The sequence below is a fragment of the Gorilla gorilla genome, chromosome X (assembly GCF_029281585.2).
Source record: "Gorilla gorilla gorilla isolate KB3781 chromosome X, NHGRI_mGorGor1-v2.1_pri, whole genome shotgun sequence".
Taxonomy (NCBI): Eukaryota; Metazoa; Chordata; class Mammalia; order Primates; family Hominidae; genus Gorilla; species Gorilla gorilla.
Window position 1 is genome coordinate 109,635,058 of NC_073247.2, and position 72,089 is coordinate 109,707,146.

Genomic DNA, 72,089 nt, shown 5'->3' on the forward strand with positions numbered 1-72,089 from the left:
TGTTGTTGTCAAATCAAATATGGAAGTAGGGATAGTAATACTGACTGAAACTTTTTAGTCTTCTTGTCTCCTGTTAATTGATTTACTCCTCTCCTTCAGAGCCTTTATATTTTTAAAGTCAAAATTGATAGTATTTAACAAAGTTTTGCTGCAGCCTTTAATTTTCCCAGGCTTTTAAGGTAATAGACTTCTGAGATGATATTATATGAATATCTTTAGATTATATATGATGAAATACAGCAAAAGTTAAACTTACACTACTGGAAGCAACAACAACAACAGCAACAACAACACTAATGGACTACAGCATAGTTGACCTTGTACTTCAGTGACCTTTGATGACTAAACAATGTATCAATTTGATCATTTACAAATCAATTGTCAAGACGGTAAAAATGAAACAAATCAACCCTACCAATCTTATCTGCCATGCAAATTGTAAAACAGCAGAACATGTCCAATCTTTGTAATTATGTATCTGAATAAAAAGTGAAACTATAGTTAATGCCTAAAATGCTTTGTGTAGATTTTGGATACATCAAGAGGGATGGCAACTCCCCTGCTCATATATAGCTAAGGACACACAGCTTCAAGGTATCCATTTAATCTTCACTTTGAAAATAGATGTTATTAATTTCAATGAGTACATATGCCCTGTAAACAATTAGAAATATCAGTAAGACTAAGTATGATGCATTATTAAGGGAGAGTCTAGTGAGGAAAGGGAAAGTAAGACAATGTATTGCAAACTTTTTAGAATAGGTGATCCTTAATACTCATTTCCTCTTATTTTTATAAATATCTAAGAAACATTTTAGCTGATGCAAAGAACAGTAATAAAGGTACAATGTGGCAAAGTTTAAGGACTCAAATGTGCGCCCATCATATGAAATTCTAGAATTCTTAGTTTATAATTTAAATAGGTGCGTATGTGTGTGAATATGTGAGTGTGTCTGTGTGTGTGTAATTTGTTTCATGCTTACAAGAAAAAGAGAGAAAGAAAAGGTAAAACAGCAAAAAGATCTTAGTCATTGTGCATTTGGTTGTAAATAATATAAATCCACTAAAATTAGTATAAATAAAAAAGTGGAATTTGTTGTAAGAAACAGAGAATCTCAAGGAAATCGGATTGAAAGAGTAGTTTGGTCTTCATGAGAAACTGGAAACAATGGCTGGAAAGCTGTCAAGAAACTGGGAAGCTTCTCTCTCTTTTACCCCTCTCTCTCCAGATTGACTTTCATGATATCAGCAAATACAAAAACCTAGACTTCTTTACAGCCTCTGAATTTCTATGTTCTCAGTTCAACTGAACAGCAGAGGCTGAGTCACAATCTCTGCATTACAAGTCCAAATTCCTAAGAGAAGGATCTGATTGGTACACTTTGAAGTAAATGTTTACCTTAACCTGATCAGCTATGGTTTAGGGGAGGGCCCAAAAGAAAAATCAGCACAGCTTGGGTCAAATGTTACCACATGTCCAATCATCTTTGGCTCAGAGGCAGAGATGGTATCATATAAATGGTACATACACAGCACCTGAAGTTCATCCCTGTTGAAGAATTGTGGGAAATGGAGTCATGGGATTGGCAGACACCCTAAAAAAATGAATATAATGGCCAGTGACAGGGGATAGTAAAGAGGGAGGAGAGATAGAAAAGAAGGAAGAGGGAGACATTTAACCATCTTACTGTTATATAGTCATTTATTTTTGATATATTTAATACACAATCCAGGGCAATTGCTATTTCTCATTGTTTTATTATTTATTGTTACTATTCTGCTTACATTATCTGATAAACTTTTTAAAACCTCATACGCTAATAATTTATGCATAATTATAATTCACTGGCAGTTTATTTTACACGTAATCTAATTTTCCATTCTAAATAAAACATCTAAATGAAAACTTAAATAGGTGTTTTATATACTCATTAACACAGTATGTAAAAATCAAGATGGTGCCTAGAATCCTGTATGCAGTGCCCTACTTTGGTGAGGCAGAGTTTATCAATTAACATGCAGTTTCCTTACATTAAAAAAGAAATGTTCATATCTATTAGCTGGAATTAAAAAGGCATATTTGTAAGATAAAATAGTTTTGCATATAGTTCTGTAGCATCTATATTTTATCATGCTTGTATTTGAAAGTGCTAACTTTTCCTTCAGATTCATTAGAAGTGTATTTTAAATTAACTGAATTGTTGCATCTTTTTTTTTTTAAACAATATCCTCTATGAATTTTGTCACTAGGTGTTGAATTTTACTAGCTCTGTCAGTCTTACGGAACAGTTAAACTATCTGGCCTAATGGGTTAGGTGGCTGTGACCTGTGGTTACAGAGGGGCTGTGAGTCTGGCAAAAGCTAGATTGGTAGGAGTTAATAGAACAAATAATTTTTAAAAATTAGGGAAAATAGCTTTACATAATAAAATACATTCAAATGTAAATATGTATTGAGAAGAGGGCAGATATGCAAATGAGACTTTTTGGCAGAGTGTGGGGGTGAGGATGAAGTGGTTGCACTGAGGCACTCCGCTTTATTCATCTTAACCAGGTTAGTGATGTGGAAAAAGTCCTGGGCTAGAAGTTAAGGGATCCGGGTTCTAGCTCATAATGCAGTGTTTACGGGCTGTGTGACTTTGGGCAACTTACTTGTATTCCTTGAGCCCCAGTTTCCTCACTGACAAAATGAGATGGTTGGACAAAAGGGTCTCTAAGGTGCCTTTCAGCAATTTGATCCTATGACCTAACATGATTCATAGAACTGTGATTCTCAATTCTGCTAATCCATGCAATTTCTTCCTGTCAAGGGTTAGTATCAACAATTGATGTGACTCATGATACCTATAAAAAGACTGTTTAGCTTGTATGTCTCCTTTCTTTTCCCTGAGGTTGCATATTATGTTCATGCTGCCCTGGTTTCGCCTTGGTGATGAGAAAGGAATTCCATTTTCAGGAAGAAGCTGAGGGAGGCTGGGTGCCTTCTGATGAATGGGAAGCCATGGAAAGGGCAGCAGCCTGGAAAACATTCAGTTCCACCATTTTCTTTTCTGGCAAGCTGCATTATCCCAGTCCCTGGTGTTAAATCAGGGACTGGCGTAATACAAGTTTGACAATTGAGCAGGAAAGAAATGCAAACTAAAGGCGATGGGGTTATCAGGCAGTTCCCTCTTCACTCCATCTCAGGCAAGCTTCAGCATCGAAGAAAAGGTTGAAAGTGTGTGGCAATTTATAACTTGGAGATAGAAGAATTCATTTTCTAATAGGAAAGCTAAATTATATGTAAAAAAGAAACTTTTATTAAAGCAGTTCCATCAGAGTGACTCTGATTAAGAAGTAGAGCAATTTTCATCATGTAAATTATGTTTTTAAATTAGATTTAAATAACATAGTAATACTTTTATTCATGTTATCCACCATTTAAAAGAAATAAATAATTTGGTCAACTCCCTGCATTTTCACGAAGCAAAATTCCATTACAATTCTTGAATAATTGAAACTGTGGTGATTTGTAGAACCATCCAATTACAGGAATTCAGTGCAATTATTTTTCTAATAAAGTTAGTTTTCACTTACATGTGTCTGTCATTTCCTGTGAGTGTGCGAATGCTTTAAAAATCTTTTTCAGATGAGCCCTGGATATTATTATTGTACCTGTAGAGAGATATTTATTCATACTGTCAGATAAATGTAGAGCCCATAAAGGAAGGCATGATTATAAATTTTAGTATGTCTACTTATCTTTGTTTTTCTGCCAGCATCAATAAACAATTGTGAATGTTTTTCAGTAACCTATTGACCATAGTACATTGAGTGGAAGTCTGGAATTTTAAAAATAATTAAATTGAAATGTTAATGCCGACATATTCTATTTAGACAGTAATGCTGTAGTAAAGATTGGATTAAACTGGGCCAGCGCCTCTTAGCATTCTAATAATTATGTCCTTCCCTGTTTTCACAGAATGAAAGTTGAGGTAATTCAGGCCAATGTGATTGTCAGGCTTTGCCCTCTATTCACCCTTAACTGTAGTTTTAGGATTGGAGAAAAGTATAAGAGCATCAGAAAAATTTAATATGCAATTAATTATTTAACTGATCCTTCTACAGACATTTGCTCAGTGAGCCCACATATGTCCCAGATACTGCGCTAGGCCATGGAGATACTGAGATTAATTGACCTCATGTCAACTCTCAAGGAGGTCACAAATCCGGAAGTCTCTGCACAATACAGAATAGTAAAGTTGCAGACTAGCAGTGAAGTGGGTAAAGGAGGGCAGGGGGATAGGAGAAACTTGCGACATTTCCCACCTCAGCAAAGTCAGTTTGGTGACTGGGGTCCACAATCAATAAATGTTATTTTGGAAAAATGGCTTCTTTCTTCTAGAGTCTCTTGCTCCCTTTAACTATAAGGGGTTAATTTCCTCATCTCTCAGGAGTGAGAGGTGGACAAAAAGTAGAGTGTGACTCGGAAGGAGAAAGAGAGAGAGAAATCAATTTATTTAAGACCAAAACCATGCTTTTAAACTACGGACCCTTGCGTAGAGTTATTATAAGTCTAATATTGCTCTACTGTATATCTAAAGGTTTGGATCACTTTTAGTTTAATGACAAAGTCTATGTTTTAAAAGGTCAGCCAATGAATTAAACATGTGTGTGGTAGATTTTTGCATTGCTCTACCATTTCAAAGATACAATCCAGTGGAGAAGGCAATGTGCTTGATGTACAATGAAATCAGGTTTTGTCGACAATTTGTACAGCTTAAAAGGAGAGAAAAGTGAGCTGTTTTCTAGGTGTAAAGGTAAGCTGCAGTTACACAATTAAAAAATAGTTGTCTTCAAAGTAAAATACACACTTAACTATGGCAAAATTATGGATACCAGTGCATGGGTGAAACAAACAGAAACACACTGATCTATACATTAAATGCAACTCTTTGAACTGAATCCCATTGTGCAGGTAGAGGGTTGTGTGTGAGGAAGATTGGTTTCTGTTGAGTGTGTTCTGAAGTGGACAAGGAGAGAAGTCTTGACATCAACAGGCCAAAGAAACCAGATTTATGAGAAACACTGGGTTGTAAAGGTCTGGCCAAGAAATGATTGTCAGTGAGTCATCTGCTGATGACCAAGAAAAGCAGGAGAGTTCATCTGAACAATATCAGGTGGCTTGAAAATATGGCATAATGTCAGAATAGCTTCAGATATTATATACTACTAAGGAAGGGATTTCAGTGAGGTTCCACATAGCCTGGTTAAAAAAACCCTTTTACTTTAACATCCTTATCAATGATCAAGGGACATTCATTACATTTATAGCTGATAGTGAATTAAGTTTTATTTATTACAAACACCACAGAGAACAAAGAATTGCCAAGTTAGAAACATGGTAGAAAGACAAAAAGCATGGCCTCACCTGGGTAGGTTTAGAATAAATACCATGGATGGAAATAGAATGCTTGTAGACACTGAGTGGTAAACAATGAAATATAAGTCATATCTTCCTCTATCTGGCCCCTGCCAATTCCTTTTCTGAACAGCAGCAGCAGCAGCAGCAGCAGCAGCAGCAGCAGCAACAACAACACCCACAAAAGCAGCAAAAACAATCCCAGCAATAAAAAAAATTTAAGGATGGTTTCCTCAAATATGCAGAAAGGCAGCATTAAAGTGTAAGAAAAATAAAGTCCAAGTAGTAAACCCACAATATAGGAGTATTTGAGAGTGTCTGTACAAAAGGCACTGCTCCCAAAACAGTGCTTGGATCAGAGGGCCGGTCTACGATACGAAATACGTGAAATCAGGGAGGCTTTTCCTTAGCATTTACAAGAACTGTTTTAGAGAAGATTAACAAAGGGGATTGTCTGGATCTGCATTGCTGTTTTACAAGAGGTTAGAGAGTGAATTCAACTAGCAAGAGTGGCCCATTCTCCGAAATAGGCCTTACCAATAAAGGAATTATCAATCATTTTCACCTCATTTGTGCCAGAGTCACAGCAGTGAAAAAATTTCCCCTCATAAAATCTCAAGCCTTTCACAAACATGCTATTTTAATTACCACAATCTAAATTTTCATCCATGTCCTCAGAGAGTTAACATTCCAATATGGGAACTTTAAGGAGGAAAACACTTCAGCTGTACTTTGAAGTACATGGAGAGTAGTAGATAAATAGCTTACAATGGCCAATTCTTCGTGCAGGAGGGTGTGGGCAGCTTAAAAATGGAGCTCGCAGAGCAAATTGGTACTCTCTTTTGGAGGTAAAGTGCTCATATGTTTAAGGTAATTTACCTCTTCCAAGAAGACCATTTTGCTCTCTGAAGGAATAATTTAGTTCAAAAGGGTACAAATTCAGCATCATTAAGGCTTTGAGGAGCTACATTTTCTATTATAAGCAAATCCTGGAGAAGCTAATTTGCCTGAATTAGATGATCACTTTGAATCCAGGAGGGAGTATATTTTACTTACCTTACTCATAGTCATCAATTTTCTTTCGATTGCCCAGGTGTGCATGAACATGTGTTATGTATTATATACAAGCTTAATAAAATAAGACCCAATCCCTTTTTCTAAGTAGCGTATGTTCAGCTGTATCTTAGCACATGTCCCAGTCACTGGTAAACGTGGATATACAGAATATGATTCTTCATTAAAAGGAGTTTATGAAGTTTTAATTTTTGACAGGAAGGCGCCTAGGGTAGACAATAGAACAGAGCTGGCCTAACTTTCATGGATGTGGTAAGGACTGACTTTTAACAGCTATGAAAGTACTTTCAATATTAAGCCTTATGGAACCACTAATTACATTTATTATTTAAAAGGCATAATGGGAAGAAATAAAACCAAGAAAATTTTAGGGAAAATATCTAGAATTAGTGCCTAATAAGCAGCTTTTTTGATGGCTAAAGAGTAGGTGAAGGTTACTGGTAGAAAATCTATTACTGCAGTGACTTAAAATGGGAATACAGGAAATGTGCTGGAGCAAAGTGAAAATCATTAGGGTGCTGCAATTTAAACATTAGGCAGTGACCATCTGGCCACCCTTTTGGCCCCTTGGTTCATAACCTGTCAATAAATCTCACATTAATCGACACTTATTGTGCTTTGCCTATAGAACGATCGAAGCAGCTGTGCTATTCTTTTCACAGCCCTTCTTACTTAAAGTGTATCACTGCACTTCAGCTGCAAATGGAAGGAACACTATTTTGTTTGCTTATGACCCAAGTCACTTGTCAAACCTATTGTAGACTTCCATACATTGGGGATCTGTAAGAAAGGTGCTGTAAGGATTGAGATGCAAATCAAAGAGTAGCTTATTTCAAACCAAAGGAATTATAGTTTTATAATATAGCAATGCATTATACCTAAGACATTTTCTACCCGAAGTAAAAGAATTGACCTCAAAGGATAACCACCAACAGCCAAACACCTGACTACTACCACAACAAAAGCATATCTAGCTATATTTTAATTTGGCTTCATTTACTTCATGCAATATCTTATATGCATTCAGGAAATTAGATGAAGAGAAAAATCTCTTTGATGCCTGACTTTTTAAAAATCATTTCACTCTGTGGGGTTGTATACAACAGGCAACAATTATTTTGGTAACCTAATCACAAATGTTCATTTTTTTTTAATGTTAGTCCTTATAAGGTAACTTTAAGAATCTTTAAATATTCTCTTTAAGCACTGTTAGAAATCTACTTGCCGATCACAGAACACGTTTGTTGTCTGAAAACAGGGAATTAGCTTCGTCAAAATACATCAAACCTAATTTTGGTACTTCTTTTGTGGAGAAGTCCAAGGGTCTATGACCCAGCAATGTTGGCATAGAAATATACTTTATTTGTGTAGCTGACTTCTTGGCAGTTCTAATAAAACCTGAGTTTAAAATGCAGTTAATTCTTGTTATTTGTGGTAGTTATGTTTTATAAAGTACTGAACCATTGCTTTTAGAAGAAACATAAGGTTAGGTTCCTATAAGCTTCTGGTCACATTTTTGTTAACTAATCAATATGTAACTTTGTTTTATGTGTGTTTCTGTTTAGCACATTCTATTTAACAGATTCTGGCTGGGCGTGGTGGCTCATGCCTGCAGTCTCAGCACTTTGGGAGGCCGAGGTGGGTGGATGCCCTGAGGTCGGGAGTTCAAGACCAACCTGGCTAACATGGTGAAACCCTGTCTCTACTAAAAATACAAAATTAGCTGGGCGTGGTGGCGCGTGCCTGTAATCCCAGCTACTCAGGAGGCTGAGGCAGGAGAATCGCTTGAACCCAGGAGGCAGAGGTTGCAGTGAGCTGAGATTGTGCCATTGCACTCCAGGCTGGGTGACAGAGTGAGAGTCCATCTCCAAAACAAAACAAAACACAACAAAACAAAAAACAAAAAAGAAACCATATTCTGTTGTTTCATTAACCTTGGACTCACGGCCCACAGCACTACTATTTATGCCTGAATGATGCTTGTTAACATGTTGTCTTTTTTTTTTTTTTTTTTTTTTTTGTAAAAAACATCACACACAGACTTCTTGTGCTTAGGAACACTTGATGGTACTTCAGCACTACACTTGGGGGCGGTTTTAAACTGTTAAAATCATCCCCCCAGAAAAACGAAAAATGTGGCACCAAATAGACCACAAAAGGGATATTGGTTTACAATATGAGGCCTGAAACAAGAAGGCAGAGTGTTCCCTTGTTTAATTTCAGCAGGGAATATGCACGTTGGACAACTTAAATTTTTTGCCATTTCGTGCATGTTCACTAATGACCATGAAGACAACACAGATGTTGATTGTGGGGTTACAAATAAAATTTCAGCAAGCAGGCATAATTCATAAGTTTGGAATCTGCAAATATTGAAGACTGACTGTACCTATTATGCAGTAATGATTTTTTACACTTCTTATTTAAAACTGATTAAAAATGTATTCTTTACTTGCAAAGAATAAATTAGAAATACATACGATTTTGACTTAGTACTTAAGTTTCAAATTTTGCCCTTGAACATTTATTTCAGTAAATTAACTTGAAAATAAGGTTTGATTTTCTCTAAAGTTAGTCTAACAATTGTAGTTATTTCAGTGGCCCTATTCAGGAGCTCAGTAGCTAAGAGATTATAAATTACAAAAATACATGGGAAGGCAATAACAGGAAAAGAAATCAAGGAACAAAATACTTGTTCTCAGTATTACAGTCGATAGAAAGTTCAGAGAGCTGAGATGTGCTTAATCAACACTTGTTGAAGGAACTTGACAATTTATATTTTACTTTATAATTTATAATTGAAAATGGTATGAGAAGCAGGATGGATGGAAACATTTATTTGAAGATAATAATACCATTAAGGTAACTCCATGACATACTACATTGCCATTATTTGGACCATGCTTTATATAGCCTCAATTCTGAAGTGCCTAGTGTTGGCCAATATTTAAGACATGAGCACTTGATTCCCTATAAAATAAAAATGGTCTAACAGACATTTTATAAAGTGTGCTCTGTTGAAATGTATCATTCTGTGCTGCCAGGAGAGCATGCACTTTGAATTGAAAGGGAGTGAGAAGAAAATAGGGAATGACTTATGCATGGCGCTTTCAAGCTCACAACAGAAATAGCTCTAGCAAATGTGGTCACTCAAGAAAGTTCAAAGGTGCTGGTGTCTGAGTTTGGGAAGGGAGGAGAAGAACTATAAAGCTAAGATGACATTTCAATTAAAACTTTTAAAATATAAAATAATGTGTGAAATTCACTGTAAATGCAGGAGGAAAAGCAAAACCTGGGTGTTTAAAAACAAAAGAATAGAATAGCACTAGCACACGAGAACACAGAAAGTCACATTAAACAGGAAGATAGAAGTGTGCATTATTATCTTTTCTACACTGGCAAGTTCAAACATCAGCTGGGAAGAGATGAGAGTGATTTGATCTCTCTCTTATCTTGGCTTTATTATATGAAACTATGTAACCTCTTTCCTGTCTTGTGTTTTTGCCTTCAGTCTGTGGCTTCATACAACAGGTTTATCTTCTAGGCCACATTTATGAAAAAGGAAAGGAACTGAAGACAAAGAAAAAAATCAAGCTTTTAAAAGGATGCCAATTTTGTCTAGAAACTGCCATTACAGAGATAACAGGATTTAAAAACTTGTCTAAATTTCTTTTAATATATTTAAAAAACACACTTTCTATAACTGAGATGATCCCTACGAAAAGGAAAAATAACTTTCAGCACATTGCATTGTGCCATAATACACTTTCCTGGAATTTTTTTGATACTAGTCATTAAGATGCATAAGGCCAAACCCAGGAATATGGTTTTGTCTGATAAGGTGTGTCAAAATGCACAAGCCCAGCCAATGAAAGAGAATAGCTGTCACTTGAGAGAAGCTGGGGAGAAAAGGCAAAGGCATTTTTAACAACCTCTCACAAGACACTCGAGTTTTAGAAAACCGATGAGTGAGTTAGTTCCTAGGGGCATCCTAGGTTAGAGTACTTGTCTATCTTAAAGGGATTATTTAGTTTTATGTTAAAGAGCTTTACCTCTGAGAAGTGAGGAAGGACTTGTAGTCTCTCGTTGGTCTTTCTGTACTGCGCAACTCCGCAGAGAGTAGACACTCAGGGTCTCCTCATAGAGTAGGCAGAATTTATGTTAAGGTACAGGCCACCAAAATAAATCCCAAAGGATTTTCCACAAGTTCTGAAGTTTTGACAAACACTCAAGTGCCTCTGAAATATGATTATTGATAGCTAATATTTTTTTGAGCACTTACTATGCACCAGCATTGTGTTGACAACTTTCTACACACCATGCTAGTTTGTTTAATTCTCATGATAGCCCTATAGGATATGTGCTCTTTTATGCCCATTGTACAGATGAGGAAAGTCATGCAAAAAGAGTTAAATAACTTGCTCAAGGACATATTGAAAGGATGTGGTGGAGCTGTAGTCCAACTGTAGTTGGTATTATTCATTAACATAATAGTCAGGAATTAGATTGTCTAGCTAGTTTATTTGAAAGGCTGTAAAAGACTAGTTCTCAGTATTGGTAAGTTGTAAGGTGAGTGAGCGAGACAGGGATTATGGAATGCTACAGAGAATGAAGAGTGTTAATGTGGGGGACTAGGGACAACCAAGGGGAATTATAAGAATACTAAGAACTGAGACACAAAAGGGAAGAAAGGGGACACTCAAAGGAGTTTTTAAAGGTATCTTCACAAATTTTTCCAAGGTCCAGTTCTAAGAATTACCATCAGTATTGAAATCCGGATATGCCTTAAAATTCAGAATAGGTACACTCCAGCAAAGCTGGTTGCAAAAGAAAATTGTACCCCCTCTTTGGATTCTCTTATGCCCTAGGGGATAGTGGAGATGTTAAAATAATTTTAGCATGTGGGCAAAATATAGGATTGCTTCTTGTTATTGTGGCTCCCTGGCTTAGGTGTGACCATCATGCCAACAAGTAGCTGAAGCAAGATTCGGGTAAGCTGCCCCTCAAACTATAATCTTCCGTAGCTCTGGTACACCTTAACCAAGACACCAGTGAGAAGCAGCGGCCAACACCTAGCTTAATCTATTACACTGGAACTATTGTAATGTCCTGCTGGATTTGAGCTAGAGAATTGTGATGTAATGATATTAATAAATGAAGGCTTCCCAATGCTGCTACTGTGAGGTTTTATTTAAGACATAGCAATCAATTTTACTTTTGTATTAGTTTCCTAGGGTTAATATTAATATATATTATTGCTTCACAGGATGCAATGGTATACCACACACAGATATATATGCACACAAACATATTTGCACATGCGTACATACATATATGTACATACATGAGAACACACACATCTCTACTTCTATTCCACAGCATTCAGAGACTCTAAAATAGTTACAACTTATTTCCAAGCTGGTAATAAGTGGCATAATAAAGAATTTTCACTTGCTGACTTTTGACTGATATAACTCAACAATTTAAGATATTAACAAGTCATAAAATTTCTTTTTACTTTGAGGTAAAGTTTCTTCACTATGGGATGACTGATGTTTTAAACTAATTTTCATTTAAATAAGTCTCATAAGCCTGAAGCAGTTGGCAGTTTTTTAAGTAGAATCATAGATACTGGGAGTTGGAAGAAACCCTAAGGCTAGGTCAGTATAACCTCCCTTTTGATGATTCCGTTTTCTCTACAACAGCCCACCAAAAACTCTCAGACCATCTCTCTCTCTGTCCCTCCCCTCTTCTTTTCTTTCCTAAATTCATTTATTCAAACAATTGAATGCCTATTATGTGCCAGCTTTCTTCCTACATGATGCAGATAGAAAAAGTAATAAGATACCGTCATTAATATTAAGAAACTCACAGTTGAGCAGAGTTGACAGATATGCAAGCAGAAAATTTTCTACAACGTGAGCAATAGAAGAAAAAAATAAGAACAGAAAAGGAACAGATAGTATAGAGGAGAGAATAATTAACTTGCGTGTGGATGTAGTCGGGGCTGGGCAGGGTTTAGACATTTTCCAGAGGAAGAAATGCCAGATCTGGGTCTTGATGCGTGAGGTTTGCTAGGAGAACAAATGGATGATAAGGTAGAAAGAGAAGAAAGAATAGCCTCGTGTAAAGGTAGAGAGATTAAAGAACCTGGCATGTTAGAATAATCCCAAGTAGTTTGTCACAGTTCGTTGTAGTTGGAGAAAGGTAGGGAACAAGAGAAGCTAGATCCCAAAGGGCCTTGTCTGCCTGATCAGAAGACCAAACATCATTCTGAAGGTGGTGGGGAGTCATTAGAAGATTTTAAGTAATCTGTCACTATATATCAAAAGTGTGTTTTTGAACTTAACTTTGAAAACTTTGGATTTCTAAAGTTCTTACTTAGAAAGACCTAAAATCTTTCTCACTACACCTTCAACCTCATAGTCTCCATTCTTTTATGGGGTTCTCACAGAATAAATATAATTGCATTCTTCTACACATGTTAAATAGAAACATTGAACAATTGTGACTGGATTCTAATGGGTCTTCCCTGGGTTAAACATTTTTAGTTATCTTGACCATTGATTCTCACAGAATTGCTTGCCTGAAGGAAGTCAGGGGTATTTAACCACTACCTCTTGTCTTTCATTAATTATTTGAGGGCTGTGAGGGCTTCTGAGGCATTGGCGAAAGCTCTGATGCAAAGATTAGAAAGTTTCACAGCATGCATTTGAGGTGGGTGCAGTCAACCTAAGATGGGTCTGAGCTCATACGGAACTGTCCACTGCAGGCTGCAGCTGAAATCAGAGGTGGATCAAGGGGGTGTGACCTGGGGCATGAGAGGCAAATGCTACAGTAAAGGTAAAGGTTAAGCTGTTGCAACAAAGAGATCCGAAAACACAGTGGCCTAAACAAGACAGAAATGTATTTCTTAAGTAAGGTCTGGCTAGTCTAGGATGGTGGGCCTTCTCTGCTCAACAAGGTCATTCAGGGACACAGGTTTCTTCTATCTTGTTGCTCTGCCTTTTCCTGGGGCATTTCCTAGACTGTACGGTCAAAACTGAGTTGCTAGCATGTCTGTGTTCTGTCTTGCAGAAAGGGGAGAAAAGAGGGAGTCCAGTGCAATTTCCTTTTAACCAAGTGAGACAGAAATTGGACACATCCTTTATGCTCTTATTCCATTGATGAGAACTTAACAGCATGTCGACGCTGGCTGCTAGGGAAGCTTTGAAATGTTTCCAGCTGACAAGCTATGTGTGTAGTAAGAAGGGGAGAAAGAAATTTGGGGGGATTCCTAGCAACTATATAACCTCCCTCATACTGAATTTTCTGTATCGTAAAACCAGTCTGTTCTATGTTTTCACATTCAAATTCAAATCAGTCCTGAAGTTGCAACAAAACCCAACAGGTTCAAACACAGCCAAAGCCATGCCATAACCATTACTTACTGCAAGCAGCTAAAGAATTCCTTGGTGCCGGGTGCGGTGGCTCATGCCTGTAATCCCAGCACGTTGGGAGGCTGAGGTGGGCGGATCACTTGAGGTCAGGAGTTCGAGACCAGCCTGGCCAACATGGTGAAACCTCATCTCTACTAAAAATACAAAAATTAGCCAGGAGTGTTGGTGCACGCCTGTAGTCCCAGGTACTTGGGTGGCTGAGGCAGGAGAATTGCTTGAACCCGGGAGGCAGAGGTTGCAGTGAGCTGAGATCATGCCGCTACACTCCAGCCTGGGTGATAGGGTGAGACTCTGTCTCAAAAAAAAAAAAAAAAAATTCCTTGGTTGGTCTTAATTGAGAACAGTGTAAGACAATTCTCCTATTACAATTGGTCTTATTAAGAGCTGTTGAACCATGCAGAATGGGCTGAGAAGAAAGTTCCTCTCCTCAACAGACGACCACGCCATTTTCCATTTGGCCATTATTCTTCATGTCTGTCGTCGGGGCTTACATTTCATTATAGTTCAAAGAATAACAGGAGATTTAAGGGATTTGAGTAGGCTATTTTTTTTTTAACCACATGTGCAAAATTTCAGAGATACTACTTTCTGACAACCCAAGATGCAAGGGAAAAACAATGTGCCACTACTGTCCTTGTACATCATTGCTAATGAGGGCAGCTTCTGCCACGTCAGTGGCATGGACGCTTTACTTCAGTGGAATCTGTGTCCCAGCTGTGTCATGTGCCACAGTTATTTGTATCTCTGTAATATGATGTTGTTCACTGCATACATTGAGTTATGTAAGACAACAGCAGAGAGAGACCTTTTGTTTCTCTGCAAGAAGTATGTCTCTAACGCCTTAATTGGCTAGTATGAAATGTTGACATTTTACCCCAACTTGACAGCCAAATCAATGTTATTGAAGGCAGCCTGTAGGCATTCGTGACAGCCTAAGGATTAATACTCTTAGCCAATTGCAAAATGGTTGCAGCACATCAGCAGGCCAGGTGTGTTGGCTTCCTGGATTTGAATCAAAGCAATTTCAAGGTGTGCCCTAAGCTATTCATATATTGTAGACAGTAAAATTAAACTCGATCTTGACTGATCACAATGGGCTCATTTCTAAAGTAACTTTACTTATTCCTTCCTCATTTTTTATATTAGTGCATATACTGATGAAGACATGGAAGTTTCTTCATGCTTGTCGAACCTAGACAAAATGAAGTTAAATTTCAGTAGCAGACATTTGAATCCCAGATAAATGAGTAGAATGACAAAATGACTATGAGTAGAATATTGAATAAAATGACTGTGGCAGAGATAGTATTCAACAAACATCTCTGTGTTTCTTTTGACTTCCTACTTTCCTTTGTAGTGAGGTTGGAGCCATGTGGCTAGTTTTGGATAACAGGGATGGAGCTGATGTAATATGTGACATTTCTGGGTTGAGTCAGCAAAGACCTTTATGCCTCCTCTATTCCTCTTCTGCTGCATTGATATTGGAGGTCACGTGTTTCATATGGCATAGCTACAGGATGGAGTAGAGTGTTTTGAACTATATCATGCTGTATATGAATAAGAAGTAAACTGGTGGCATAGCCAAGCTTATTCTGACTAATACAGAGGTGTTTTAAATTATCCAAAGACTGGGCCAATTCTCCGTATTATCAGTCTAGATGATTGGAAATGGCATTCAAAATATGTACTTTTGCAAATGCCGGGTGAAGCTTTCAAAGCTTATTTATTTCAAAGTTTATTTATTTTAAAAGGTACCACCACACCCTAAAGGCCAAGATGCTAACTTTGAGGGAAGATCATAATACACAGCAAAGCATGAAACTGATCTTCGGTTTTACAGCTATTATTATTTTACTTGCCGTTTTTCTACTGTGTCACATGATTCTAAACAATTCTGAAATTGGAAGTCAAGCTCATCTAGCAGTGAATGATGGCATCTCTAATTGTTTATAAATTCAGACAGTAAGTGAAGTTGAAGCACAAATCAAAACTGCATTCCATTGCATGTAGAATTAGTGGTATATGTTGCACACCCAAAATGATGTATGAGGAACCGATTGCATCTAGCTAGAACTTAAATTTAAATCTCCTTTGTTCATAGAGGTGAGCTGGAGGGAAGCCACATTTCAGCCAAGACATTATCTTTCAGTGGTTTGTCCTTTCTCCTCTTGCTGTAAAGTAGATTCTAAGTGCAGGAAAGGGTTAATCAAATTTGTGGCAACAAATTATTTGGGGCTGACTAACTTTAAATTAGAAATTCCTATTAAAAAGTTCACTGTAGCTATTAAAGAAAGTCATTATTGTAAACATAACTTTGCTTCATAAGAAGTAATAAAATACTTGGCAGTTCCAGGCTCAGTTTATTCACGTATCCAAATCTTTTCAAATTCTCATACATTTTTGTAATTCTATTTCATGTCTTTATATTTAACTTATTCCAGACGGACTTTGTCAGAAAATCCCATGTAAGATCAAGAATCTGAGCTCATGACATTAATATACTCATAAGATGAAAATACAACTTCATGATCTTCCTTCCTCCTCACCTGCTTTCATCTGCACAAAAATGGGAAGCAATATAGCATCCACAACAAGAGAAATGATGTCATTCTATTTATTGAAGAAGCACTGTTGACTGACTGAATAACCTGCACTGATAATATGCTAATAAAATAGGCTTGGATGGTGTAAAATAGAATTGGCTATAAACTGGTCCCTGACAGAAAGAAAACTGGTATGTAAGACTTATATCTATTGGAGACTTTTTCATTTAATGAGTAATTCATTGTAATTAAAATGAAAATGAAATAGCTTTTACTAGTGGCTCCTAAGAGAGTTTATCAAGGCAACAGGGTTCCTAGTTTTAGATCAAGGAAATTTTATATCTAGTTATTTCCTATTCAAATAGAGTATCTTCTCTTTCCAAGGAGAAAATACAACTTTTATTTCTTGTCTTTATCTTCCTTGTCTTTTTCATTTCATTTAATTCTTTTTTTTTTTTTTTAGCAGACAGAAAGTTTGTTTTGGGTTACGGATGTCACTGAATTATCTATGGACTCACTGAGTGGATAATTTGAATTTTATTTTTCATCTGCATAGAAGACTGGAGGATTGTAAGAGCGCTGCAATACGGGCATTTTTGGAATCCTAATTACAGTTTTTAGCTTGGGTTGTTAAAACTTCCAAGTTTCCCTTACTCTGGATTCAGACTGTCACATGGATTTCCTGTGGTTTTAGGTTTTCTCTGCATATGCAGGCAAAATTTTTTGGATTTGTAATGTCCTTCAGTTTCCCAAATTTAACTCTTTACCTTTTGTCCTTAGAGAAGATCTGAGAGATGATGATAATTGAATATACTTCCTTTCCCAACTCTACCCGAAAACATAAATCCATTATGGGGGCAATTCAACATCTATTAGATGAGACTGTAGGCAATGGCACAACCCTAGCAGGGTGGGCAGGAATGTGTGATGGTGAAGTGTTTTGTAACACAAGTTACACACAATGCTGGCTCTTTCAGCATTTAATTGAGCTGAGCTCTACATTCTTAATAATATGTGTTGGGCTCTGGGTGACTGTGCAAATCTGGAAATCATTGCTTTAGCCAGATTTTCTCAAGTTCAGCCCTGTTTGCATTTGGGCTGATCATTTTCTGTTCTGGGGGCTGGCCTGCGTATTGTAGCATTAGTAGCATCCCTGGCCTTTACCCACTAGATGCCTATTGCACTTCTGTCCCCAGTTGGTATAGCCCAAAATGTCTTCAGACATTGCAGAAAGTCCCCTGGGGAGGGGGATAAAATTATTCCAGTACAGAACTCCTGTTTTTGGGTGAAAGACCATTCAGTAGACAAATTTGTTTTGTGCCAGAGTGGCACATCTAACATATTTGACACCTGGAAAAGATGTTTGACTCTCCCTCTTGTATAGGTAAAAATCATTTTCAGTGATAATGAAGTGAAATTAATATCCAAGAGAGTGAGAAGTTTGTTATTATTGAGAGTCTTTAATTTTTTTATATGTAACCATGCCAGTAAAATATAAGAAAATTAAACGTGAAATAAATTTTATAATACAAAACAAATAAGTAATAGATTATTTCACACTGCTTGCTTCTATCAAAACATCTTATGTACCCCATAAACATATCACCTACTATGTACCCACAAAATTAAAAAGAAAAAAGTAATAGATATAATAAATTAATACCTTTTAGTTGTACTAATGTATTTTTTAGGGAAAATCTTATACCTAGATATAATAATAAATAATTACATAATGTCACAGTTTAATAACAAAAAACAACTTGATAAGAAGAGTAAAAATTATAATAGAAGACTAAATTTCAATTTTAACTATACTATTCAAATTCAGTAATATAGTTCATCTATTAACTAAAATTTTCACTAACCAAACCAGGATACTAAACCTAGTCTGCCAAAACACCAAATCAAAACACCTAAGGAACAGTACATTACAGTTTGTCCTCTGCTTCATTCATTCAGTCTTTTAAAAATATGCAAGTAGTCACATAGAATGATGATATTGAAGCAAGTCAGGTTCAGGTCCTTTGCTGCTAAAATGTCTTATCATTGTCTACTTTGAATCTAATATTTAAATGCAGGAATATGCAGAAACACAAGGGTTGCAGATGTAAACTCTACATAGGGTGAGTTCAAACGAGTCTGAAATGTTAGCAACTTCCTTTGGAAATAAATGCATGTAGAAGGATCTGCGTGTGACAGAAGCCAAGTATATAACTGAGAGTTCTTTAACTTCCTTGTCAAATGTAATGTTCATTATGTGGTAAGCAATATGAATAAGTATCATTATTAAAATTAATAAAAATATATTATTAAATCTTAATAGTAATAATTGCAACTGTTTTGAACTTAGACTAGTGGTTCTCATCCAGGGGCAATTTTGCTCTGCGGGGGACATTTAGTCATGTTTAGAGACGTTGTCGGTTGTCACGACTGGGAAGGGGTGCTACTGGCATCTAATGGGTAGTGGCCATGAATACTGGTAAGCATTCTGCAATGCACAGGGCAACACAACAAAGAATGATCCAGTGCAAAATGTCAGTGGTGTCGACATTGAGAAACTCTGACTTAGACTGACCAATGGTTCCCACCCCCCTCCAGAGGAGTATTTTTTCCTTGACTTAGTTTCCAATGCAGGTGCATGGTGATAATAAAAAGCAGATTTATTTTTAGTTTGTTTTATTATTGTTTGTAAATTTTCTACAGACAATGCATCCCCTTATCTTCTAGGCTTAGAACAGACCACTCTAATTTCCCTTCCCTGGGTAAGATGCCAAATGTAACAAATATCAAAGCAAAGAGATATGTATGTGGTATTCATAGTCCTCACTAAAGTGTTCAATGTCATTAACAGAACTGGGCTTTTGAAGTGCCTGAGAAAAATTGGCAGCTCTGACAATTTTCCCAATATGCTGTGGTTAATCTGTGATGACATGAGTCATGTTTTAGAGCTATGGGCTTTGGCTGGTCCCAAATGGCAATAAGGACTTACATTTAGGAATTAATCTTGCTTTGAGATCTAGGAAGACAGAAGATGAGTGGCAGTATTGGTAAGAAACATTCACACTAATTGGTTATATGAAGTCCAGAGAGCACATATAAATCAGGAAACAGAAAGATCGAAAATAAAAGCAGTCGGTTAGACAAAGGGGGGCAGATATGAATTTCACCAATTGGTTTTCTTATTGTCCTGCTTTTGTTTTGTTTTGTATTAAATGACTGCAAAATATTTTGCCCCAGGGTGAGGTTAGGATGGTAAATCAAAGCCAGATGGATGATCTATCTAATAAATTCTTAAGTAATGAAACAGAATTCATTCTCTGCCGATGGCACACTCATTCCTGTCTCTGTGTCTTTATTTATTCTCTTTCCCTTTCTTTGAAGACCCAGCTCACTTCTCCACCAGAGAAAGAAGCAAATTTGATATTTCCCTCAAAGCCTTGTTTGAATTAGACTTTTGCAGTTTTTCTTGTATGTCCTTGTTTTTTTTAATTTAATTTTATTATTTATTTATTTTTTTGAGGTAGGATCCCACTGTGTTGCCCAGGCTGGAGTGCAGTGGCACAATCTCGGCTCACTACAACCTCCAGTTCCCAGGTTCAAGTGACTCTTCTGCCTCAGCCTCCCAAGTAGCTGGGGTTATAGGCATGCACCACCATGCCCAGCTAATTTTCATATTTTTAGTAGAGATGGGTTTCAACATGTTGGCCAGGCTGGTCTCGAACTGCTGACCTCAAGGGATCCGCCTGCCTTGGTCTCCCAAAGTGCTGGGATTACAGGCGTGAGCCACCACGCCCAGCCTGTTTTTAATTTTAATACATTTCCAGGAATTTCTTTATGGGATTACACCTGCCCAATTCTAAGAACTTCCTTCCCCACCTCCTGTGATGAGTTTGTGACCTAGGCCTGACCAACTGAGCATTGCCTTCTCTTGGTCACAGTGACTGGTTCACAGATAATAACATGACCCAAGCAGAACAAATTAGGCATAGGTGCTTTCCTCTCACTGGGGTTGCTGAGAGAATGGGATATAAGCCTAGAGTTTCTGGTAGCCATCTTGCTACCAAGAGGAGAGAACCTTCCTTAGAGCCATTACGGAGGAAAGTGGAGCTGACAGATGGAGAGAAGAGAAAAAGGTGATGACTTTATTTGATTCCCTGAATGCATCTGTGTCTAAAGTCCACAACTGAGCTTTCCAGTTACATAAGTAACTGAAGTCAGTTTGTGTTGGTTTTCTGTCACATGTAACACAATAATTCATGACTAACATCACTTTCTTTCCAAAGTCTTCCTTAACCATTTTACTTCATGTTATTCTTTCTCAACTCTGAATTTTCATAGGATTTATAAGTTTTAGTATGTACTCTAGCACTTGATTATATACTGTTTTATTGTTACCTACTCACTAAATTTATCTGAATCCAGTCTTTCCCATTATACTTTAATAGTAGAAATATGTTCATGGTTTATGAATCAGTTTTACATTCAAAATTTCATTTAACTTATAAACTCATAGAGAAAAGATAGTTTGTCTTACATTTCTTTTGTATTTTTCACAGTACTCAACAAAGGGTGGTCACATAATGAGTACTTAATAAAGAGTAGGTTTAGCCAAACTTCCATTCACAGCTATGCTTCCGATTCCTGAGCATCTGAAAAACTTCTAATTCAATAAGCTATAAGTAACAAACTCCTAAAGATAGTAATTTTGAAGTTTACAAAAGTAAAGAAATGTAATTCATCTTGAGCCAATTTACAGAAATAGAGCAAGGCCAGTTCGCTAGCGTGAGCTTTGTGAAGCCAGGAACTTTGTCACATTTACCTTTGCACACACCACCATCTAACACAGTATCAAGCGAATACTAGATGCTCAATACAAGGCTAATAAATAGTAAAATGACTGCATTGCTTATAACATGCTTTCTGCAGTGACAGAAATTTTTCGTGTTATAATTTGTACTGTCCAGTATGGTAGTCACATGTAGCTGTTAGGCACTCGAAATGTTGCTAGACTAACTGAATGCTTATTTTTATTTAACTGTTATTAATTTACATTTAAATAGCCAAATTGGCTAGTGGCTACTCTGCTGTATAGTTTGGGTTTGTAAGCATAAATAAGCAGCCTATACTACACAATACAAGGATGTCATTGGAAATACACAATTTAAATGCCATCACAGATTTTTTTGAAACAACCCCAATTTATAATGATAGTGAAAGCAATAGACATGTCTTCTTCTCTAATGGTCTAGTTCAAGTATCACCTCCTTTGGGAAACCTGTCTTGACTCTGATCCCCACTCCACTTTTACCCCATCTAGATCAGAATTAATAAATGAATTATTCTTTCCAATGATACTATGCTATATTCTAACCAGTTTTACTTATGTCTAATTAGTAAGCTAGATTTGTTGATTTTTGAGGGCAGGGACTATGTCTTATTCTTCTTTATTCATTCAAAAGTACTTATTAAGTTCTTACTATGTCAGAACTTACAGTGTAATTTTCTGTTGGTTAAGCCACTCAGTCTGTAGTATTTTGTTATGGCAGCCTGTAGACTATTACACTAAGACTGGGGTATATTAGAGTCTTTTGGAGGCATAAAGCAGGGAAACTCAACAGGACGTTACACAACCCACATTGTGAACCCTGGAGAGCTGCTACTCTAAAGTCACCTTTATGCTGAGACTTGAAGATGACTAGGAGTTAAGCTAATGAAGGAGATTTGAGTAACCAAGGAACAAGCATATCTCAAGTGAGTTACACCACGTGGAGATTTTGAGGAAGTAAAATAATTTAGTATGTCTGGGCTGGGCACGGTGGCTCATGCCTGTAATCCCAGCACTTTGGGAGGCCGAGGCAGGCAGATCATGAAGTCAAGAGATCAAGACCATCCTGGGCAACATGGGGAAACCCCATCTCTACGAAAAATACAAAAATTAGCTGGACATGGTGGCAAGCCTGTAGTCCCAGCTACTCTGGAGGCTGAGGCAAGAGAATCACTTGAACCTGGGAGGCTGAGGTTGCAGTGAGCCGAGATCGCACCACTGCACTCCAGCCTGGCGACAGAGCGAGACTCCGTCTCAAAAAATAAAATAAATAAATAAATAAATAAATAAATAAATAAATAAATAAATAATTTAGTATGTCTGAAGCCTAAGTATAAAATGGTGCAGGATGAGAATGGAAATTGTGCAGGACTTACGGAAACCAAGGTAAGGTATTGAGACTTCATTTTGGACCCTCCAAAATGAAGCCATTTGAAAAAAGTAGAGTGGCACAGTTAAAGTTTTGCTTTGGATAGATCACTTTGATTGCAGAATGGAGACAAGGTTGGAGGAAAGCCATTCTGAATGCAGAGAAACCACGGAGAAGGCTGTTGCAGTTGTCTAGATGAAAGATGACAGTGGCTCGGATGAGAGTTCTCATATCTCTAAGGCCTACTACAGTACCCAGCACATAACAGGTGCTCAACAAATATTTGAGGTGAAACAATTTGAGCGGAAATCTGAAGGCCAATATATTCTTCATTTGGATGACAAAAGTAAAAGCAGGGCTACAAAAAAGAAACAGCATCTTTCAAGATTTACATGATGCCAACAGCTATATCAAGGTTACATTTCAGATGGGTAAAATGAAGAAGGATTTTGAATCTCACAGTAATAATTTTGGTCACATCCAAATAAAAAGAAAACAATTTATGCAAATAACATTATCTTAGAAAATGAAGAGTAAGATTAGCCGGGCAATGATAAACAAGAAAGGAGGATATAATATCTGAACACTCTATTTTTGGTCTAAAGAAGACTTCCATGTTAATTGAAACCAAATAAAATTCGGATTTATAGTTCATATTTTAAGAGTTGGAAGTGTAGCTTTTCTCAAAACTAGGAATTTAGAGGATTAGCCTTGAAAATTTGTTGATTTCCATTCTTCCTTTAAAAAATAAGCTCAGATGATAATAGTAAGAGAATTTCAGTTGATAAAAACCATATCAGGAAAAATCGAAACCTGTGAGACGATTGAAATTACCTGCTAAAAGAAAAAAAAAGTTTAGAAAACTTTAAGAACTTGGGTTTTTGCCAAATTTTAAGGGGTAGCTTAGGTTTTATCTTGTCCAGAGATAAAGAGGTTGACCAAGTGCCTTCTTAAGCTACCTTTTATCTTCATTTAGTTTGTCTTCTTACCCTCTTGAGTGCTCCCTACCCTTCTAATAGGCCACCTTTATTAAATGTCCATTTCTGCCAGTCATCTGTCTCTACCTTCTAAAGTCTCTCTTTTGACTTTTAAACCTTTTTTAAAAACTGAATGTCTAAAATATTGCTCCAGCCCCAAGCTGTTACCCTACTATTGGTCAAAAAATTCTGCAAATTTCAGCTCTCCCAGGAATTCATCACAACCTAAGTTTCATGTATTTCACTTTCCGACTTATTTTTTCTTTCTATTTTTCTATAAGTCCCTAATACCTTAATATTTGTATCATTCTGTTTTAGATTAAATATTTCTATGGAGCAGAAGCTATATAAATTTGTTTCACCTTGGGTTGAGCCTGATAAACATTCTTATCAAGGCAACAGATGAGTGATGTATATAATGTGTGTGGGTGTGTGTACGTAATTTTAAAAGCTTGAAAATATTTATCTTTCCTGTCAGGTGGAGATCCAGATTCACACTTCTACAATTAACAGCCATGTGCCAAAGATCCTCAAGCATACCTTTTAATTTTAGGATGACTTCAGGGAATATCAAGATTGGCTTGAACTATTATTGTAATCATTAACAAATAGCATGATTTAATGTAACCAACATTCTGAGACCTAAATGGAAAAAAACAAACAAAAAAAAAACCCGAAACAACCCTCAGCCATTACATATCTACTTTCAGTTCAAATTAGTATACATTCCATTTTCATTACAACAGAGAAAAGTGGAAAGTATGGTCTTCTGTTAGCCACAAATCAATATATAAACCGTGATCAATGGATGTGAAGCTCCTCTGGAAATTTGAAATATTTTTATGCATTTTGGCAGACTCTGCAGCAGGAAACAATCCATTAGGCTTTGAAAAGAGGAAAGCCAATAAAGATAGGCTAGATGTCAAATTCTTACATACCTCATATTTCTGACATGAGAACTATTCTTTCTGTCTGTTACATCCAATGATCAAAATGTGGATAATCTGGTCAGAATTATATCTGAACTATCAATCAAGCAATTTACCTATCCATCCTCATTTTACCTCTTCCATGCATTTTCCACGGGAACACTGAAAAGTATCTTTACCTCAGTTTTCTACTGCCCGAAAAATGGAAATACGAATATTGATCCAGAAATGCTACAATCATCAATCATTTGAAATCTGAAACTAGAAAAAGCTCAAATACCACAGAGCCATTTCTCTAACTTCTGTCCTCCTTCAAAAAGCAGAAGCTGAATGTGCAACTAAACTTTGCTTGATGGGTAAAGCAGCTTCTTTTCATATGGTAGACTCAACTCTCTAAAATCTTGCTTTCCACATAGGAAGGCTTCAGTATGAGGCTGTGATTAGTCACAGGTTGTAGCTGTCACACTTTATCATGTTATAGCCAAATGAGATATCATAGCATAACATGAGTTACTGACAAATTTTTAAGTCTATTCCTAACCTATGACCAAGATTTATGGCTAGCATGACTGCAAATCACAAGGTGACTTGTTCACTCAGAAACTTGTACTGAAATATTATTAAGCCATAGCCGGTCTGGGAAACAAAAAGCCTTGTAATTATCTACTCGCCAAGGATGAGTAACAGTTTGTGCCAAGTGAGACAAACAGCAAACTCATGGAAAAGTGTTTGCCTTTCTCATTAAGGCTATCTTGTCATATATAGTGTCCGAAAGAAAAGATTAAGACCTTTGATAGTTTACCAGCCCTAAAAATGCTGTGCAGAGGCTTTGCTGTTAGGCAGGTGATATAGATCTCTAGAGGCTCGGAAATACTATGTTGCCTTTGGAAGATTTTCCTCTTTGAACTCGTTGTGCTACTAAGTTCATCCTAAGAAATCAATCTTAAAGGAATTCAAACTTGTTACTCATGAAGGGAAAGGTTTGTAAAAATCTGTTACTCTGATTGTTAAGTTATTGCTCTGGCTAAGAGTGATTCTTAAAAACAGTGCTGGAGGATAGAGATGGATGAATAAGGCCTGGTGAGTTCAAATGTGATGGACTCTTTCAGTGGAGAGGGAGACACGTGCTCCTGCATAGAATCCTGCTAGGAGAAGAACTCAGAAAGTTAGGAAGAGGTTATGAAAGATTTGTGCCTGGAGAAATTGAGTCATTTGTTCCACTGGGAATGTGGAGGGAAAGAACAGATGATATTAAACCTCAACATTCAAAAGAATTATTTGAGTTCTACATTATCCTGTAATTATTACAGCTCTACAGGTCTCTACTTGTTCTGCAGTATCCTACATTTTTGTTGAATGGTTTAGCACATCTGCAGTAAGAAAATGTGTAAAAAGGACTCAATGAATTTAATAATCCATAGTCGGCTTGACTGCCTTAGAAGAGGATTCTAAAAATATATAAATTATTTCAGGGTCACTTAAACTGCTAGCAAAGACTAGCTATTGGTTAGTGTAATGAAGGTTGAAGCCAGCCTCCAAATGACACCCCATCCCCCACCTAGAAAAAAAAATGAAAATGAAAGTTTGCAGCTTCTGCAACATACATTTATTCATAAAGTGCTCAGAGAGCAGAATATCCAGAAATTGTGGGCAGTTACACTCTGGTGAGCAAAACTCAGTGAAAAATTATTTTATTGGGCTATAGGATTCCCCCTTTGTACTATTTTAACCTGAGTGTGGATGCCCCCATCCCCAAACTTCTGAAGTCAATGTGAACAGGTGCTGCACACACAGGTTCTCAAATCAGTAAGTATCTTTTGTGCTACGGAGTGGGTAGGAGTGGGTAGGCTATTCAAAAGAAGAATGGGAACTTCAACCTTGAAGGTTCCTGTGGAAGAAACCTAGGCACTAATTAGAACCACTTAGAAAAAAAGGTGCATAGAATTCCTGTGTTGTAGCTTTGTTGGTCAGATTGTTTTTCAGTCCAAACCTCAGTGTACTGTAGAAAATCACCACAGGTACAAACCCATTCAGTGTTCTACTTTTGGAATCCAGAATTGTCATTTTGAATTTAACATTACAATTTAATCTATTTATGCGTGCCACATTATATGGAAATGAAAGACCTGGTCTGCTCGATTTGCACCGGGCTGCCTGTATGACATGTTGATGTGGCAGGGACTCAGAGATCTATAACTCACTCTTCCCAGGACTGTCTTAATGAATTAGGAAGAGTCAGTCTTTTTGGTCCTGTTTGAGTTTACAGCGCAAATCTCCATATAGCCATAGGAAAAAAAGATGCGTTTGATTGAACAAAGCGTGCATAAGGGCCCTTAATGCTTTGTATGCTTTTTAGAAATATAACAGAGTTTTCAGAAATTTCCTTTCTTCCTCCACCCTTGAAAAGCACTCTTTTCTTTCTTGGAAATCAATTTTATTTGAATAAGGGCCATAATGAGGTGAATATTATAAAGGTGGTAAGCTTATTATATTGGAATGACCGCTCTACTCTTCCTCTTCAAGAAAACAAAGATTTCAAACTACCTCTAATGCAACCTCTAGTTAGCTCTGCTGTCACTGACAGAATAAAAAATGAACTCCCATTGCCCAACCATTGCCCAACCAGCTTTCTGTTGCTGAAGTTAGATTTTTATTGTGTTGGGATCATTTAAAATTAACAGGAGATATTTGACATAACCAAATTTGACCAGTTTTTTTTTCTCTTCCAAACCCTGTGGAAATATTTTTGTTAAAGACGGCATCACTAGGTTTAACTTGAAAATGTTTTTTTTTTTATTTCTATTATACACATTGTTTTAGTGGTTTAAGTTCAAGAGCAAAATTGCAGTGCTCTCCCTTTTTCCTTACCTTGCAGAGATATTTAATTTCTCTAACTATGGTCCCATTTTTCATTTAGGTCTCTTAAGGCTGCCTGGTTTTTTAATGTAATGGTCATCTTCATATCTTAATAAAACAAAAATTGAATTATATGCACTACTGGGCAAGCATGACATGACTTTTGCTAGCATATGTAAGGTGTGAAAACCTGGGGGAAAATACTATTCAATTTAAGTTCCACTTGAGCACACTGCAGTGCACTGGAAATGAGTTCAGCCTTAATGGCACTGAAAAAGGTGGAAGCAGGGAAAGGTGGAGATCACCGACTTGAACCTAATTAAAAAGACCTGATAAAAATGCTAGAAAGCCAGATGGTAAAGTCAATTTCTTAGTACTGTGCCAGTCCAGGGATGGAATACGTTTAGCAGTTGACACTCTGCAAGGGTAGACTGATAATATCAGCAGGGAAATCAAAAGGATTTTGCTAACACTATTAGACTTTACTTTTAAAACTCATGCTTCTGTATCTAAGTGGAAACAAAAAACATAAATTCTCTATTTTAATCAAGTTCTAAAGCTCTATAAGAGCTTCAAGCATTTGATTGCTATTCAATATCTCCAACACGAATTTGAAAACTAAATACTAACACCGTTATAATAGCAAATAGTGGAGTGGAAATTCAGCACACTAGGATGGTTATCATCCCTTAATTGTTCCTCTTTAATTTTAAAAGTTAAACAATTGATTATTCCAAAACAACACTTGAAGTAAAGCACTTAAAGAAATAGTGTCCACATTTAGGCAACTTTTGGTTACTCAAAATATAAACATTTAGAAATTGGAAATTTCATTTGATCATACAATAATAGGTGGGCCTTTCTTGAATATTTTCACTGCCATGACCATAGAAAACATCTCTACATGGAGCAAATAAAAAAAAAAGTAGATCAGAAATTTTTCTTTCTTCATCCAGATAACTTTCCGTTGTCAATGTAGGATTGCAATGAAGGATGAGTAGACATTCTCAATGCGTATTTATCCATATATATTGAGTGCTATTAAAAGTTAATTGAAATTAGAAACTGAGTGAGCTATATTTTGAAATGTTTTATTATTTTAAAAGAAAACAATGGAGGAGGGTTTAAAAAGTATCAGGGGTCTATCCAGGGACAAAAAGAAGGAGAAATAGAGGGGAAAAGGGCCAGGATAATTCAAGACTCTCATTGGTGCCAAACTTTGCAATTAGAAATTAACTTTTGGAGCATTGATTCACAGCCTTGATGTTCTTCTTCTGTCCATTTGTTCCTCTGTGATGTAACTGAATAATTTATAGGTAACCAAGTCTTCCACCAGTGTCAGGAAAGAGCAAATAGGCCTGCTTTTTTCCAGCCAACAACGAACAGTAATGTTTGGATTTATAGTTCTCCTTTTCCAAAGTGCTCAGGAGGAAGATATCTTGCCACCCAATTCATCTCAAATAGTGGAGCACCTTTAAAAAGAAGTTTAGGTGGCGTCAGGGACAGAGCTAATGAGGTTTGTTAAGTCTCAGTTTTTATAAAGTACGATGTTAGCTTTCTGCCTCACAATAGGATTTGTTCAGTACTACAATCCCTGATATATTTCATAAATTCTCCCCAGGGCAGTGTGTTTCATGGACTACTGTCAAGTATATATTTGCCACTCTACCTATATGAACCACAAAACAAATAACCTATCTAAGCTATTCTACACCTGAGGCATACAAATGGCAGAGTAAAATACTTGTCAAAATCTTCTTCATTACTGCAGGGGAAAAGGGGAGCTTTGCTATTTATGTAAGCAGTCACCATCGTGGCTAAAACATTGTTTCCTCACCCCATTTGTTTCCCCAGTAGGTATATTTGTCTCTCAGTTATCTAGCTCTTCTTCCTGTGCATTCCTGGATTATATTCAATAACGTTTGGGCTTTTTTATTTGAATTTGCATATTTGCCATCATTTATTTACACTAAAAGTATTTCTCTAAATAATAATAGAATCTTGACTGAATAAATTTTTATACATACAAAGGATAAATATTATGTAGCAAGTATCCTGTTTTTTTCTAACCAACTGTATTGAGGCACAATATGCACATGAGCAACTGAGTTTACTAAAATTATATAATTTTATGAGTTTTGACGGTTAAATGCACACATGAAAACACTACCACAAGTAAGATACATACCATTTCCATCACCTGCTTTTTTCCAGCCAGCAAAGAATATCAAAAGTTTGTTGATGATGCTTTGTAATCCAGCCCTGCCTCTGTATGCCCCAGGCAACAAATGATCTACTTTCTCTCCCTCTAGATTAGTTTGTATTTTTTAGTGTTTCAAATAAATGAAATCATGCAGTATGCACTCTTCTTGGCCAGCTTCTTTCATTCAACATGATTGTTTTATGAAATATTAATTTTGTTGGATGTAGCAATAATTCATTCCTTTTTATTGCTGAATAGTATTCTATTATACGAATATATGACATTTGTCCATCTACTGACTTGTTGAAGGACATTTGGGTTGTTTCAAATTTTGAGGTATTACTAATATGGGTAAAGCTTCTGGCTGGGTGTGGTGGCTCACACCTGTAATCTCAGCATTTTCAGAGGCTAAGGCGGGCAGATTGCGCTGAGCTCAGGAGTTTGAGACCAGCCTGGGCAACATGGCAAAACCCCGTTTCTACTAAAAATACAAAAAATTAGCCCAGCGTAGTGTCACGTGCCTGTAGTCCCAGCTACTTGGGAGGCTGAGGCAGGAGAATCGCTTGGACCTTGGAGATGGAGGTTGCAGTGAGCCGAGATCAGCCTGGGCGGCAAAGCAAGACTGTCTCAGAAAAAAAAAAAAAAAAAGCTTCTACTAACGTTTTTTCTTGCATAAATACTTAGGGACAAAAATGCCGAGTTATATAATAGGTATATATTTTTTAAAAACTGCCAAACAGTTTTTCAAAGAGGTTGTACTATTTTACATTCCTACCAGTAATGTATGAAAATGCTAATTGCCCCACATCCTCATCAACACTTGGGTTTTTCGTTTGTTTGTTTGGTTGGTTTTAGTTTTAGCCACTTTAGTATGTTTCTAGTGGGGTATCATCATGGTTTTAATTTGCATTTCTCTGATAACTAATATCTTGAGCATCTCTTCCTGTGCTTATTGGCCATTTGTATATTCTTTTGTTAAGAGTCTGTTCAAATATTCTTTCCATTTTTCATTTTTTTTTTTGTGGGGAAGTCTTTTTTTTATTGAATTGTAATAGCACTTTATATAATCTGGATACCAGTCCTTTGTCAGATGTAAGCTCTGTAGGATATTTCCTCTTAGTCTGTGGCTTGTATTTTTACTTTCTTAAAAGTGTCCGTTAAAGAGCAGAAGTCTTTCATTTCAATGATTCTAATCTAATCATTTTTTCTTATATGTTTATTGATTTCTGTGATTTGTCTAAAAAATTTTGACAACCCCAAAGTCATAAAGATTTCTTCCTTCACCTTACTCTAAAAGTTTTATAGCTTTAATCTTTCTTATTTAATCTATGACCCATTTGGGGTGAATTTTTGCATACAGAATGAGGTAACAATCAACATTCATTTTCTCTCTTCATTGGATTGCATTGACATTGTTGTTGAAAAATATTTTGACTATGGATATAATATTTCTGGACTCTTTTTTGTTCCCTTGATTGATATGTCTTCATTCATACCACACTCAACTACTAAAGCTTTATACTGCCTTGAAATCAGGTACTATACTTTCTCCAGCTTTGTTTTTCTTTTTAAAAATTGCTTTGGCAATTCTAAGGTCACTTGCATTTCCATATACATTTAAAAATCTACTGTTCAATTTCTACTTAAGAAAGCCCTGCTGGAATTTGGATTAGGATTGTGTTGAATCTACAGATTAATTTGGGGATGATTGACACGTTAACAGCACTGAATTTTCCAATCCATGATTATGGCTCTCTCCATTTTACATCTTTAATATTTTACACTAATGTTTCATAATTTTTAGTGAGGAGATGTGTCATGTGTTTTGTTAGATTTATTCCTAATTTTTTTTATATTTGAAGAGAGGGGGCTACTGTCAAATAATTTTTTTTAAAAATACATTTTTTCTATCATTTGCTAGTATATCAAAATATAACTGATTTTTTGGATATTAACTTAATATCCTGTGACCTTGCTAAATTTGTTTGTTAGCTCTATGAGTTGTTTTGTAGATTATCTAGGATTTTCTCATAAATAATTGTGTCATCTGGAAATACACACAATACTTTCCTCTTTCCAGTCTTTATGTTTTTTATTTCTTTTTCTTGCCTTTTTGCAATAGCTAGGAGTACTAGCAAACACTTATGGGAAAGTGTTTAATGTCTCATTATTAAATATGCTGTTATTTGAGTTCTTTTTTTAAAAAAAAATAGATGCCTTTGGTCAGATTAAGAGATTTTTTTCCTACTTTCATGTGAGTTTGTTTCTATTTTTAATCATAATAGCTGTTCAATGTTCTCAAACCCTTTTTTCTATCTCTATTGAAGTAATCGTATGTTTTCTCCTTTATTCTGTTAATCTGGTGAATGATATTGTTTTATTTTTGAATGCCAAAGTAACCTGGCATCCCAGTGATAAAACAAATTTAGCCATTGTGTTATTTAAAAAAAAAGATGGTTAAATTGATTCATCAATATTTTATTAAAATTTTTTGCAGTTATATTTGTGAAAAACATTGGTCTTTTTTTTTGGTAATGTCTTTTTCAGAATTTTATATTAAGTATATTTTGGCTTCATAAAACCATTTGGGAGGTTCTTTCTCCTCCCATATGTTCTGAAAACTTTCTAGTTTATCCTGTGTCAAATTTGATAGTTGTATATCTCAAGAATTTGTCCATTTCAAGTAAGTTATTAAACTTGTTAACATGAAGCTCTTCATAATTTTTTTAAAATTTTAAATTATATGTTTAATGTATCTAGGACTTGTCTTGCTAACCTCTTTCTCATTCTTGATATTGATTTGCATTTTCTCCTTTTCTTATTTAGTCTAGCTAGGGGTTTTATCAATTATGTTCATCTTTTCATAGAACCAGCTTTTGGCTTTGCTAATTTTCTGTATTACCTGTTTTTTGTTGTGTTTATTTCTGCTGTCACATTTCCTTCCTTCTACTAACTTTTGGTTTACTTTTCTGTATATTAACTTCCTGAGGTGGGAATTTGGGTTATTAATATTAGTTCTTTCTTTTTTTGGTATAGGCATCTTAAACTATCAATTTCCTCCTAAGCACTATATTTTCACATGCTTTATTTTCATTATCATTTAGTTAGAAACATTTTTTAATTTTATTATTTTCTTTGTGATTTTTCTTTGGCTCATGAATTATTCAGAAGTGTCTTGTTTAAGTTCCAAATATCTGGGAATTTCCTAGACTCTTGTTGTGTTATTGGTTTCTAATTTAATTCTATTGTGGCCGGAAAATATACTCTGTATGATTTCAAACCTTTTTACATTCATTGATGTCTGTTTTATGGTCATACATGTAGTCAATTTTGGTGACTGTACCATGTGTACATGAAAGAAATGTGCATTCTGCAGTTATTGAGTGACACAGTCTATAAATATCAATTAGGTCAAACTTGTTGATAGTATTGTTCAGATCCTCTATGTTTAACCTGACTTTTGTCCAGCTATTCTATGAATTAATGAAAGAGAGGTGCTAAAATCTCCTACTATGATTTTGGAATTGTCTATTTCTCTCTTTAATTCTGTCAATTGTTACTTCATGAATTTTAAAGTTCTGCTATTAAGCACATGTATGTTTAGAATATTTTCCTGGAAAATGATCCAATTATCATTATAGAATGTTACTCTTTACCTTTGGTAATACTCTTCATCTTAAAGTTTCTTTTAGCTGGTGTTAATGTAGCTACTGTGACCTCATACTTACTGCTTACATATTATACTTTTACACTTTTTGCACATATCTGTGTCATATTAAAGTATGTATGTTATAGAGGGCATATAGTTGGGTCTTGACATTTTAGCATTTCTGATAATATCTGCCTTTTGATTGGCATATATAGTCTATTATTATTTAATGTAATTATTAATATGGTTGCCTTTATTTTATTTCTAATTTTTGTGGGTACATAGTAGTTGTATATATTTATGAGGTACATGAGATTTAAAATTTTTTTTTTATTTCCATAGGTTTTTGGGGAAAAGGTGGTGTTTGTTTACATGAGTAACTTCTTTAATGGTGATTTGTGAGATTTTGGTGTACCCACCCATCACCCGAGCAGTATACACTGTACCCAATTTTCAATCTTTTATCTCTCACCTTACTCCCACCCTTTTCCCCAAGTCCCCAAAGTTTATAGTATCATTCTTATGCCTTTGCATCCTCATAGCTTAGCTCTCCCACTTATGAGTGAGCACATGTGATGTTTGGTTTACCATTCCTGAGTTACTTTACTTAGAATAATGATCTTCAATTCCATCCAGGTTGCTGTGAATGCCATTATTTCATTCCTTTTTATGGCTGAATAGTATTCCATGGTGTATATATATATATATATATATCTCACAATTTCTTTATCTACTCATTGATTGATGGGCGTTTGGGCTGGTTCCATATTTTTGCCATTGTGAATTGTGCTGCTATAAGCATGCATATGCAAGTATCTTTTCCGTATAATGACTTCTTTTCCTCCGGGTAGATACCCAGTAGTGGGATTGCTGGATCAAATGGTAGTTCCACTTTTAGTTCCTTAAGGAATCTCCACACTGTTTTCCATAGTGGTTGTACTAGTTTACATTCCCACCAGCAGTGTAAAAGTGTTCCCTTTTTATTGCATCCCAGCCTACATGTATTAGTTTTGATTTTTTGATTGTGGACATTCTTGCAGGAGTAAGGTGGTATTGCATTGTGGTTTTGATTTGCATTTCCCTGATCGTTAGTGATGTTGAGCATTTTTTCGTATATTTGTTGGCCATTTGTATATCTTCTTTTGAGAATTGTCTATTTATGTCTTTAGCCCATTTTTTGATGGGATTGTTTTTTTCTTGCTAATTTGAGTTCCTTGTAGATTCCGGATATTAGTCCTTTGTCAGATGTATAGACTGTGAAAATTTTCTTCCACTCTATGGGTTGTCTGTTTACTCTGCTGATTGTTTCTTTTGCTGTGCAGAAGCTCTTTAGTTTAATTAAGTCCCACCTGTTTATCATTGTTTTTGTTGCATTTGCTTTTGGGTTCTTGGTCATGAAGTCTTTGCCTAAGCCACGTTCTAGAAGGGTTCTTCCAATGTTATCTTCTAGAGTTTTTATGGTTTCAGATCATAGATTTAAGTCCTTGATCCATCTTGAGTTGATTTTTGTATAAGGTAAGAGATGAAGATCTAGCTTCATTCTTTTTGGCTTGCCAATTATCCCAGCATCATTTGTTGAATAGGGTGTCCTTTCCGTACTTCATGTTTTTGTTTGCTTTGTCGAAGGTCAGTTGGCTGTAATTACATATTTGGGTTTGTTTCTGATTTCTCTATTCTGCTCCATTGGTCTACGTGCCTATTTTTATATCTGTACCGTGCTGTTTTGGTGACTATGGCCTTATAGTATAGTTTGAAGTCAGGTAATGTCATGCCTCCAGATTTGTTCTTTTTGCTCAGTCTTCCTTTGGCTATGCAGGCTCTTTTTTGGTTCCATATGAATTTTAGGATTGTCTTTTCTAGTTCTGCGAGGAATGATGGTGGTATTTTGATGTGAATTGCATTGAATTTGGAGATTGCTTTTGGCAGTATGGTCATTTTCACAACATTGATTCTATCCATTCATTAGCACGAAATGTGTTTCCATTTGTTTGTGTCATCTATGATTTCTGTCAGCAGTGCTTTGTAGTTTTACTTGTAGAGGTCTTATGCCTCCTTTGCTAGGTATATTCCTAAGTATTTTATTTTTTTGCCACTATTGTAAAAGGGGTTGAGTTCTTGATATGATTCTCAGCTTGGTCGCAGAGCTACTGATTTGTGTACATTAATTTTGTATCTGGAAACTTTGCTGAATTCATTTATCAGTTCTAGGAGCTTTTTGGAGGAGTCTTTAGGGTTTTCTAGGTATACTATCAAATCATCAGCAAATAGTGACAATTTGACTTCCTCTTTACTAATTTCCATGCCTTTCATTTCTTTCTCTTGTCTGATTGTTCTGGCTAGGACTTCTAGTACTGTGTTGAATAGAAGTGTTGAGAGTGGGCATTCTTGTCTTTTTCCAGTTCTTAGAGGGAATGCTTTCAACTTTTCCTCATTCAGTATTATGTTGGCTGTGGTTTGTCATAGATGGCTTTTATCACATTAAGGTATGTCTCTTCTAGGCTGAGGTTGCTGAGAGTTTTAATCATAAAGGGATGCTGGATTTTGTCAAATGCCCTTTCTGTGTCTATTGAGATGATCATGTGATTTTTGTTTTTAATTCTGTGTATGTGGTGTATCACATTTATTGACTTGCAGATTTTAAACCATCCCTGCATCTCTGGTATGAAACCCACTTTATCATGGTGTATTATCTTTTTGATATGCTGTTGGATTCAATTAGTTTGTATTTTGTTAAGGATTTTTGCATCTATATTCATTAGGGATATTGGTCTACATTTTTCTCTTTTTTTGTTATGCCCTTTTCTGATTTCGGAATTAGGGTGATGCTGGATTCATAGAATGATTTAGGGAGGATTCCCTTTTTCTCTATCTTGTGGAATAGTGTCAGTAGGATTGGTATCAGGTCTTCTTGGAATGTCTGATAGAATTAAACTATGAATCCCTCTGGTCCTGGACGTTTTTTTGGCAGTTTTTAAAATTACCATTTCAATCTTGCTGCTTGTTATTGGTCTGTCCAGAGTTTCTAATTCTTCCTGGTTTAAGCTAGGAGGGTTGTATATTTCCAGGAATTTATCCATCTCTCTAGGTTTTCCAGTTTATGCACTTAAAGGTGCTCATAGTGGCCTTGAATGATATTTTGTATTTCTGTGGTGTTGGCTTAATATCTCCCATTTTCATTTTAATTGAGGTTATTTCCATTCTCTTGGCTGTCCTGGTATGTTCCTGCAGTACTTCTTGGAGCAAAAAGTCACAATGTGAGTCTGAACATGCTGCCCTCTCTGTCTAAGAGTTGCTATTTCGGTACATGAGATGTTTTGATACAGACACGCAATGTGAAATAAGCTCATCATGGAGAATGGAGTATCCATGCCCTCAAGCATTTATCCCTTGAGTTACAAACAATCCAATTACACTCTTTATTATAAATGTACAATTAAGTTATTATTGACTATAGTCACCCTATTGTGCTGTCAAATAGTAGGTCTTATTCATTCTTCCTATTTTTTGGACCCATTAACCATTCCCACTTCCCCCAAGCTTCCCACTACCCTTCCCATCCTCTGGTAACCATCCTTCTACTCTCTATATCCAGGCATATGGTTGTCTTTATTTTTTAAAAAAAATATGTGGGTACACAGTAGGTGTATATATTTATGGGGTACATGAGATGTTTTGGTACAGGCATGCAATGTGAAACAAGCACATCATGAAGCACATCCTTCCCCTCAAGCATTTATCCATTGAGTTGCAAGCAACCCAATTACACTCTTTAAGTTATCTTCAAATGTACATTATTATTGACTACAGTCACCCTATTGTGCTAGCAAATAGTAGGGCTTATTTATTCTTTCTGTATATATATTTTTGTACCCATTAACCACCCACACCTCCCTGCCAGCTCCTCACTACCCTTCCCAGCCTCTGGTAACCATCCTTCTATTCTCTATGCCCATGAGTTCAATTGTTTTTATTCTTAGATCCCACAAATAAGTGAGAACACGCACTGTTTATCTTCCTGTGCCTTGCTTATTTCACTTAACAAATTATCTCCAGTTTCATCCATGTTGTTGCAAATGACTGGATCTCATTCTTTTTATAGCTGAATAGTACTCCATTGCGTACACATGGTACATTTTCTTTATCTATTCATCTGTTGATGGATACTTAGGTTGCACTCAAATCTTAGCTATTGTAAACGGTATGCATACGGCTGTCTTTAGATGTATTATTTTACTATTTGGTTTTTGTTTGCTACTTCTTATTTTTATCTTTCTGTTTTCCTGACACGGCCCTCTGTTATTTGAATATACAGTTACATGCTGCATAAAGACATTTCTGTTAATGATGGAGCACATATATGATGGTGTTTCCATAAGATTATAATATCATGTTTTTGCTATCCCTTTTCTAGATTTAGATATGTTTAGATACACAATATTTACTACTGTGGAATTGCCTAAGATATTCAGTATAGTAACATAACAGGTTTGTAGCCTAGGAGCAATAGGCTATACCATGTAGCCTAGAAGTGTAGTAGGCTATACCATCTAGATGTTTGTAGGCACACTCTATGATGTTCACACAACTGTGAAATTGCCTAGTGTCACATTTCTCAGAATGTGTCCTCATCATTAAGTGACGCATAACTATGTTTTAGAATTTCATTTTAATTTATCTATTAACTTTTCCCTATAATCTTTTAATATATATGTATATTTAGTGGTTGCTCTAGGGATTAGAGTGTGCTTTTTGAAGTTGTTACTCTTCTAAGTATTAATAGTGTACCATTTACACAAAATGTAGTAACCTTACAACCATATGGGTCTATATTCTCCACCTCCCCATCTTCTAAATGTAATGTTTGTTGTGTACATTATAATTAATTACATTCTAATCCTGCAAGGGATTGATATAATGTTTGTTTTAAATAGCTGTAGGCGTTTTAAAGAAATTAAGCGAGAAGAAGTTCTTTCATTTTCACCCAAATACTTAAAAGTTTTTGATTCTTTTCATTCATTCCTAAAAACCTGAGATTCTCTCTGGTGTCATTTCTTTCCAGCTGAAGAACTTTCTTTGGCATTTCTTATAATTCAAATCTGTTGGTGATTCATTCTCTTAGTTTTCTTTTGTCTGAAAACATGGAATTTATTCTATGCCAGTTGCTTCCTCCAAACTTTGGCTTCTCTCTGAAATACACGTTTTTAATTTATAGTTTTCTATTTGTCATAGGATAATTTTTAGTAGCTTACTCATTCATACTGGAAGTGGAATTTCTATTAATCAGTTTTTCAAAAATATTTAAAGCATGGGGAAGTGTTTCTGCAGTAATGATAAGTAAAAAAAACTATGACAATGAACAGAATGTATTCCAATTTTATAAACAATAAAAGCAGTTATGCATTTATAATGTATAAATGCAAAGAAAATTTGTTTAAGTCTTAGGATTTTTTCTTGCTGGTTGGATTAGGGCTAATTTTTATTTTGTTCTTTAGAACTTGCTATAAGTTATATTTTTAAGAACACATTTAATTTTATTATCATAAAAATAATAAAATTGATTTAAAAAGATATTGGAAGGCAATGAATGAATAATTAATAGATGACTCATAGAGTCAATAAATCCTCCAGTAGTTCAGAGGAGGAAAAGATTTCAAGACCAGAAATCTTTCAGACCAGATTGCTTTGTCTATTGTATTTATATTTTTCCTAAGAATATTGTATGGTTATATTGTTTCAAAATGTATAAGCATTAAATATCAATTAGCTGGAATGTCCAAGAAAAAGAACACTTTGATTAAAAGAACTTTTAACTGATATTTAAGCAATAAAAGTTTTCTATTTCAACACACTTACTGGACAATATTTTTAAAATATATGAGCCCATTTCTCTGCCTTATATTCTCAACATAATTGAATCTTCATTTGAAGACTAATGATCTTTCAGGGCCTCAGACTGTTCATACTGCACATCAGTGATTCCTATAGAGGACATTGGAGGAAGTCTTTAGTCCGTGTTCACTCAGGATATAACCTGGAAGTTGGATTTGTAATTATCTAATATGTAGTTTAGTTTACAACTTGCCCCTTTTATATAAAAAGTTAGATTCCAAAAAAAGCCTGTTTTAATGTTTATGTAATTTGAGGATTCTGGTGAAAGAGGGGGCTGTTTATTTGAAATTTTGGTAAACATAGAAAACATAGTTGTCATATTGTATTCCAAAAGTAGCTCTTTTCAAAATCGTTTCACTGAAAAGTTCTTTCCATATTTGAAGATTAAAGCAGAAAAAATGATACCAGAGAAACAAAGAATAATTCTCCTGTGAAGTTTGATAAAAGAGATTTATGAGATTATCATCTCAGTCTGAGAATATTTCCCTAGATGGAAAATAAAATGTTGGAGGAACTGAAAATAGAAAACAATATAAGTTAAAAAAAAATAAATACAAGTTACCAATTACTTCATTCTTCTTTTGCCTAGTTCCCCCATAAAAGCCTCTGAACCAGAAATAGAAACCAAGCGGGAGGCTGAATGAGAAACTTATCTCTCTGCCACCCTTGCTAACAGAATCAGCCCATGGATGAAACACAATGAAAAATACTCATATTGTAGCTCAAAAAAGAGAGAGGCTTGCCATATAACTTCTTGAATTTAAGGAATAAAATTCCTTAATGAGAAAAATGTTAGAATGCACCTTCTACCTCACCTATGTCACCCAGCACTTATTTAAACTGTCCCCCTCTAAAAACACTTTATATTCTACTTCCTCCATGTGTCCCTCTTCAAATTCTATCATCGGCCTTTGAAACATTTGCTGTGAATACTTTCCAAAGTTATGGTGAGAAATATGTACTGCAGGTAGCTCTTCACCTTTTTCAGTGGTAAAATATTTTATGGGGAAGTGGCGGTGGGATAGGGTGACAGGAGCAAGATTATACAAGTAAAAAGTTTTTCCATAATTTTTATGTTCATCTAGGTATTCTTGATTTCTCTTTCTCTGTCTCTGAGCAGGACTTGGACACTAACCTTTAAGTGTACTATCATCTATGAATTTAATGTGCATCATTGTAGTCACTGTTGGGGGAAAAATAAATTTCCTTAAATCCAAAGCAAGCCTTTTGAAATATCACTCAATATTTTATCCTTACCTTTCCACCAGTTCACTTTTCCTTCATCCTAGACTCTCTTTCTGCTCCATGATAGAGGTTAAGACAAGGAGCACTGGCAAAATGTTGGGGTAGGATTGGAAGAGAAACAGCAGTCATCTGCAGGCTCCATTTTCACCTGCAGGGTTGCTATAATATAAGAGTTATTAATATGCCAAGTCTTATGTTCTTGGTCTTTAAAAGTGCCTTACAGCATACTCCAGTTAACTGTTTATTGCTCCCATTTCCAACCCCCCTACTGTGGAGTGTCTTGCTAATGCTGGGAAATCTCCGGATTACATATTGTCATTCCCCACTGAAGACAGAAATAAGCACTCAGTTGCTTTCAACATTATTTTCCACTTTCAGTACCCACTGTGCTATGGTTCAGTAGAATACTTTGTAGGTGGTTAAATTCAAATTTATTTTTTCTTCAATATAATGTTATAAAACTTGCCCTAATGTCTTTAATCTGTATTATATGCTGTATAGATAATAGAATACTTTTCCTAATGAAAATAGCTAATATATGCTATATATATGGAGTTTTAAATTGTGATAATAATGTCTTTTTGGTGACTGTAGTCTTCACTTTCTGATGTAAGGTTTTGTAAAAATGGCTAGTGATTTTACTGATTATCCTCAAATGGCCCAATAAACACAGTCTTAATGATTCTATGAATATATTTTCAAAATTATTTTGCTCAATAAAATGTCTATGTGGTAGGAGTTTTAAGCCCTGCACAATTTACTCAAAATAAATTCAATTAATCTTTAAATGTTGCAGTCAATAATTTGCTTTATTTATTTTAGAAAAAACATAACAGCTCTTTTTCAATCTAAAAGAGATGTGAAAACCAAGACTTTCTTTAATTCTACACAATGCTTATGCATACTTATAAAATTTTCAAAAGTCATTTTTCAAGGAAAACTGCATTTCTTAATCTCTGTTAATGTTTTGCCTCTATCTGGTTCCAGTAGACTGCCCAGGCCCTCCAGTGATTATGTGGAGGAGGCTGTGATCTAGTGTATTACTCAGATATTGTTGTGGAAGTGCTGGTGCCTGCGCACCACAGGAATTAGAGGAGAATGAAGGGAAATTGATTTACAAATGCTTGAAAGAAAGACTCAGAGGAATGGATTCTGGTACTCTTTTAACGGCTCGTGTTTTTTATTCTGAAAGGAGAAACAACACAATTAATATGTCAAGACAACAGAATTAGCTTCTTAGGATTAATTTGAAAACAAAAAGTGAAAAAGAAAACTGTTCAAGGATCTTTCTGATCTGACTAGAAGATTCTGTACTCTTTCAGAGATTTCAGAGGGTGCTGATAAAGAACCCTACCTTTTTTGACTAAGGCTCTTTAAGTGTGAGGCTGTATCAGGATTCAGTACCACTCATCATTCTGATATCTAGTCAGAAATATGAAGTAGCTGAGAATAACTAGTAGCTTTGTAGAAAAAGAAAGCAGTTCTGCATCAGAACTATATATGTATAGTGACTCTACGAAAAGAAATGATTTCAAAACCTGAGGCCCAAAAAGTCAAATTTTGAGAGGTATTTTGCTAATCTCAATTCACAAGATAATTAAAACAATTTACATTGCTTTAAAAATTATAGAAGCAATCTACGTTCCTTGTAAAACAACACAGAATGATACAATGCTACATAGGAAAGTATTAGGTCAACTGAAAAAGTGGAATATGGCTGGTAGATTAGGGAAGTGTACTGTTTTGATGTTAAATTTCCTGAATTTGACAACTGTACTGTGGTAATATAAGAAAAATATTACAATATAGAGGAGATACTCACTGCAGTATTTAAAAGTGAAGAGCCTCATGCAACTTACACTCAAACAGTGCAGAAAAAATGTTATGTGTATACGTGTGTGTACAGATGTCTGTGTGTGCGTGTGTGAATATATGTAGATGTATATGAATATGGCAGGGAAAAAGCCAACAATAAAGCAAATAGGGTAAAATGCTAAGAGGTGAATCTATGTAAAGGATATGTAAGTATTTTGTACATTTTAATTTTTGCAACTTTTAAGTTTGAAATCACTTTCAAGAAAACTAAAAAAAAATTAAAATGTGAAAGCTCCTTCCTTCTGGATTTTTTTTTTTGCATAAACATCACACACTGAGATGTTTTAAAATATAAATAGAATAATGCTATATATTTAATTTCATGATTTTTTTTCTTTTTTACTTATCAACATGTATTGAATTGTGTTAATGTTTCAGGCACTTGATTTCAAAGTACGTGTTCATCTTATTGTAGCCAAGTTTTTTTTTTTTTTTTTTGAGGACCAAGTAGTCTGTGCTTCTCAATGACCCACTGACTCCTATACATGTGTTTAAAATAACTTTGTCAACATTTACATAATAGTACAAAGATTGGGAATTTGAGAAATCCATAATATTTCTAGGGTCTTACTATGGAGAGGAAAGCCACATTATGAAATTCAACTTCAATTGTTCCTTGATTCACTTATGGAAAAGGTAGTTCATTCATATGGTTCAAATTCCAAACTGTACAAAAAAAGCATACAGTGAAAAGCATTCTTTCCACCTTCTTCTGCTGATACCCAGCCCTTCTTTTCTGAAGCAGCCAATGCTATTGCTTACTTATGCATTCATCCAGAGATATTGCATGCATTTCCATTATGTGTGTGTGCACCATTATATCTTCACAGCATATATATATATGTATGCATATTAATATACAGTCATGTGTTGCTTAATAACAGGAATAGAGTCTGAGGAATGCATTCTTAGGTGATTTTGTTGTGTGAAGACCAAAGAGTATACTTACATAAACCTAGAAGGTACAGCCTACTACACACCTAGGCTATATGGAAAAGCCTATTGCTCCTAGGTTACAAACCTCTAGAGCATGTGACTATACTGAATACTGCAGGTGATTGTAACACAATGGTAAGTATTTATGTATCTAAACACAGGAAAAGTAATGTGTTGTGCTACAATGTTACAATAGCTATGATGTCATTAGGTGATAGAAATTTTTCGGCTCCATTATAATCTTAGGCGATCGGCATGATATGTGGTCTGTTGTTGACCAAAATGTCTATATGTGGTGCATGACTGTATCTGTGTAATATTCAAATTAATCACAGATTTATTGAACCCCATCTATGCGCCAGACACTATTTTAGGTGCTAGTGATATAACAATGAACAAAACCAAATCCCTGCTTGTAAGTAGTCATCATTCGATGGGAGTAGATGTACAATAAACAAGAAGGTGAAGAAGGTGAAAAGTGCCATTAAACAGAGGACACAGAACATGAGTTTAAGAGTGCCAGGCCATGGAGCAGGGGTGGATTGGGTTAGAATTCTAAATAGGATGGATAGGATAGTCTTCCTCGAGAAAGGAACATTAAAGCAGAGACATGAAAGAGGTTAGAGAGATCGTCTTGCAGATATTTGGATAACACCAGCAAAAGGAAACAGCTGTGTAAAGTCTGTAACGTGGGCACATCAAGCCTCTTATCTTCTTCTTCTTCTTTTTTTTTTTGACCGAGTCTCGCTTTGTCACCACGATGGAGTGCAGTGGCATGATCTCGGCTCACTGCAACCTCTGCCTCCCAGGTTAGAGCGATTCTCTTGCCTCAGCCTCCCGAGTAGCTGGGACTACAGGCACTTGCCACCACGCCCAGCTAATGTTCGTATTTTTAGTAGAGACAGGGTTTCACCATCTTGGCCAGGATGGTCTCCATCCGTTGACTTTGTGATCTGGCCGCCTTGGCCTCCCAAAGTGCTGGGATTACAGGCATGAGCCACCGCACCCAGCCAAGCCTGTTATCTTTTAGGAATAATAAAGGGGTCAGTCTGACCGGATAAGAGAGAGCTAAAGAGTAAATAATTCCATAGGAGGTCAGAGAAGAAATGTGGAGTCAGTTCAAATGAATGGAGAGCCATTGGAGGATTCTGAGCAGAGAAATTACATTATCTGACTTAAGTTTTAAGAAGATAATTCTCTGGCTGTTGTGTTGTTGTGTTGAGAATATGCAGTAGGGAGGCAAAGGTGAGAGCAAGAAGACAGATTATGTGGCTATTGCAAGAATCCAGGCAAGTGGTGTCGCTGGTTTGGACCAGGGTGGTAGCAGTGGTCAGAATATGCATACGTTTTGAAGGCAGAGCCAACAAGTTTTTCTGACAGATTGAATGTAGGGTAAGAGAAAGAGGAGAGTCAAGAATAAAGCCAATGGTTAGATGTGAGCAACTGAAAAGATGAGGTTGCCATCAGGAATGGGCACAAGTTCTGAGGGGCCTGAAGGTTATATACAATTTTGAGGACCTTCCTCAGGAAAATGAATATAAAATTACAAAAACAAAATAAGATGTCTGATAAAAATGGGGATATTTGTTTAGAATGAGAGAATAAATGACAAAATTCACAAGTACTAAAAAGCTTATAGACACCATGAATATCATAAAGTTTAGAAAAATAACAATCTTTAGATTTTTACATAAAACACTTTATTGCTTATTTAATTTCTAGAAGTTATTTTATTTTTTCTCTGAATATTCCTCATTAAAGGAATATTCTCTCTGTTCTTGTGTCTCACCTCTATAATACTTTACCTGAGTATATCACTGAGTGTTTTATAAAGTTTTCTTCTCCTTGCATAGTCTCCATTTCCTTCAAGTTTCTTTCTTCTTCTGTTTATTGTTTAATTTTTTATTTTTGTCTCTAACTTCTATGTTGTGTACTTTCCTCAGGATATGGCAATCCTTGCTTGTTGACAAGGATCCTTTGCTTGGCTGAACTTTAGTCAGGCTCCTGAAACTTCTTCTAGGCCTATCTGTGCACTTCCTTGTAAAATCCAGTTTTAGCAAAGAACCCTGCTAAGTCAGTTTAGCAAGAATCACCCAGCCTTGATATTTGATAGTCCTCAGTATCTGACCGGGTTCGTCATTGTCCACCATCTCCCAGGTGATGTCTGATCACCTTGGCCTGTCTTCAGCAAGGATACTATTAGGTCAGTTTAGCCAGAATCTCCCTTACCCCTGATGTTCTGTCTTAGTAATTTTCCATCTACTGGCCTCCACTGGGCTCCGTGGCTGTAAATTCCCATGCTGTATTTGAAAGTGAGCCCAACTTCTCTCCCACACTGCAAAATCCCGTTGTAGTGATCCTTATACCTATCATGATGGTCTTGAATAAGGTCTTCCTTACCATACTTTAACAATGTAATTGAAAATTTTTCTTCAACATCAGTTCATGTTTGAAAGTGCCGAGAGTAACTCAGAACCTGTGGCTATGGTTGGTTTACTTGGTGTGTGAGTGGACTGTTCGCTGGGAGCTCCCTGGTGTCTCTATATTCAGGTTTTTCTTCTTGGGCTCATCAGTTTCTCCAGAGAAAACTTTTCCAGTCTCTTGCCTGGAGAATGGAAGACTGGGTTGCAGTGTTTTGCACACTAAGTGAGGGAAGCATCCAGTTTATTATGCATATGGTTGCTTAATCTCCTTGTTTTAGGTAAAGTGTCTAGGTCCACTATATCTAGTCTTCCAGTTCAGTGACTCTCTATTTTTTCCTGAAAGCTGGAGAATAATCTTTCAAACATCTGCAGGGTAGGGAAAAGACAGTTACCTAGCTCTGGAATGAGGGAAAGGATCTTTCTAGATTAAACTGAGTTTCATCCAAACCTCCTAATTTTAGCTCTCTTTTCCTGAACTCTCTCAGTTCCAAAGGTATCTTGTTTTGCTAATTTCCAGGCTTTATGGGTATACCGGATTGTAAATTGAATTATTTCTCAGCTTTCTCCACTGCTGGCTGAGTTCTCTACCTAGGTCAATTAACTAAGTCTACCCAGGTCAACTAACACTAATCCCTCTGCTTTCTATTTCAAAAAATTGTGTTGCTGTTATCTCTTCTAATGTTCTTCTCAGTCTTCAGGATTTTTGTCGTAAACAATTTTTTCCCTCCATTTTTAGTGGGGTTTTGAGGGGCATTAAAATCAGTTTCCTATATTCAATCCATCATCTATTCCAGACCTCCTTGAGATGCAACATTTTAATACTTAGTTGTCTTACTGTTATATTTTGACCGGGAGTCCTGATTCCATTTCCTTTTCAGGGTAACCAACACACCACCTCCGCCACCACCACAACAAATTTAACTACCCATCTTTCATTATGTGGGAATTAATTACAGAAAAGAGGGCACATTATTTCATGTCAATGATTCAACAGTGATGAATTGAGAATCTATTGTGTGTCAGGCACTGTGTTAAGCATTTAATATTAAATATGCTAGAATATTAATGTCAAATATTAATACACAATTTAAAAACATTAAATATGTAGAAATATTAATAATGTTTAGTACACATCTGCATAGGGATCACAGTTTAGCAGGTTTAACAGTGATGTAGATAAAAAATGCTATGCATAATATCAGAAGTAAGTAATAACAAAGTTCAAAGATAGCTTAGAGGAAGGTATTATCAACTCTCTTCATGGAAGTCTTCCTGAAGGCATTGATGCTGAAATAGGAAAGCAGAGGTGGTATCTTCCTATTTAGATAAAAAATTTATACTTAAGTTAGGTTATACAATATAAATCTTTCACACTTCTGATTTTGGTCTTAGGGCTCTTTTAGATGTTAGAATCCCAGACACAAAACAGAGATAAATAAGTAGATATTTCAGACCGTATTAATTCAAGATGACAGAATGTCACAGTAGCTATGTTTACAACCCTAATTCACAGAAGCAAAAGAGAAGACATGCAATGAAGTATTTTTTTGTCTTCATTGGGATGTTGTGGTGTTTAATGTGCTGACATATAAAAAGTGCATTATAAGATCATAATATTAAAACATTTTATTATCAATTCAAAAACAAAAGCTGATATCTTAGTGACATAAGCCGATTTAACAAGTACTGAGCACCTACTATGTATTGGGAACTCTTCAGGTGTTGGAGATACAGTGATGAACAAAACGGAGGGTGGAGGACACAGCTCAAACAAGTGTCAAAAGTGTAGTAAATACAGGTTAATAAATACAGGTTGCTATATATATATATATATATATATATAATAGCATATAACAAGTTGAGCTAACATAGTTTTGGACTTCTGGGAAGGTCTTCCTGAAGAAGTTATACTTAAACGGAGGCATAAAAAAATGATGTGAAGTTAGCCAGGTGAAGTTGGAAGTGAGAGGAAAGAATTTTGGACAAAGGATACAGCACATGTGAATGTCCTAAAGTGGTCCAGAGTAAGGTTCATTCAGAAACCTGCGAAAAGGTCAGCAGCATGTCTGAAGCCTAAAGTGTGAGGCAGAGAGTGACACAATACAAGACTGAAGTGATAAACAACTGCCAGTTGATACACTTGTAAGAATCTATGTTAAGGAATTTAGATTTTATCCCAACAATAATGGACATTGAAGAAGTTTATGCAGGTGAATGGCATTTTTATATGTATATTTTTAAACAAAGCATCCTGTTGATATAATTAAAATATTATAAATTTTCAAACCCTTGATAAAATAATGAATCTGAGAAATGATCATCAATGGCAGTGGGTATTATGTACGCAGCACTGTCTATGACATATTTATCTTAATATAAAAATTGAATCTAAATTAGATCAAACCTCTAGATCTAACTATGAATTTATAGGAAATGCAGAAAGACAGAAAACAAGATCAATACACCACAGAGATACAATCAAGATTGTTTAGGGATCAGTGGTGACCATGAATATATAGTGTTAGCAACACGTTTAGTTGTAAAATTTTCATCATTAGTGCTTAGCGGTATGAGTATGGTAAAAACAGAAATATTCGACATTTAAAAACAAAAAAATGTCGAGGGTCCAAATCAAGTTTTATTTACCTAAGTTATAATTTCCCTTTAGCTCCCAAGGATTTTGTGAGTAAAAACAAGGTGATACATTAAAAGAACTTTAAGATCTTTGGAAGGAATGTCCTTATTAAATACAAAGTGATACTGCCATGATTATCACATAAAATTAAGCTATTTGAGATGTTTTTTATGTTGTTTTTTGTTTGACTCTTGCATTACATGCCATTGATTTCCCTTTGATCCATCTCTTCATGATTAACTTAGGTACGATTTTCCTAAGGCATGATATTATCCTGTCAGTTTAAGAAACTTCAGAGTAAATCAAAACCCGATGATGCCTGTGATCACGAAATAACAAACATGTCAAAATAGAAGTGTCGTTTTAAAAAAATTTAATAGCAACTTGTATCTTCCATCAAAATCCACTCAAGGAATTTCCAAATATCAACTAGTTTATAGTTAGGAAGTGGATTTCATTTAAAAGTTAAATGTGTATTTGAATGAAAATGTATTCTGTATTTTAAAAGTACTTTTTTTGTGATACAGTCTAATGTTTATTTTTATGTTATGGCAGGTACACTTGAATTTTCAAAATTTAAAACATATAAAAAGTGGTTAAGAACTAACATTTGTATCAATAGTTGATAAATCTCTAAGATTGTTTATTATACAGCAGAGTACAATGGTTGTGCTAATGCCAACAGGGCACCATGAAATTTAGTCTAAAAATATCACTAGGCTTTATACAAGCAACAACGTATACTGCTGGTTTTAGAATTTCAGGACATGGTCTGCTTCTAATACTAAGCTGTCTTTTACTATTTTTAATGTTGTGCATTTTTATGGTATTTAGTTTGGGAAATGTTTTAAAATATGGACCTATAATGCAAAGGTATTACATGCAGTACCTTTCTGGGTTTGATTCTGTTGTCCTCAATGAACTCATGCAGAACCTTTCTGTTTGCTGGGAAGATGACTCAATCATCATGTCCTCTGTTGTTAACACTATGATCTTTGTAAGTGTAAAATAAGTCGAAGATGGGGGAGTATTTGATTTCAGAGAAATGAGATTAGATTGGTTTAGGTTACAGACATATACTAGTGTCTCTAAGGCTTCACTTGGCCTTTCAGGTCACAGAGAACTTGGAAACATGATGAATACAATAATTTTTTCATACCAAAAATAGATTCTTTGGTGGAAATTTTGCTTAAAACATCAAAGATCTACATATTTTGTTTTTATAGTCATGCTCTTGAGAAGATGCTTTAACAGTGTTTGGAGTTACTTTCTCAGTCAAGATACTGAACTGCATTTTCACTACATGGCACTCATTTTATCAGTTGCATTCATGAACTGCGTGCAGCAGAGTTACATCATATTGGAGAATGTAGTCTTCCCTCATGTAATATATTTCTAGATGAAAAGGCAAAACAAGCTTGAAATATCATCACAGATATTTGCACAGAACAGTGTACTCTTAGTGACCAGGTGCCGCCCAAGTATTATGCCAAAACCACCAGTCAAGCAGTGAATAAGAAATCAACAAAACAAAACAAAATAGACTAGTAAGAAAGGGTAACCTGAAAGGGAGAAACCAGGCATTAAGAACATGAAGAAAAACAGGCTGGTTGTGACCAAACTTGACAAATTGCACACTGCACTTTCTAAATTGTATCTCAAACACAATGGTATGGAAACACACCTTTACTCCATGAGGATATTTGACTTCCCATCTGGAAATCCTCTTTACTAAGTCAATTGTTGGGATGATTATGTATAATTGAGCCACACACGAAATGCAAAACCATCAGAGATTCTAACAGGTGTAAGAGCACACATGACCATACTCCAGCCAATATAAAACTACGTGTAGATTGATATTATAAGAGTATTCAGTGATGTTCTTCTTCAACAAACACAACATTTGGGCAGCTATGGAGAGCCAATCATTACGAGTCTATACACAAATTGGTATTTGGAAACTTTGTTAGGATAAGTCAGCTATGCTCATATAGCTTATTTCCCTGCAATTAAAGCATTTGTGAAATTACCTACAGAAAATGAATTAACATTCAATGCAGAGAAATATTCTGACATATCAGAAATGAGGTCATTATTAGAACTGCTAGGCCCATATGGTATGAAGTTCCTAAGTGAAAGCCTTATGTGGCATATTTCATCACAAGTTGCTAAACTTAAGAAATTTGTGGAGAATGTTGATGTGTTAACACAAATGTGGACCAGCTTTGACAAACCAGACCACATGGCTGCACTCTTTAAAAGATTATCATCTGTTGACAGTCTTTATTTTGAACCTAACACTGTTGCTAGACCCTAGAGATTTAAAGATGGATAAGACAAATTCCCTTTATGTCTTCAAGGAGCTCATGAATTTGAAGCATGAATGAAGACAGGAGTAGAGAGTCAACATATGAAGAGTTTTATGTCCTAAGTTAATGGAGTTTGAATTTGAACATGTGGTCAAATCAAAACCACCAAATGATTTTCATTAGGGAAGTGACATATCAGATTTCTGTTAAAGTCACATGGCAGGGTAGCAAAGGGGCTGGAGGAGAATAAGTTATAAGAAGACAAGGAGTTCACATTTCTTGAGTGCTCACTATGTGCAAGGTATAGTATTAAATGTTTTATATTCATAATTTCCCCTTATCACTACAATAATACTTACTGACAAGCATTATTATCTCCATTTTACAGCTGAGGAAGATACGGTTTAAAGAGGTTAGTTTCCCTACAGTCAGAACTGCAGTAAAATATATTGTTGGTATCTGAATAGGAACTGACTTCAAGGTCCATGCTTTTCTTCTGAGCTATGCTATTAATTGGGAAGCACTGTATCAGTCTAGAAATGAATGATGATGAAGGCCTGAACCAAGATAGTGGCAGTGGAATGAAAGGAAAGGGAAAATGTGAGAAATATTGAAGGGATATAATTGGCAAGAAGACTTGGTTATTGTGCAGATTTGGAAGGGGGAGAGCAAGGAAGAGTGAGGTGTCAGGAACTTCTTTCATGTTTCAACTTGCCTAAATGAGTGGGTGGATGATGATGTTATTAACTTAAATTGAAAAAGAACAAATGGAAATAGCAATGTTGGAGATACAGGACAAAATGGGAATAATTGATGGAATGAAGTGATGGAGGAGATGGGAAACGGTACAGGTGGACGGGTTACATCAGTTGCTTTTTCTGTAATGGGAGGAGAGAGGCTAAGATTATGTACAGATATAAATGAGTGTTGGGGAGGAAATAATATTGAGAGATTTTAGACTCAATGACTTCTGCATTATCTCTGAAAAAAGGAAGTGCAAGCAGGAGGCAAAGAAGAGGAAGTGAACTTGAAAAGCATAGCATTAAAAGTTTGAATTAACCACTGTGGGGAATGAAAGAGGGAACGGATCACCATTACCTAATAAAATTACAAAGCATTTTTTTTCTTCACCATCATATGATACCCCTACTTTATTTTTTTTCTATTTTTGAAATTAAAGTTATCATAAATCTTAAATAAGATAATTGATATCATTATTCATCCATAGGGTCAGCATTCTTTGTTTTGCAAAGTGGTGGGAACAAAGTACATTTTCATCAAAAGCATACAAGCTTTTGTTTGAATTTTCTTGTCTGGTTCTAATATAAATGCTACATTGGCCTTGCAAAATAAATTAGGAGGGTTTTGACTTTGGTATTTTATGGAAGACTTTGAGTAAGACTGAAATAATCTGTTTCTTGGCATTTATCTGGAAACTTGTTAGAGCCTGGTCCTGGTGTTTTCTTCATTGGAAGTTTTTTTTTTAATGTTTTTGTTTTGTTTTGTTTTACTATAAGCCAAATTTATTTAATAGATAGAGGGTTATTCAGGTTTTTGATTTCTCCTTGAGTCACTTCTGATAAATTATATTTTTCTAGAAATTTACTGATTCATTTAAGTTTTCAAATTTATTATAAAAAACTGTGCACTGTTTAATATCAACATCTATAGTTATCCTCTTTTCACTCCTAATATTGTTGCCCTTTCTCTCTCTCTTTTTTCCTTGATTAATTCCATTAGAAATTTTTCATTTAAAAAAATTTTCAAAGAAACAACTTGTATCTTTGTTGGTCTTTATTGTACATTTGTTTTCTAATTTATTAAATACTACTCTTCATTTTCCTTTGATTTAGTTATTTTTTTGAAGTTTTTGATATGAATAATTTAATTGTTATTTTCAACCTTTATTCTTTCATAATATACCACTTTAAGACTATAACATGTCTTCCAAATACCACTTTAAGTGAATCCTGTGTGCTTGAATGGTTAATGTTGTTGTGATCATTTAGTTGTATTTTCTCATTTTCATTATAAAGTCTTCGTTGACCTATGAGCTGTTTAGAATTTGTTTGTCTTTAGTTGCTGATAAATGAGTTTTTCTCGTTATATATCAAAATGTTTGTGATTTTTCACTTACTTATGGAATAGTCAAAGAATGTTGTTCATATGATAACATTCCTTTCAAATTTGTTGAAGCTATCCTCACAGCCTAGCTTGTGGTTAGTTTTCTTAAATGTGACTTGTACGCTTACAAAAAATGTATAGTGTACACTTGTTGGGTACAATATCCTATTTATGTCCATTAGATCAAGCTTGTGAATTGTATGATTCAAATCTTCCACATCCCATTAATTTTTAACATATTCAAATTGTCAATTACTGAAAGGCTCATTTTGAAAGCCCTCATAATGATGATATATTATTCAACTTCTCTCTGTAAATCTGTTATTGTTTTATGTTTTGGGAGCTATCTTACTTCATTAAAAGAAGTTTAGAATTGCTTTATTTTTCTGGAAAATTGAACCTTTCTTGTTATGTAAAGACCATCTTTATCTTTGGTACAAGGTTTTTTTTTTGTTTTTTTTTTGTTTTTTTTAATTAAAGTCTGTTTTATCTGGTACTAATGTATCTATAGCCACTTTATTTGAGTTACAATTGCATAGTATAACGTTTTCATCTATTAACATTAATATTTCTGTATACTCTATTAAAAGGTGTATAAATGGATATTTTTAAGAGTCCATGTAACAATCTTTGTCTTTTAGCTTGAGAGTTTAGTCCATTTACATTTATAGTACCTACTGAGTAATTGAATGTATATAAATTATCTTATGTATTCTCTATTTGTACTATTCTTTCTATTTCCTTTGTTTCTACTTTCTTGTAACATTTTGGATTGATTCATTTAAAAAATTAGTGGCTACTTAGTTATTTTAACATGTTTATTTCAGCCAAGCAAATTGTAAAATTGTCAGCATTGTTACCCTCCACCTAAACTACACGAACACTTCAGAATGCTTTACTTGTCATTGTCACCCTTCCAATGCTACATAACTGCAGCAATAGTAAAAACACTTGTATTTTCTTTCTTACTTTATTGGAAATGTGTCTAGTGATTCTCTGCTAAAACTTGTGATACCCTTTATCAAACTATAAAAGTATCTTTGTATTCAAATAATCTAATTTTTATCACATACTTTTTTTGCTTCATTGAAATAGTAACGACTGTGTGGACTGTTGAGAAAGGCTCTGAGGCTGACTCTGGGCCTAGTTAGAAAAAGTGGAATATCTGACTATTGTGGCCTGCCATGGGCATTTGGGGGACAGAATGGCAGCATGTGTGCCATGTCACCTTGGAAAGCATAAGTGACAAAATGAAATGTAACACAGAGAAAGTATGGCTTGATTTTGGATGGGTAAGAGAGCAAAGATATGTGCAGAGTAGTAGGCCCTTTGGGGAGAATAAGAGGAATAGCCTTGTGGGCATCCTCAACACCTAGGAGATTAACAAAGATACTAGATCATGGGGAAAGTAGGTAATGGGCAAGGTAGGTAATTTTCAAAGACAAATTATTTGTACTTGATTTTTTTCTTATGGCTACCCTTAAAAGGAAAAAATAAGTTGCACATTTCTCTTGTGGCAGCTCCTACACCCCTTTCTCTCTACTCCTTAACAAGGAAATCAGCAAATCACCTGCCACTTCATATTATCTGTTTTATTGCTCCCTTCCATTAGTGTGGATGCTAGACACTTGGATGTGGTGCATATTAGAAGTAATACAGAAGGATATTACATACACGCTAGTCAGCAGCCAAAATCACAATCTCATTTGCTAGTGAATTTGCAAATAACCAGTCTTTCAGGTACTTCTCTAATTCTCACCAAATGTTGCGCTTTTGAAAGCTTCATTAATCTAGCCCCATTAGGATGGGTAGGGTGAATGAGTTTATGGCTGTAGAAGGTGAAGTAGCAGAATTTGCAGCTCTTAAGAACATTGCTACCATTCATTTATGATAATGGTGTCTAAGTGGTATTAAAATTCCCCTACAAAATATTATTTGGAGTAAAAGAGCACCAAATACATGGTGAATTTGATAATAGAATACTTAAAACCCAACACATGCTTATTTACTGAAATTAATGGCTCTGAAATGACAAGCATGTGATTTAGTCTTAGAATCATGATATGCATAGCTCTAGCATTGCAGGCAAGGGAGAAGCTAAAAGCAAATAAGTGGCATTCTAGAGGGAAAGAAACCATATGTATTCAAAGGAGAAATATGATTGGAAAAGTCATTAGTACCGTAAGGAATTTTCAGCCATAGTTGACCTTTTCCTGAAATGAGAATGCTTTATTTTATGGTGAGAAATATTCTGTTTAGAAAAAGCAAACATTGGTGTTTGGGGAAGAATATTTCGGGTAGCCACTTTGAGTCAAGATGAGGTTTGATGATCCAGAACCATAACCCGTGGGCTTGGATTTTTGTTTATGATCAATAGATATAACATCAAAGAGATGTTCCTTGCAAATATCTTATCATTTTTGTCCTTCATTTTCATTTCATTTTGTCCTTCCTTTGATTCACCATTTGTCTTCAGTTTTGTCTGCCCTGCTGCTAGAAATGACTGCTGGGGAAATAAAGCATGAAATAGGTAACCTCATGTGGGCCAAGAATTTTTCTTTTCCTTGATAGGTCCATTTTTATATATCAATTTGTACAGGTGCATCCTGTGACCAAAGGCTAAAAGAGTAGTACATACTGTCTAGAGCAATAGATTTTATGAAGGGAGCATTTTGCATACAAACCAATACAACTGGCAGATTTAATCAAGTTTTCTACGTGATTAGGCTTTGAAAGCTGTAACCGGTTCTGATAGTAAAGAAGTACTGTTTGGAAACAAATTACTACTCTTGTCTTTATGACATGTATCAATTTACACACAAGCTGCATAAATCACTTTTTATATTTTTCTGTAATGGAAAAATACTGCAGGGCATTTTAATAACCAATAAATTATATGTTTAATGAACCAGACCAAAATACAAATGGTATGAGTCAAACACCCCTAAGAGTGAGGACTGGATATTGACTTGATAGAAATTCTGGTCACATAGACTATAGACTGTTAGATCCACCACAATTCAAGAGAGTCAGTGCTTATACTTCATCTATGATCATCCACGTGAAAATTCTTCTTGGGACTTTATAACTTATTTTCATACCTCACCTATCTACTGCTTATATTATGCTCCAGAGAAATCAGGAGTGAAAATAGACAGTTTTACCTTTAACCTTTTATAAGTATTACTCCAATAATTCATACAGTAACTCTATTGCGCCTGGTGAATTAGTAGAGAAAACTTTTCTGAATCACTTATGTAAAGCAACTACACACATTTGACATCACATTTGAAACATGTGAGAGTCCACTGATAAAGGGATGTAGTCATAGAACCAACAAAATACCCTCTTAGCTTTCAGACATATGAACAGAGACCCTAACAAGGTGAGAGAAATTGGATGAGAGAAACACATGAAACTTGAGTTGTTGCAATAGGAGTTTCCAAGTAAATATGGGATACTTCATTGCTTCCTAATCTTCTCATATTTAGGATAACATATGTCCATGCATTAAAACAATAGAGAAGTAAGTATATGTTACCTAACATGTATTGATGTTATTTTTGTTTCTTATTAAAGAACAGTGAGGCGGTATAGTTTTAAAGAAAACTGGGTGGGAAGACAAAGGACATGGGGTTTGCAAACCCCTAATGAAGGTGCCATTAACTAACTAGCTGTAAAATTCTGGCCAAATCACTTCTCTTGAGCTTCCATTTTCTCATGTATAAAATGAGGGAGTCAGATAAGATGATTACTAAGTTTTTTTTTTCTTATCTATTTGGTATTGTTAAAGGCCTCAGAGTTTGCATATGAAATTTAGTAAAGTTGTATCCTGTTGTATAAAATAGTCATATTACTGAAACACTGTGTATTTTAATTTCCTTCTTTACTTTGTGGGGAGGGAGCCAATTGTATTCTGAGCACAATGGAGAATACTGTTACTTAAAGGAAACCTGTGATGATTGTTTTTAGTATATGTGCTGTGGAAGCCAGCACTCTGTGATGATTCTTTGTAAAGCAAATATAAACCTTTGTAATGCAAATGTTCATATTCTAATGGTTCTATTTTCAAGTTTCCATTTTAATATATCAAGCTCATTTGCTCCAAAGTACAACTAAACTTTACACATTAATGAAAATTCACATCTATATATATATATATATATTTATCATTTTTAGCCTAGAGGAAAAATTTTCTTCCTCTTCTGTATTCTTAAATATTTACTGACAGTGCCACTTATTTAGCTATATGCTCTAAAAATAATTGTCATGTATTGGTTAGGAACTCAGTCTCTGGAGTCAGACAGCTTGGGTTTTAAGTCTGGTTCTGTTGCTTACTAGCTGGGCAGCTTTGACCAAAATGCTCTCTGTTACCAAGCCTGTTTCCTCATCTGTAAAAATAACATAACAGGAGTAGGGCTGGCAAGATGGCCGATAAGAACAGCTCTGGTCTGCAGCTCCCAGCGAGATCAATGCAGAAGGTGGGTGATTTCTGCATTTCCAACTGAGGTACCCGGATCATCTCATTGGGTCTGGTTAGACAGTGGGTGCAGCCCACGGAGAGCAAGCCGAAGGAGGGTGGGGCATTGCCTCACCTGGGAAGCACAAGGGATCAGGGAACTCCCTTCCCTAGCCAATGGAAGCCATGAGGGACTGTGCCATGAGGAATGGTGCAATCCAGCCCAGATACTACGCTTTTGCCACGGTCCTTGCAACCCACAGACCAGGAGATTCCCTCTGCTGGCTACACCCCCCAGGCCCCTGGGTTTGAAGCACAAAACTGAGTGACCATTTGGGCAGACACCGAACTAGCTGCAGGAGTTTTTTTTCATACCCCAGTGGTGCTTGGAACGCCAGCGAGACAGAACCATTTACTCCCCTGGAAAGGGGGCTGAAGCCAGGGAGCCAAGTGGTCTAGCTCAGCAGATCCCACCCCTATGGAGTCCAGCAAGCTAGGATCCACTGGCTTGAAATTCTTGCTGCCAGCATTGCAGTCTAAAGATGACCTGGGACGCTTGAGCTTGGTGGGGTGAGGTGCGTCCGCCATGACTGAGGCTTGCATAGGCGGTTTTCCCCTCGTAGTGTAAACAGAGCCGCCTTGAAGTTCAAACTGGGCTGAGCCCACCGCAGCTTGACAAAGCCACTGTAGCCTCTCTAGATTCCTCCTCTCTGGGCACGGCATCTCTGAAAGAAAGGCAGCAGCCGCAGTCAGGGGTTTATAGATAAAACTCCCCTCTCCCTGGGACAGAGCACCTGGGGGAAGGGGTGGCTGTGGGTGCAGCTTCCGCAGACTTAAATGCTCCTGCCTGCTGGCTCTGAAGAGAGAAGCAGATCTCCCAGCACAGTGCTCAAGCTCTGCTAAGGGACACTCTGCCTCCTCAAGTGGGTCCCTGACCCCTGTGCTTCCTGACTGGGAGACACCTTCCAGCAGGGTTGGACAGACAGCCTCGTACAGGACAGCGTCGGCTGGCATCTGGAGGGTGCCCCTCTGTGATGAAGCTTCCAGACGAAGGAACAGGCAGCAATCTTTGCTGTTCTGCAGCCTCTGCTGGTGATACCCAGGCAAACAGGGTCTGGAGTGGGCCTCCAGCAAACTCTAGCAGACCTGTAGCAGACAGGCCTGTTAGAAGGAAAACTAACAAACAGAAAGAAATTGCATCATCATCAACAAAAAGGACATCCACATAGAAACCCCATCCAAAGGTCACCAACATGAAAGACCAAAGGTAGAAAAATCCACAGAGATGAGGAAAAACCAGCATAAAAATGCTGGAAATTCCAAAAACCAGAACGCCTCTTTTCCAAAGGATAACAACTCCTCGCTAGTAAGGGAACAAAACTGGATGGAGAATGAGTTTAACAAACTGACAGAAGTAGGCTTCAGAAGGTGGGTAATAACAAACTCCTCTGAGCTAAAGGAGCATGTTCTAATTCAATGCAAGGAAGCTAAGAACCTAGAAAAAAGGTTAGAGGAATTGCTAACTAGAATAACCAGTTTAGAGAACATAAATGACCTGATGGAGCTGAAAAACACAGCATGAGAACTTCATGAAGCACACAAAAGTATCAATAGCCAAATCAATCAAGCAGAAGAAAGGATATCAGAGATAGAAGGTCAACTTAATGAAATAATGCATGAAGAGAAGATTGGAGAAAAAATGAATGAAAAGGAATGAACAAAACCTCCAAGAAATATGGGACTATGTGAAAAGACCAAACCTACATTTGATTGGTATACCTGAATAATGACAGGGAGAATGGAACAAAGTTGGAAAACACTCTTCAGGATATTATCCAGGAGAACTTCCCCAACCTAGCAAGACAGGCCAACATTCAAATTTAGGAAATACAGAGAACACCACAAAGATACTCTTCAAGAAGAGCAATCCCAAGATATGTAATTGTCAGATTCACCAAGGTTGAAATGAAGGAAAAAATGTTAAGAGCAGCCAGAGAGAAAGCTCGGGTTACCCACAAAGGGAAACCCATCAGACTAACAGCAGATCTTTCTGCAGAAACCCTACAAGCCAGAAGGGAGTAGGGGCCAAAATTCAACATTCCTTTTTTTTTTTTCTTTTTGAGACAGAGTCTTGCTCTGTTGCCCAGGCTGGAGTGTAGTGGCGCGATCTTGGCTTACTGCAAGCTCCACCACCCAGGTTCATGCCATTCTCCTGCCTTAGCCTCCCGAGTAGCTGGGACTACAGGCGCCCACCACCACGCCTGGCTAATTTTTTGTATTTTTTTTAGTAGAGACGGGGTTTCACCATGTTAGTCAGGATGGTCTCGATATCCTGACCTCGGGATCCACCCACCTCGGCCTCCTAAACTGCTGGGATTACAGGTTAACATTCTTAAAGAAAAGAATTTTCAACCCAGAATTTCATATCCAGCCAAACTAAGCTTCAAAAGTGAAGGAGAAATAAAATCCTTTACAGACAAGCAAATGCTGAGAGATTTTGTCACCACCAGGCCTGCCTTACAAGAGCTCCTAAAGGAAGCACTAAATATGGAAAGGAAAAACCAGTGTCAGCCACTGCAAAAACATACAAAATTGTAAAGGCCATCAACACTATGAAGAAACTACATCAACTAATGGGCAAAATAACCAGCCAGCACCATAATGACAGGATCAAACACACATAACAATATTAAACTTAAATGTAAATGGGCCAAATGCCCCAATTAAAAGACAGAGACTGGCAAATTGAATAAGGAGTCAAGACTCATCAGTGTGCGGTATTCAGGAGACCCATCCGATGTGCAAAGACACACATAGACTCAAAATAAAGGGATGGAGGAATATTTACCAAGCAAATGGAAAGCAAAAAAAGCAGGGGTTGCAATCCTAGTCTCTGATAAAACAGACTTTAAACCAACAAAGATCAAAAAAGACAAAGAAGGGCATTACATAATGGTAAAGGGATCAATGCAACAAGAAGAGCTAACTATCCTAAATATATATGCACCCAATACAGGAGAACCCAGATTCATAAAGCAAGTCCTTAGGAACATACAAAGAGACTTAGACTCCCACACAATAACAGTGGGAGACTTTAACACCCCACTGTCAATATTAGACAGATCAACGAGACAGAAAATTAACAAGGATATTCAGGACTGGAACTCAGCTCTGGACCAAGCGGACCTAATAGACATCTACAGACCTCTCCACCCCAAATCAACAGAATATACATTCTTCTCAGCACCACTTCACACTTATTCTAAAAATGACCACATAATTCAAAGTAAAACACTCCTCAGCAAATGCAAAAGAATGGAAGTCATAACAAACAGTCTCTCAGACCACAATGCAATCAAATTAGAACTCAGGATTAAGAAACTCACTCAAAACTGCATAACTACATGGAGACTGAACAACTTGTGCCTGTATGACTACTGGGTAAATAATGAAATTAAGGCAGAAGTAAATAAGTTCTTTAAAACCAATGAGAACAAAGATACAACGTATCACAATCTCTGGGACACAGCTAAAGAAGTGTTTAGAGGGAAATTAATAGTACTAAATGTCCACAGGAGAAAGCAAGAAAGATCTAAAATTGACAGCATAACATCACAATTTAAAGAACTGGAGAAGCAAGAGCAAACAAATTCAAAAGCTAGCAGAAGACAAGAAATAACTAAGATCAGAGCAGAACTGAAGGAGATACAGACGCAAAAAGCCCTTCAAAAAATCAATGAATCCAGGAGCTGGTTTTTTGAAAAGATCAACGAAATTGATAGACCGCTAGCAAGACTAATAAAGAGGAAAAGAGAGAAGACTCAAATAGACGCTATAAAAAATGATGAAGGGGATATCACCACCGATCTCACAGAAATACAAACTACCATCAGAGAATACTATAAACACCTCTATGCAAATAAACTAGAAAATCTAGAAGAAATGGATAAATTCCTGGACACATACACACTCCCAGGATTAAACCAGGAAGAAGCTAAATCCCTGAATAGACCAATAACAAGTTCTGAAATTGAGGCAGTAATTAATAGCCTACCAACCAAAAAAAGCCCCAGACCAGACAGATTCACAGCCAAATTCTACCAAAGGTACAAAGAGGAGCTGGCACCACTCCTTCTGAAACTATTCCAAACAATAGAAAAAGAGGGATTTCTCCCTAACTCATTTTATGAGGCCAGCATCATCCTGATACCAAAACCTGGCAGAGACACAACAAAAAAAGAAAATTTCAGACCAATATCCCTGATGAACATCAATGCAAAAATCATCAATAAAATACTGGCAATCCAAATCCAGCAGTGTATCAAAAAGCTTATCCACCACAATCAAGTTGGCTTCATCCCTGGGATGCAAGGCTGGTTCAACATATGCAAATCAATAAACATAACCCATCACATAAACAGAACCAGTGACAAAAACCACATGATTACCTCAATAGATGCAGAAAAGACCTTCAACAAAATTCAACAGCCCTTCATGCTAAAAACTCTCAATAAACTAGGTATTGATGTAACGTATCTCAAAATAATAAGAGCACTTTATGACAATCCCACAGCCAATATCATACTGAATGGGCAAAAGCTGAAGGCATTCCCTTTGAAAACTGGCACAAGACAAAGATGCCCTCCTCACCACTTCTATTCAACATAGTGTTGGAAGTTCTGGCCAGGGCAATCAGGCAAGAGAAAGAAATAAAGGGTATTCAAATAGGAAGAGAGGAAGTCAAATTGCCTCTGTTTGTAGATTACATGATTGTATATTTAGAAAACCCCATTGTCTCAGCCCCAAATCTCCTTAAGCTGATAAGCAACTTCAGCAAAGTTTCAGGATACAAAATCAATGTGCAAAAATCACAAGCATTCTTATACACCAATAACAGACAAACAGAGAGCCAAATCATGAGTGAACTCCCATTCACAATTGCTTCAAAGACAATAAAATACCTAGGAATACAACTTACAAGGGATGTGAAGGAGCTCTACAAGAGGAACTACAAACCACTATTCAACGAAATAAGAGAGGGCACAAACAAATGGAAAAACATTTCATGCTCATGGATAGGAAGAATCAATATTGTGAAAATGGCCATATTGCCCAAAGTAATTTATAGATTCAATGCTATCCCCATCAAGCTACCATTGACCTTCTTCACAGAAATGGAAAAAAATTTCGTATGGAAACAAAAAAGAGCCCATATAGGCAAGACTGGAATAAATCAAGACTGGACTTGATTAAGCAAGAATAAGCAAAAAGAACAAAACTGGAGGCATCATGCTACCTGACTTCAAACTATACTACGAGGCTACAGTAACCAAAACAGCATGTTACTGGTACCAAAACAGAGATATAGACCAATGGAACAGAACAGAGGCCTCAGAAATAACACCACACATTTAAAACCATCTGATCTTTAACAAGCCTGACAAAAACAAGCAATGGGGAAAGAATTTCCTATTTAATAAATGGTGCTGGGACAACTGGCTAGCCACAAGCAGAAAACTGAAACTGGACCCCTTCCTTACATCTTATACAAAAATTAACTCAAGATGGATTAAGGACTTAAATGTAAGACCTAAAACCGTAAAAACCCTATAGGAAAACCTAGGCAATACCATTCAGGACATAGGTATGGGCAAAGACTTCATGACTAAAATACCAAAAGCAATGGCAGCAAAAGCCAAAATTGACAAATGGGATCTAATCAAACTGAAGAGCTTCTGCACAGCAAAAGAAACTACCATCAGAGTGAACAGACAACCTTCAGAATGGGAGAAAAATTTTGCAATCTATCCATCTGTCAAAGGGCTAATATCCAGAATCTACAAAGAACTTAAACAGATTTACAAGAAAAAAACAACCCTATTAAAAAGTGGGCAAAGGATATGATCAGACACTTCTCAAAAGAAGACATTTATGCAGCCAACAGACGTATAAAAAAAAGCTCATCATCACTGGTCATTAGAGAAATGCAAATCCAAACCACAATGAGATACCATCTCACGCCAGTTAGAATGGCGATCATTAAAAAGCCAGGAAACAGAGTTGGGTCCAAGATGGCCAAGTAGGAACAGCTCCAGTCTGCAGCTCCCAGCATGATCGACACAGAAGATGGGTGATTTCTGTATTTCCAAATGAGGTACCTGGTTCATCTCATTGGGACTGATTGGACAGTGGGTGCCGCTCACGGAGGGTGAGCCGAAGCAGGGCGGGGCATCGCCTCACCCAGGAAGCCCAAGGGGTCAGAATATTTCCCTTTCCTAGCCAAGGGAAGCTGTGACAGAGTACCTGGAAAATCGGGATGCTCCCGCCCAAATACTGTGCTTTTCCAAAGGTCTTAGCAAGCGGTAGACAAAGTGATTCTCTCCCATGCCTAGCTCGGCAGCTCCCACGGAGCCTTGCTCATTGCTAGCACAGCAGTCTGAGATTGATCTGCGAGATGGCAAGCTGGCTGGGGGAGGGGTGTCTGCCATTGCTGAGGCTTGAGTAGGTAAACAAAGCAGCCGGGAAGCTTGAACTGGGCAGAGCCCACCACAGCTCAACAAGGCCTACTGCCTCGAGACTGCACCTCTGTGGGTAGGGCATAACTGAACAAAAGGCAGCAGACAACTTCTGCAGACTTAAATGTCCCTGTCTGACAGCTCTGAAGAGAGCAGTGGTTCTCCCAGCACAGCATTTGAGCTCTGAGAATGGACAGACTGCCTCCTCAAGTGGGTCCCTGACCCCTGTGTAGCCTAATTGGGAGACATCTCCCAGTAGGGGCCGAGAGACACCTCATATAGGTGGCTGCCCCTCTGGAACAAAGCTTCCAGCGGAAGGATCAGGCAGCAATATTTGCTGTTCTGCAATATTTGCTTTTCTGCAGCCTCCATTGGTGAAACCCAGGCAAACAAGCTCTGGAGTGGAACTCCAGCAAACTCCAACACACTTGTAACTGAGGGACCTCACTGTTAGAAGGAAAACTAACAAACAGAAAGGAATAGCATCAACATCAACAAAAAGGTCATCTACGACAAAACCCCATCTGTAGGTCATCAACATCAAAGACCAAAGGTAGATAAAACCACAAAGATGGGGAGAAATGAGAGCAGAAAAACTGAACATTCTAAAAATCAGAGTGCCTCTTCTCTTCCAAAGGATCGCAGGTCCTCACCAGCAACAGAACAAAGCTGGATGGAGAATGACTTTGACGAGTTGACAGAAGTAGGCTTCAGAAGGTCGGTAATAACAAACTTCTCTGAGCTAAAGAAGGATGTTCGAACCCATTACAAGGAAGCTAAAAACCTTGAAAAAAGATTAGATGAATGGCTAACTAGAATAAACAGTGTAGAGAAGACATTAAATGACCTGATGGAGCTGAAAACCATGGCACAAGAACTTCATGATGCATACACAAGCTTCAATAGCCAATTTGATCAAGTGGAAGAAAGGGTATCAGTGATTGAAGATCAAATTAATGAAATAAAGAGAGAAAACAAGGTTAGAGAAAAAAGAGTAAAAAGAAACGAACAAAGCCTCCAAGAAATATGGGACTATGTGAAAAGACCAAATCTATGTCTGATTGGTGTACCTGAATGTGATGGGGAGAATGGAACCAAGTTGGAAAACACTCTGCAGGATATTATCCAGGAGAACTTCCCCAACCTAGCAAGACAGGCTAACATTCAAATTCAGGAAATACAGAGAACACCACAAAGATACTCCTCGAGAAGAGCAACCCCAAGACACATAATTGTCAGATTCACCAAGGTTGAAATGAAAGAAAAAGTGTTAAGGGCAGCCAGAGAGAAAGGCTGAGTTACCCACAAAGGGAAGTCCATCATACTAACAGCGGATCTTTCTGCAGAAACCCCACAAGCCAGAAGAGAGTGGGGGCCAATATTCAACATTCCTAAAGAAAAGAATTTTCAACCCAGAATTTCATATCCAGCCAAACTAAGCTTCAAAAGTGAAGGAGAAATAAAATCCTTTACAGACAAGCAAATGCTGAGAGATTTTGTCACCACCAGGCCTGCCTTACAAGAGCTCCTGAAGGAAGCACTAAACATGGAAAGAAACAACTGGTACCAGCCACTGTAAAAATAGGCCAAATTGTAAAGACCATCGATGCTATGAGGAAACTGCATCAATTAACGGGCAAAATAATGAGCAAACATCATAATGACAGGATCAAATTCACACATAACAATATTAACCTTAAATGTAAATGGGCTAAATGCCCCAATTAAAAGACACAGACTGGCAAATTGGATAGAGTCAAGACCCATCAGTGAGCTGTATTCAGGAGACCCATCTCATGTGCAAAGACGCACATAGGCTCAAAATAAAGGGATGGAGGAAGATCTACCAAGCAAATGGAAAGCAAAAAAAAAAAGCAGGAGTTGCAATCCTAGTCTCTGATAAAACAGACTTTAAACCAACAAAGGTCAAAAGAGACAAAGAAGGTCATTACATAATGGTAAAGGGATCAATTCAACAAGCAGAGCTAACTACTCTAAATATATATGCAGCCAACACAGGAGCACACAGATTCATAAAGCACATCCTTAGAGACCTAAAAAGAGACTTAGACTCCCACACAATAGGAATGGGAGGCTTTAACACCCCACTGTCAATATGAGACAGATCAATGAGAGAGAAGGTTAACAAGGATATCCAGGACCTGAACTCAGCTCTGCAACAAGTGGACCTAATAGACATCTACAGAACTCTCCACCCCAAGTCAACAGAATATGCATTCTTCTCAGCACCACATTGCACTTATTCTAAAATTGACCACATAATTGGAAGTAAAGCACTGCTCAGCAAATGTAAAAGAACAGAAATCACAACAAACAGTCTCTCAGACCACAGTGCAATCAAACTAGAACTCAGGATTAAGAAACTCACTCAAAATTGCTCAACTACATGGAAACTGAACAACTTGCTCCTGAATGACTACCGGGTAAATAAAGAAATCAAGGGAGAAATAAAGGTGTTGTTTGAAACCAATGAGAAGAAAGATACAACATATCAGAATCTCTGGGACACATTTAAAGCAGTGTGTAGAGGGAAATTTATAGCACTAAATGCCCACAAGAGAAAGCAGGAAAGATCTAAAATCGACACCCTAACATCACAATTAAAAGAACTAGAAAAGCAAGAGCAAACACATTCAAAAGCTAGCAGAAGACAGGAAATAACTAAGATCAGAGCAGAACTGAAGGAGATAGAGACACAAAAAACCCTTCAAAAATCAATGAATCCAGGAGCTGGTTTTTTGAAAAGATCAATGAAATTGACAGACTGCTAGCAAGACTAATGAAGAAGAAAAGAGAGAATACTGAAATAGACACAATAAAAAATGATAAAGGGGATATCACCACCAATCCCACAGAAATACAAACTACCATCAGAGAATGCTATAAACACCTCTACACAAATAAACTAGAAAATCTAGAAGAAATGGATAAATTCCTGGACACATACACCCTCCCAAGACTAAACCAGGAAGAAGTTGAATCTCTGAATAGACCAATAACAGGCTCTGAAATTGAGACAATAATTAATAGCCTACCAACAAAAAAACGTCCAGGACCAGACGGATTCACAGCTGAATTCTACCAGAGGTAGAAAGAGGAGCTGGCACCATTTCTTCTGAAACTCTTCCAATCAATAGAAAAAGAGGGAATCCTCCCTAACTCATTTTATGAGGCCAACATCATCCTGATACCAAAGCCCAGAGAGACAAAACAACAAAAGAGAATTTTAGACCAATATCCCTGATGAACACAGATGGGAAAATCCTCAATAAAATGCTGGCAAACCGAATCCAGCAGCATATCAAAAAGCTTATCCACCACGATCAAGTCAGCTTAATCTGTGGCATGCAAGGCAGGTTCAACATATGCAAATCAATAAACATAATCCATCACATAAACAGAACCGATGACAAAAACCACATGATTTTCTCAATAGATGCAGAAAAGGCCTTTGACAAAATTCAACAGCCCTTCATGTTAAAAACTCTCAATAAGCTAAGAATTGATGGAACATATCTCAAAATAATAAGAGCTCTTTGTGACAATCCCACAGCCAATATCATACTGAATGGGCAAAAACTGGAAGCATTCCCTTTGAAAACTGGCACAAGACAAGGGTGCCCTCTCTCACCAGTCCTGTTTAACATAGTGTTGGAAGTTCTGGCCAGGGCAATCAGGCAAGAGAAAGAAATAAAGGGTATTCAATTAGGAAAAGAGGAAGTCAAATTGTCCCTGTTTGCAGATGACATGATTGTATGTTTAGAAAACCCCATCGTCTCAGCCCCAAATCTCCTTAAGCTGATAAGCAAGTTCAGCAAAGTTTCAGGATACAAAATCAATGTGCAAAAAATCACAAGCATTCCTATCCACCATTAACAGACAAACGGAGAGCCAAATCATGAGTGAACTCCCATTCACAATTGCTTCAAAGAGAATAAAATACCTAGGAATACAACTTACAAGAGATGTGAAGGAGCTCTTAAAGGGGAACTACAAACCACTGCTCAACGATATAAAAGAGGACACAAACAAATTGAAGAATATTCCATGCTCATGGATAGGAAGAATCAATATCATGAAAATGTCCATACTGCCAAAAGTAATTTATAGATTCAATGCCAACCCCATCAAGCTACCAATGACTTTCTTCACAGAATTGAAAAAAACTACTTTAAAGTTCATATGAAACCAAAAAAGAGCTTGCAATGCCAAGATAATCCTAACCAGAAGGAACAAAGCTGGAGGCATCATGCTACCTGACTTCAAACTATACTATGAGGCTACAGTAACCAAAACAGCATGGTACTGGTTCCAAAACAGATATATAGCCCAAAAGAACAGAACAGAGGCCTCAGAAATAAACCACACATCTACAACCATCTGATCTTTAACAAACCTGACAAAAAGAAGAAATGGGGAAAGGATTCCCCATTTAATAAATGGTGCTGGGAAAACTGGCTAGCCATATGTAGAAAGCCAAAACTGGATCCCTTCCTTACACTTTATACAAAAATTAACTCGAGATGGATTAAAGACTTAAATGTTAGACCTAAAACCATAAAAACCCTAGAAGAAAACCTAGGCAATACCATTCAGGACATAAGCGTGGGCAAGGACTTCATGACTAAAACACCAAAAGCAATGGCAACAAAAGCCAAAATTGACAAATGGGATCTAATTAAACTAAAGAGCTTCTGCATGGCAAAAGAAACTACCATCAGAGTGAACAGGCAACCTACAGAATGGGAGAAAATTTTTGCAATCTACCCATCTGACAAAAGGCTAATATCCAGAATCTACAAAGAACTCAAACAAATTTACAAGAAAAAAAAAAACCCCATCAAAAAGTGGGCAAAGGATATGAACAGAAACTTCTCAAAAGAAGACATCTATGCAGCCAACAGACACATGAAAAAATGCTCACCATCACTGGTCATCAGAGAAATGCAAATCAAAACCACAATGAGATACCATCTCATGCCAGTTAGAATGGCGATCATTAAAAAGTCAGGAAACAACAGATGCTGGAGAGGATGTAGAGAAATAGGAAGGCTTTTACACTGTTGGTAGGGGTGTAAATTAGTTCAACCATTGTGGAAGACAGTGTGGTGATTCCTCAAGGATCTAGAAGTAGAATTACCATTTGACCCAGCAATCCCATTACTGGGTATATACCCAAAGGATTATAAATCATTCTACTATAAAGACTCATGCACACATATGTTTATTGCAGCACTATTCACAATAGCAAAGACTTGGAACCAATCCAAATGTCCATCAATGATAGATTGAATTAAGAAAATGTGGCACATATACACCATGGAATACTACGCAGCCATAAAAATGGATGAGTTCATGTCCTTTGCAGGGACATGGATGAAGCTGGAAACCATCATTCTCAGCAAACTATCACAAGGACAGAAAACCAAACACCACATGTTCTCACTCATAGGTGGGAATTGAACAATGAGATCACTTGGACACAGGGTGGGGAATATTACAGACTGGGGCATGTCATGGGGTGGGGGGCTGGGGGAGGGATAGCATTTGGAGAAATACCTAGTGTAAATGATGAGTTAATGGGTGCAGCAAACCAGCATGGCACATGCATACCCATGTATCAAACCTGCACGTTGTGCACATGTACCCTAGAACTTAAAGTATAATAATAAAACACACACACACACACAGACACACAAACACAAAAATTTCAGTACACAATAAATATTGCCAGCATTGAACATTTTTAACGGAAAAAAAATAAATAAAATCAAACAATAAAAAAAATGTCAGGAAACAACAGATGCTGGAGAGGATGTGGAGAAATAGAAATGCTTTTACACTGTTGGTGGGAGTGTATATTAGTTCAACCATTGTAGAAGACAGTGTGGCAATTTATCAAGGGTCTAGAACTGGAAATACCATTCAACCCAGCAATCCCGTTACTGGGTATATATACAAAGGATTATAAATCATTCTTCTATAAAGACATATGCACACATATGTTTATTGCAGCACTGTTCACAACGGCAAAGACTTGGAACCAACCCAAATGCCCATCAATGATAGACTGGATAAAGAAAATGTGGCACATATACATCATGGAATACTATGCAGCCCTAAAAAAGGATGAGTTCATGTCCTTTGCAGGGACACGGATGAAGCTGGAAACCATCATTCTCAGAAAACTAACACAGGAACAGAAAACCAAATACTGCATGTTCTCACTCATAAGTGGGAGTTGAACAATGAGAACACATGGACACAGGGAGGGGAACATCACACACTAGGGCCTGTCGGGAGGTGGGGGGTTAGGGAGGGATAGCATTAGGAGAAATATCTAATGTAGATGACGGGTTGATGGGTGCAGCAAACCACCACGGCCCGTGTATACCCATGTAACAAACCTGCACCTTATGCACGTGTATCCCAGAACTTAAAGTATAATTAAAAAAAAATAACAACAGCACTTACCTTGTAGTGTTTGTGTAATGATTAAATAAAAGATATAGAGTACTTCACTTAGTGTCTGGCACATAATATGCACTTATTAGGTTTTAGCTATTAGCATTATTCTCAAACGCTTCTTGTATTGTGAGTTTTCTTTTTATATAAACAATATACATAGCACACTTTACCGGGATTATAAACTTTGTGAAGTCAGAGACTATAATGACGCTTCTTTGTATAGTATCCACTACACGGTCTAGTAGAATGTCTTGAACTGAGTAGGTACCCAATATATATTTATTTTTACTAGTTGTTTCTGATTTACACCAGAGAGGTTTTTATCCTGTTTTAAAATAGACCACAACTAAGAACAGGAATGTAAGATATGAGTGGTGATATTAGGATCTTTAAAGCTGCAAGGAAAAGACACACCCAGATTACCTTCAAGGATGGAGGTTTATTGCAAGGGTACATGAGCAAATGAGGTAGTGAGGTCACTCATGATTTGCGTAGTCAGTCTGGTTACTGATGTTTCCAAGACTTGGATATCTGCCTGGGTTTGAATCCTGGCTCTGCCACTTACAAGCTGTGTGACCTTGGGCAAGATGTTAAAGCAATTTGTGTCTTAGTTTCTCTATCTCTAAATTGTAGATGAAAATAGTATACATCTCACAGGGATGAATGAGGATTAAACAAGATGGTTCATGTAAAATGTTTATTGCAATGTCCGACCCATGGCAGGTTCTCAAGCTATGGTAGCTACTTTGTAGTAGTAGTAGTAGTGGTGGTAGTAATAGTAGTAGTCATTATTGTAGCTATTATTGCACATGTCATAAAAAAATCAGAATACACCTCAGTGTCATTCAGGATAATGCCCTTAACTCACATGATTTGCCTTCTCTTTTTTATCTAGCATTTGCACTTCCCCAAGTAGAGGATTTGATTGAGTTCATTCGCCAATCTTCAACATGCACAGCCAAAGCCAACTCATAATTAGGTGTGCTCCATTCTGTCCAACCTCTATCATGATTGTATTTAGGAAATCCATTAATTCCAGGTTCAGTCTATTGGCTAGGCTAGTAGGGTTTTTTTCCCCCATTTTTTTGAGGTATAATTGATACACAAATAACTGCGTATATTTAATGTGTACAATTTGAAGAATTTGGACATTTGCATACACCTGTAACATCATCATCACAATGCAGGTAACACACATTGGATCAGCAATGATAAAAAGACAAACAGACAAGCAGAAATTGGATCATTTTCCTCAATAGGGATGTGTTTCTAAGTTGATCGCTTTGCCTTCATGGACTCTTCTTTGAGCACATATAGTCTAGTGACCTTCCTAAATAATCAAATCTGGAAAAAGACATTTCCTTTTCAGTACATGTTCATTCTTTTATTCTAGGACTTCCCACTCTAACTTGCTTGATCAAGACTCCTTGATCTCTTTCTTCTCTTGTCACCCCCAGTGTGAGTTTCCTTAAAGCTCCTGAGATCTTTTTAAGTCTGCCAGACACAGTATTGAATCAAATAAATATTACCTAATTAAGTTACACACAACTTAAGAACCTCTGTGATAGGATATTAGCAGTCTGGGTTCCCAGAAATCATGCTGCTTCATTATACACCAAGTGCAATTTTTATCTATCTGTGTAAGGTCCAGATAGAATGAGTTAGTTATTCAGATTGAATGAAAAATCACCAAGGATTTTCATTGTAAAGTCCTTCACTCTTTATCAAGGGAGACAGGCCTGTGGATAGGTCAGAAATAATCAAGGAGGATTTTGTGGCCCAAAGATTCCTCAAAGCCCAGTGGCTATTTACTCCTGCCTTGAATACCATGGCTATATTTTAAATATTCACTCTTTCACTATTGAAGCAGCTTAGTTCATGTCTACATCTTTCAAATTTTTCAAAATTAACTTAGAGTTAACC

The 72,089-nt window shown here is 36.5% G+C and overlaps 1 pseudogene; it reads left to right on the plus strand.

Annotated features, from left to right (window-relative positions):
* Window positions 1-22,629: 22,629 nt before the first annotated feature.
* Window positions 22,630-50,587, plus strand: LOC101154478 (nck-associated protein 1-like; annotated as a pseudogene).
* The last annotated feature ends 21,502 nt before the right edge of the window (window positions 50,588-72,089 follow it).